General features: G+C 51.9%; 4 protein-coding genes and 1 long non-coding RNA gene across 12 annotated transcripts; 3 read left to right on the top strand and 2 right to left on the bottom strand.

Moving 5' to 3' along the window:
• Window positions 1-6,440: 6,440 nt before the first annotated feature.
• Window positions 6,441-19,366, bottom strand: PIANP (PILR alpha associated neural protein). 6 transcript variants are annotated; one of them, XM_063394206.1, is made up of 7 exons: window positions 19,089-19,363; window positions 18,609-18,770; window positions 12,255-12,323; window positions 11,514-12,115; window positions 11,282-11,363; window positions 10,819-11,046; window positions 6,441-10,668 (listed from the first exon to the last, which is right to left on the bottom strand). In XM_063394206.1, the coding sequence occupies exons 3-7, from the start codon at window positions 12,269-12,271 to the stop codon at window positions 10,647-10,649; spliced, it is 951 nt and encodes a 316-aa protein (XP_063250276.1). In that variant the 5' UTR covers window positions 12,272-12,323; window positions 18,609-18,770; window positions 19,089-19,363; the 3' UTR covers window positions 6,441-10,646. The 6 variants fall into 6 exon arrangements, with proteins under 6 accessions (XP_063250276.1, XP_063250280.1, XP_063250278.1 ...); XM_063394210.1 differs by lacking the exon at window positions 18,609-18,770 and having other exon boundaries at window positions 11,514-12,112; window positions 19,089-19,366; XM_063394208.1 differs by lacking the exon at window positions 18,609-18,770 and having other exon boundaries at window positions 19,089-19,364.
• Window positions 19,367-26,905: 7,539 nt separating this feature from the next.
• COPS7A (COP9 signalosome subunit 7A) lies at window positions 26,906-30,773 on the top strand. 3 transcript variants are annotated; one of them, XM_063394205.1, is made up of 8 exons: window positions 26,906-27,180; window positions 27,260-27,335; window positions 27,866-27,954; window positions 28,029-28,231; window positions 28,703-28,808; window positions 29,162-29,313; window positions 29,458-29,523; window positions 29,803-30,773. In XM_063394205.1, the coding sequence occupies exons 1-7, from the start codon at window positions 27,019-27,021 to the stop codon at window positions 29,495-29,497; spliced, it is 828 nt and encodes a 275-aa protein (XP_063250275.1). In that variant the 5' UTR covers window positions 26,906-27,018; the 3' UTR covers window positions 29,498-29,523; window positions 29,803-30,773. The 3 variants fall into 3 exon arrangements, with proteins under 3 accessions (XP_063250275.1, XP_063250274.1, XP_063250273.1); XM_063394204.1 differs by having other exon boundaries at window positions 29,665-30,773; XM_063394203.1 differs by having other exon boundaries at window positions 29,458-30,773.
• A 7,199-nt stretch (window positions 30,774-37,972) lies between these two features.
• On the top strand, window positions 37,973-41,026 carry LOC134548951 (uncharacterized). The gene is made up of 2 exons (XR_010079960.1): window positions 37,973-39,088; window positions 40,116-41,026. It is a non-coding gene; the product is annotated as an uncharacterized LOC134548951 (long non-coding RNA).
• MLF2 (myeloid leukemia factor 2) lies at window positions 40,448-47,207 on the bottom strand. The gene is made up of 9 exons (XM_063394202.1): window positions 47,071-47,207; window positions 46,835-46,908; window positions 44,916-45,042; window positions 44,411-44,446; window positions 42,928-42,981; window positions 42,400-42,525; window positions 41,904-42,063; window positions 41,572-41,812; window positions 40,448-41,035 (listed from the first exon to the last, which is right to left on the bottom strand). Exons 2-8 carry the CDS (start codon window positions 46,882-46,884, stop codon window positions 41,634-41,636), a joined length of 732 nt encoding a protein of 243 aa, XP_063250272.1. The 5' UTR covers window positions 46,885-46,908; window positions 47,071-47,207; the 3' UTR covers window positions 40,448-41,035; window positions 41,572-41,633.
• Window positions 47,208-54,447: 7,240 nt separating this feature from the next.
• On the top strand, window positions 54,448-57,091 carry PTMS (parathymosin). Its single transcript, XM_063394201.1, has 5 exons — window positions 54,448-54,580; window positions 55,309-55,380; window positions 56,098-56,179; window positions 56,327-56,388; window positions 57,001-57,091. Exons 1-5 carry the CDS (start codon window positions 54,533-54,535, stop codon window positions 57,049-57,051), a joined length of 315 nt encoding a protein of 104 aa, XP_063250271.1. The 5' UTR covers window positions 54,448-54,532; the 3' UTR covers window positions 57,052-57,091.
• The last annotated feature ends 5,739 nt before the right edge of the window (window positions 57,092-62,830 follow it).

The raw sequence follows: 62,830 nt of genomic DNA, 5'->3' as shown, positions 1-62,830 counted from the left end.
AAACCAAGCTGGATGCCTGGGGCTGGCCTGGAATTGGGGCTGTATGGGGCTGTGGGACAGTGTCCTGGGGATACTGCAGAGTGCTGTAGGGCTGTGATTACCCAGGGAGAGCAGGATGTGCATCCTCCTGCCTCCAGCGTGCAGAGAGCTAAGCACAGAAATTGGAGGGGACAGTATGTGACAGGCAGGCCCAAGACCAATCGCTTCAGGTGGTGGCTGGGTGTCTTGCAGATCTGAGGGGATTTCTGATGAGCAGAAGAGGGCTCCTCCATGCTGCTGCCCAGGGGAGAGTGAGCTGGGCACTCAGGGGCTTTGAGGCCATCTCCCCCACTGGCTTAGTGCCCAGCCAGGGTACTGGTTGGTGGCCAGGGTCCATCCATCAACCCTTTCCCAGAGTGTGCAGTCAGCTGAATGAGACCACCTTGGCACAGGATGGCAAAAGGGGATGAGAGAAGGGGATGCCCCAGGAGCATCTGTCAAGGGGAAAGATGACAGCAGCTCTCCCAGGGCAGCTGCAGGCTGGGTGCTACAGTGAACCAGCTGTACTGCCTGCGAGCACCGCCTGTCTCGCTCCCTTCTGCTGCCAGCCCTGGACACCAGCAGCCCTGGACACCAGCAGCCCTGGACACCAGCAGCCCTGGGATGTGGCCCACAGCTCCAGCCACCCCTGCCTCCCAGCACCCGCCCAGCTGCCCAGCGCAGAAATCCTCGCACGAAACACTTCAGTGCCAGATTAGAGTGGATTACACGAGCCGGGGATAAAACGGGAGTTACAGCAAACTCAGTGGCTGGCTGTCTCTTTTCTGTTCTTTAACAGATGATTAAGGCCTTCCAGAGTGACGTCTACATCGTTCCTCAGTGATGAAGGTTAGGGGTTTCAAGCCTAGCTGCTGACTCATAACCAAGAAGAGGAGAAAAGGGAAAATTAGCATGAAGAATGTTGCTGAAATGGCTTGAATGTGTTCAGAGATTAGCGTAGACAATATATTGCTGCCTGTGTTATGGCTGGTGTGTTTACTAGATGTTTTTAATGGAATCTGATTTTTTTAGAAACGTGGAACACCTGTGTGTAGAGCATTTGCCTTATATCTGCAGATCCACTGCCAGAAAGGGCAGATTGTTAACAAGCTTCTCCAGAAAGCATCTTTAACTCCTGACATTGTAACACCAGTGCTTTCTTCTAAGCCTAGATGCCTTTGGATATCTTGGTGAGCTGTTGAACCATTGGATGGTATGTCCTTGTCCAGAGTCTAGCCTGGCTCTACAGGGATTAACATTTGCTCCCCATGAGTGCATGTCTGCAGACCCTTCTGGGACATGAGGTTGGTTCTCCAGCTTCCCCATTAAATTCTCAGTTTCTGGCTGCACTAACTGGCAAACTCAGCAGAGGCCTGGAACATGACCTTCATCTAAGCTGTGTCACCTCCAGTGCACATTACTTCTGGATCAAGGCTGAGGCAGGCGGGGGAGGCTCAGGCTGCTGCTCCTGAGATAACTGGAAGGATCAGGGGAGCTGGGTGAGTGCTCAGTCTAAACAATGGCTTCAGAGTCAGGGCTGTGATCATACTCAAATTAATTTCAAATATGCACAGTAACACAAGAAGCAATTTGCATAAGACGTCACATGGAGTTGCATACAATTTCGCATATTTAAACAAAGTACAATAAAGCACAGCTCGGGCGGGTGTGTGAAATCATTTGTGCAGTGAACCGTGCAGAGAAACGACATACAATTATCACCAAAGAAGAAAACAAATGGCAGCAACCACCCAGGATGCAAAGTGAGCTCAGAAGTTGTGAAACACCAGCTTCTTCCTTCATCCTGGTAGATGCTTGGAGTCAGGGTATCAGGCACTTCTTTTCCATCAGGTCCTTCTGGTGCCGAGGATGGTGCTCGCTGTTTCATACCACTACTCACTCCTTGCTTCACATTTGCATCCTTGCCTTCAACTTTGCTAAGCGCTTTCTTCGTGCATCATTCTTTCTGGGCTTTCCAGTGCATAGATTTCCAGGTCTGAGGGACTCCTCCCTCACCAGGCACTGCTCCAGTACCTGCTCCAGGTGGTACTGTCCTTGCCTTTTGGTGCTAAAGGCTAGGGGCCTAAAGACTGGCTCTGGGAGCACAAGGGCAAGCTCTGACAACCTCATGTTTGGTGGTCGCGGTGCTGTGCAAGTTCAGAGCACAACCCTTATGGCTCAGTTCTTGGTACCTCTGCAGGTCATATGGAGAGGACTCCATCTCAGCTCCTGGAAAATGATGGCTGGACAACTAAAGAGATAAGGAAGGAAGAAAAGGGAACAACATCCCTTAAGTGGGAATGTATCGTCCTTTGGAACAAACATCAAAGAGCTGAGACCTTTAAACCTGCAAAAGCCCCTGACCTACATTTTGTGACAGTCCTACATCTCTCATACATGGGTGAGGTCAGCACTGCAGCAGTGAGGCTGAGCTTTGAGGGCTGACCCATGAGCATGTGCCTTCCTTTCCCTCCCCAGGAGGCAGGCAGGCAGGGTGTACTTCACTTTGGGCAGCACCCTGGTCCCCGTGAGCCCTGCTTCACCCTCCTTGTCTTCATTTACCCAGTGCTTTTAATGCCCCCTGGCTCTACATTTCTATTCTGATCCCTGTCTTTGATCCTGCTTCTCCTTCCAGCCCCATCATTTAATCTTAGCCACAATTTCTGGTTCTGCCCACTCTCTTCCTGTCCTCTTTCATACTCCTGCTGCCTCATACCTCTCGTTAGGCCTTTGCTTGACAGCCTCAGCTCCCTTATATTTTAGTTAGGCAATTTGTTTCCCTCTGCAGGACTGCCTGAGTATCAACGAAGACCTGTCACCAAAACCCTGGATGAGGCAGTGTCACGCTTAGTCACCCTTTTGTCCCAGCCCCCGTCTAACTTGCGGGTACAAGGGGAAAATCTGTCTCTTCCCCATATCCTGCGCTCAGAATTACTGCACTGCATACGGAGCCACGAGCAAGCTGGCCAGTGTGAGTAGATACAACAAACACACATTAATCCAGGACAGTGTTTTTGGTCTTCGGTTTTGTCATGGAGGCCCTGACGCTTGGTATCAGAGAAATCTCATTATAAAGGAACCTCTTAGGGTTCCTGCTGTGTATCCAGCCAACACAGGGTACACAGAGCGTCGGATCTCATTTGTGTTATGTTTGTGTGATTTGTGTAATAGGTCACATAGGAAAAGAATTGGCAAAGCAGAAAAATACATGGGAGAGAAACCACTTCAGGCTTAGATAACTCATCCTGGTATTGCTAAATGTGTCTGAATCAACATAATGAGACGGGCACAATCCTCCACTGTAGGTGTATTTAACCACTGCATTCATGTTTTGGTTAATGAACTCATTCGGGCAAAACTGTGTCCTAACCTGGCGAGATTGATTCCTCAGATACTAGCAGAGGACACCCACCACTGACTGCCCCTTGGTTTAGGAAGAGCTCAGAAAGCTTCTGCTGTCTGTGTCACTTTATCAAGGCTGAGAGAGTACCTGAGAGATTCACAATGCCTGTGATTCTGTTGCATCCTTTCAAAGGCAAACTAACAAGGAGACCAACTGGCTCCCTAGCCAGGCCAGGCTGTAACTCAGATTTGACCAATGCATGCTGTAGGCATTGCACCATGTTCCTCTGATAGTCACCCCAGGCTTGTTTGCTTGCTTGTTTGTTGAACCCTTCTGGTATGTCCAGCTGTCGACAAAGTCTGAGCTTCAAACTAGACTGGCTGCCCTAGAGCAGCTGCTCTCCTGCCACTGGAACGCTAACTAGGAGCCACAGAGAGGCAGGACAGGGCCCTGGAGCAGAGACTGGCATTTGCATCTCTGCCAGATCCCTTGTGAGGATTGATCTGAGGCTGAAGATGGTTTTGCTCGTATTCTGGTCACTCTCAGAGAAAGCTGGGCTTTGGATCAATGTGGAATGCACCACTGAATGGCCTATTATTCACTGAGTGCAATGTGCATTCGGAGACACAGCAGCCCTCAATAAAGATTCAATTCTGCCTCTAAGGATCAAAGCAGGAATGAACCAAGGGAACTACTCAACTCTTTTACATGATGCTGAAATGAGAGGTTGCTTGTTTCAGGGCGACTCTTTATGGCAGTTTCAAGTTGTGCATTTCTCCTAATTAAATGGCCATCCACACAGCCAGGTCCCTTTAGTGGAGTGCAGAGCTACCTGTGATTCAAGCTCTCCGTTCCCCCTGCACAAAGGCTCACACTTGAGTTAGCACAGCTTGTCCACGCTGCCATGCCCGCTCCACACCCTCCTCGAGGAGCACAGGGATGCCCACAGCTCCACAGGTGTTTTCCCACCGGTGCCCACAGTGTCAGGATGCCTCTCTCACGGGGTGCACTGTGAAGGAACACAAAGGAATGACATCCATCAGCACAGGCCTGGGGAGGAGGGCAGAACCAGAGCACATGGAGTCCTAACTTCCAGCCACCACTCTGGAGAAGGGCCTTGCACAGAGGAGGCAAGCAAGTGTTGTTGGTTGCTGCCACATCCCTGCAATACAGACCCTTCCAGCTGACAGTTGCCTGATTTTTTTTTTCCCATAATGGGATAATTTATAGCAGGTCATAGAAGGCATTCAGCTGGAGGGAATCCCAGATTTTGGAGATGTTTTCAAAATGTTTTCCTGAACTACTCTCTTTCCCAGGAAATCACAGTGGTCAGCAACACCTCATGCTTGTTTTTTGAGCACTCATTAGGGTGATTTTTATGTGTCTTGAAGTAACTGTGCAGGTCTTATATGTTCTTTGATTTAAATGATTGCATTAATTCCTCCCATCTCTGCTGTCCTCATTCAGAATGCAACTCCCAGTGGTAGATCCCTGCTGGAGAATAGGATGTGGGGGAGATGCTAGGGAAGGAGACAAGGCCTCAGACTGGAAGGGATGGAGATGCTGGAAAAGGAGTCAGGGCTGGGACCAGACTGGACGGGTTGGAAGTCAACATGGACAGGCGGGTAGGAGTGATGTAGTGGGGAATGGTGATGGGAGGGGACTAGATCAGGGAGTCAGTGTTTCAGGGAGTCAGTGTTTCAGGGAGTCAGTGTTTCAGGAAGCCAGAAGAATAAGGGGCAGCTTGTGGAGCTTCTCCTGTGAGTCAGAGAGTGAGTCCTGGTGAAAAAAGGTATGTTTGGCTGAGTGCCTGCAGCCCCAGCCTGTGCAGAGAGGGCACCAGAGGAAAAGCATCTGATGAGAGAGAGAAGTCAGCAGGAAGGGCTGAAGCTCTGGCTGGAAGCAGATGAGGTTTGTGCAAAACATCTCACTGCACCAATGAGTACATGAGTGTAATTTCAGCACAATGAGAACCTATCACCACCTCTGTCTTGTCTCTCTGGCTTGCCCAGCCCCAAAGCTGTTGATGGGAGAGGATCTTCCACCTAAAGCAGCAGGAGTGAAAGTCTCAGCCCTCCCACACTCAGCACAGGGGCAGAAAAGATGCTGTGCAGCCTCCTGTGTGCCTGTACCCCAGGACAGCCACCACAGGAGTGTGCCTGCTCTCTGATGGGCCTGGGGCCACCACCAACCCACCGAGATCCTGCCCAGGGCACAGAGTGCCATGTGGAGGGGCCTGGCCCTGCAGCAGGAAGGCTCCTTCCAGAAAGGGCAGAAACCCCAGAGGCCAAGGTCAGGTCTGGTTTGCAAGGTCTGCTCCTTCCTCCAACAGCAAAGCAGAGGGCCAGGCACACCTCCAGTGCCCAAAGGGCTCCGACAGGTCAGAGGGAGCAGGCGCTGGGAACCATTCCCGTCTCCATCCCCTGCAGTCTTCCAACCATAGCCCGGGAGCAGCCCTTTGGAGTGGCCATCGAGCCTCATGTGCCCCCAGCCCCGATTGCCGCTGGGCTTGTGAAGTGGAGGAGTTGCAGGAGACAAGGATGCTTAATTACAGAGCAGCCCTGGAAACCAGCAACAGCAGCAGCACTGTGGCCAGGAGGGGAGGCAGCAGGGCTGGAAATAGAAATTGCGGAGGCAGCCGCGGGGAACGGAGTGAGGGAGGCTCCTGCGCCTGCTGCGCTGCATGTCCCCCCTTCCCTCGGCTTCTGTCACCTCTCCCGGACCCCCCGGCCCCAGCGTGACCAGCAGCCCCAGGGCGAGCCTGGGAGATGGCAGCTCCAGGGCAGGACAGCAGTTTTGGGTGGGGAAGTGGGCAAAGAAGGGCTCCTCCTCCACTGGGAGCCACCTCTCATGGAAATGCTTGAAGGTGGTCAAAGGGCCCCTTTGGCCGGCAAAGAGACCAAGGCAAGATGGACACGGGACAAACTTTCCCCACTCCTCCCCAAAAGAGAACGGGGGATGCCAGCAGTCTGAGCCCTCGTCCCGACGGGGTCTGCCCAGGATGCAGTCCCTCTCATCCCATCCTGACTTTTCCAGTGTGGGACCTTCCACAGAGGCAAGAGGTCTGCTTTCAGTATTTTGCAAAGTTTTATTTAAAAATGTTGAAACTAACATCCCACAAGATTAGAATATTTCACCACAAGGAGAAGAGAAATCCTACAAAAATATATATCACAGCGCACAAGGGCAGGGGAGGGGGAGAGCGAGAGTGAGCAGAGGAGCAGGAGGGAGGCCGGAGGGGAGGATGGAAGCCGCGGCAGAACGAGACTGAGTGGCAAAGGGAGAACAAGAGAGGAGCAGGGAGAGCGAAACAGTAGGAGGGGAGAGGGAACCAGGAGGGAGACCTCGGTACAGGACGAGAGTGGGAAGAGGGAAAACAGCAGGAGAGGGAAGACAACAGGAAAATAGGAGTAGAGAGCCAGCAGTTGGTGAAAGAAAGGGACCTCTCTCTATGGTCCTGCCAGGGTAGGGCCAGGACTACAGTGGGACGTTAGCAGGGATGCAGCTGGGGGACTGGAGTTTGACTCAGGATTTTTGTGCTGCAGGTCTCAGCTCTAAGGCTGTGCCACAGATGTGGTTTGTCAGAGTGAAGAAACAAAACCGCAGTTTAATTCAGAACAGTCTCAAGGTGGTCCTGTTTGAGAACTTGCAGGGAATGAGCAAACCACTCCTTTCCAAGAATTTTTCTTCATCGGGGAGTGGGAAATGAAGGGACCAGATTTGCAAGGGCACTTGGGTGCCATTGAGGAAGAGGTAGATAGCCCTCTCTGAATTTTGGGATGCTTGGCTGGATGTGAGTTCCTGGAAACTGGACTGGAGGAGAGGTGTGGAAGCACACACTGGAGGTCTGCTCCCTGCCTACCAGCTGCAGCCAACCAGATGGGAAAGCCAAGCAGGATTTGGCCTTCTGGTCATACCACTCTCTTGGGTAAAGCAAAGGAGACTCCAGTCCCTGCTTCAAAACTTCCCTCCTTTCCACTGTGCTCACAGAGAGACCACCCTTGTGTTCAAGAAGCCAGGGCTCTCCGGGAGCTCAGCAGAGACACAGTTACTTCATCTCACTCGGACCACCTGGATGTTCACTTTTTTTAATAGCATAGAAATGTTGGGCAGAATTAGCCCAAGATTATGAACACTTCAGTTGGTTTCCCTGCAGACTTTTCTCTCTAATGGAAAGAAAATCTTTCTGTTTCTAATGGAAAGGAAAAAAAAAAAGTCTTTCCATTCATCTAGAAGATAGGGAAACCTGATGGGCTATGACTAAGAAGGTCCTGTCCTCTGCTCTGGCTTGGTACTCAGTGCTGTCAACCCATCCATGTGCACATCCTACAAAATATTACCCTGGGCCAGGGTAGAGACCTCAGGCATGCTCTGGCTCCAGTCTGTGTGGGGGAAGATGGTTTATAAGGCTCCAGTCATGGAGAAAACAGATCCAGTAAGATTATTTATTGACTGGAAGAAGCTTGTGTGTCCACATGTGTTCTGAGTGTTTTGTTCCAGGGACAAAGCATAGCAGTGAATGTTTGGGCAGGACAATAGAGTTGTTTCCCTGTATCTAACCTATTTTGTGTGAGAGATTGAATGATTATCATAAAAACGTATTTGGCTAGGAAAATTGTTCTTAGAAAAGGAGTTCATTACACCCAAGCCTCTGTTGTTGTAAGAGTTTTCTCTACACAGCTTCACCTGCTTTCCCCTTACCACAGTATCCATGAAAGATTTCACTCCCTAGAGATACTTTTACCATAACCAGAGACATGTGAAAGGGGGAGGAAAAAACCCCAAACCACCAAAATCTGATTTGTTTGCAGAATTTGCAAAAGTCTTCCCAGGACAGTGCAAGGCTTCCTCACATCAAGTGTTGGAAAATGTTTTCACTATGCCTCCTGTGGTCCCCCGGCACTTTCTTACAGACCTTCTCTCCATGCAGCATGTGGAAAGTCCAAGGACAGCCATTGAAATGGAAGAGTCTAAACTCTGGCCGTGTTTCAACAAATGCTGTTGATCAAAGAACAATCTAATTAATCTGGTCTGGAAGATTACTTCAACCAGTAGAAGGTATTGTAAATTGCCAGCAATCAGCAGAGCAGCCTCCTGCAGATGTCCTTCCCCAGCAGGGATGTGCCAGGAGAGGGGAAACAGGGGCAGCAATGAATGGGGCAGTGAGCAGGAACCGCCACCTAGTCCTTCCCTGTACATCTGCAGCTTAAATGTCCACCAAAGCCTTGCCTGGATCCTGAATAAGAACAGGCTCAGTAACAGATTGATCTGTGGTAAAGCACTAATATCCCCTGCTGTAAGCACAGACTCAACCTGTGCTTAGACTAGAGATCTCCAGGGTCCTTTTCCACCTACATCTTTCAGCCACTCTGTGCTTTTAATAAGCCAGTAATTTTATTTGACCTGCCATTTTCTCCAAATCTCTACTGTTTTTGGGAAGCTTATTGTAATTTACACTCTGATTTAAATGCCCTTCACAGTGAGTCAGATGGGACCCGAGAACACCTAATGGTTCAGCTGGGTAAACGGGCAGAACCAGGCCTCTTATGAAATTCCCTGTGCTTTGTCCTATAAAGAACAGGCTTTTAATGCAGAGATAAAGGAGGAAAGGCCGCTTCCCTCTCTCCAAGATGACTTTTGTCAGAGACTTTGTATTATGGCCCTCAAATTGTGGGTGATTTTCCTGCCTCTGGCCACATCAGCCCAGCAGCTGAAGGGTTTTGTACACTGTAGGGGCAACCTTATCTAAATATGCATCTTTTCACTTCAGTGGTTATGAGTGTAGGGTTTTAATTAATTTGAACTTGTCCATAAAAGCTAGGAGGAATTACTGTCATTAAGCTGAAATTTGCCTTTGCACATCCTCAAAGTGACACCCATGGGCCCTTGCCTAGGAGGAGGTGGAGATGCAAGAATCCTGCTCACACAAATCAGTGACAGTGTGGCTGCCAGCCCCACAGACCACCACAGCCCTGAAGGACAAGCGCAAGCAACCAATTTGGACAGATACCTGTGCCATTGCTTCACCTGGGAGCCCAGATACCCTTCTCTCATGCCCTTGGTGAGCACTGCCTTGTGGGCTTCCAGTCACCTTGCATTCCAGGAGAGACCTACCAGCAGTACATGGCAACCTTTCCAATGGTCCCAAGATCAACTCTAAACTGCTCTTGGTCATCCCAGGCATAGAGTCCTGTCTGCTGTCTTGTTGCCTGTGCCAGGAGTATCTCAAAGCAAATCTGCTCCCGAGCCCAGCAAAATTCAAGTTCCTCATGCCCAGCAATGTCTGCATTCCACACTTTAGCTGTGTGCAGGACACTCGCTAATTAACGTGGTGAGCAGAGGGCTTCATCTCGGATTTTCTGGAAAGCATCATCATAGACTGGTGTTATTCAGAAAAACCTTGCTGAAAGAGGCTGAAGGGGTGCACAGGGACAGCAAGGAGGCTTTCAACAGATCAAAACATTTGGAAAGCTAAAGGAGTCTTTTCCGACTTTAACTGGCAAGAGAAGTAACATAGGGGTGGGAACTGAGGGAAAAAAACTGTGGATGGAGAGAGGAAGAAAGATACAAGCTGAAGAGAAAAAAACCCAGAAGAGTGTTAGGCAGAAAGAAACTGGAAAGATGTGAATATCTTCCATCCAGGGAGAAGAGAATGTTTCCTTCAAGGAAATGGGTTGTTGAGAGGGCCCAGGTGCTCTGTGAGCCTCTTCTGCCCAAGCTGCACCCACCCTTGGGGCTCTCAGGAAGGCCAAGGTCTCAGGAACAGACAAAGTTGCCACCGTCCGAGTCACCTGGCGGGCAATCCTGCAGCCACTGAACTCCAGACGTTCACTGCAAAGCACACAACATGGGAAGGGACACACGGAGGGTGAGGGCCCACGGGGACAGGGGTACGCCTTTCCGCCTTGCCTACCCCCAATGTCAGGCATGCACTGGTGAGAGAGTCATGGAGATCCAAGTGTGTCTGTGCACGTATGCTAGAAGAGGGGCTTGGGAGGCCGAGATCTCACAGCCAGCTGTCCTCCCTCCCACCACTCTGCTCTCTCGTCACCCTGTCCTGCATGGGCAGGGCGGGTCCCCAGCCTTCCCCCAGCGGGAGGCTAAGGAGGCCCAGCTCGTCCATTTGCCCAGGCACATCCCGGTGCGGTTGGTTAATGATGGTGGTGGTGGTGGGCCGTGGCACAAGGAGGTTGTTTTTTTCCTGGTGTGGCAGAGGCGGGGAGAGTCCACGCTCGCCAGCTGTGACAGGAGGGTGGGGGAGCCAGCTCAGCCTCTCCCGGGAGCTTCACAGGTTCACCAGTGGGATTCTGGGGGAAAAAGGGAATTGGACATTAATTAGCGCTTATACTGCCCCAACACCCCACTCCTGCTAGCCAACGTCACCTTTGCCCTGCCTCAGTGTGCCAGTCCCCCTGTCCCCTGCCAGCCCCTCCTGCCCCAGCTCAGTGGCCGCTCACCGGTTGAGCTGGAAGGCTGCGTTCTTCCCGTGGCCACCCAGTTTGTCCACACCCTCCTGGCCCTGCCTGGACTCCTCCGCCTCAGGTGTGGGGGTCAGGGGGTCGCCGTAGGGCCCCAGGATGCTGACAGTGGTGGGGGAGAGGTCTGTGAGGGGCTGCTGGCTCTCTTGCTGCCTCCCACTGCTCTGCTGCCCCGAGTGACGCCGGCGTTTCTGATTTCGGTCCCAGCTGTGGAGAGAGCAAGGTGTGAGGTAAAGAGCCAAGCCTCAGCCCTTGATGGCAGAGAGGTTTGTGGGATGGACCCCGCTACACTCAGCATTAGAGCCCAGCGTGGCCGAGTGCCAAACCTTGCGAAGGATTGCAGCACCAGATCTACACCCCTGGGGCAAATGGATCCTAAGCCCACAGTCATCCTGCAGACACCGGCCCAGTGAGAGCCTCCATTGTCCCAAAGCCCACTCACCAGAACTTGAATATGATTCCAGTGGCAACCAGGACAATGATTATGGAGATGGTGATGGTGACGTACAGCTGGGGGTCCACACCTGCGAGACAGAGCAGGAGGGGTTGTGATGGCCACTCCCTCCAGTCCCCAGAGTGAGCAGGGCAAGGGGAAGTTCCCGATGAGTTTTGCAGAAGGAGCTGCTCCTGCAGGGGACTGGGAGCGGGGTGAAAGAAGCAAAGGGCAGATTTACCTTCCCCCCGGGGCCCGAACAAGAAGGGCCGCAGGGTGGCCGGGGTCTCGCGCAGGTTGAGCCCTGCGTTGTGCAGGAGCGAGTGGGAGTTGGGCTGCGCCGTCGCCATCCCGTGAGGCGAGACAAAGGTGTATCCCAGCGGCGGGAAGCCCGGGTTGGCCGAGTTCGTGTCCCCTCCATCCTCATCCGACACCGTGGGACCCCACACGATGGCCCAGGGGTACTGGGAGGAGGGCATGCCATCCTCGAACCCCGAGGGGGTGGCGGGGCGGGCGCCTGCAGCCTGGCGCCTCAGCCGCACCACGTGCCGCAGCTCTGCTCCGCGCACGGGCAGGGCACGCTGGCGCGGCAGGGCCGAGCGGGAATCTGAGCGGGAATCCGAGCGGGAATCCGAGCGGGAATCCCGCTCCGGCTGCGAGGTCCTTTCCCAGATGCAAATGGACCGTGGGGCCGGGGGGCTCCGGCGGGTGCAGAGAGGCCGAGGCGCTGCTGGGCCCCGCGAGCGAAGAGACCATGTGCCGGGAGGAGGGATGGCCAGGACGACGAGGAGGAGATGCCACAGCTGCAGGGAGGGGATGCGGGAGAGGAGCGGAGGCATCCTGCTGCGGGGTGGGGGAAGAAGAAGAGAGCCTGAGCTAAACGTTCCTCCTGTTGAAAGGCCAAGCAGCTGGGAGCAGCCCACCACCCACGCTCCTGTTTTCTTCCCGCCTCACCTGCCAGTGTGGGAAGTTGTGAACCTACCAGGCACTGGGCTCCATCTCAGATGCAACAGTGTCTTTGCTCAGTCAGGATCTGGTCTCATCTTCTTCACTGGGAACCAAAAGGGAGGGCTGTCAGTGTCCCCTCACGCGGTGGTGACGGCTCTCTCCTCGCAGGCAGAGTGTGCCACCCCGGCTGAGCTGCCAGCCCCAGCAGGCAGGATAAGGGGAGTCCATGCACACACACGTGCACCCTGTCCTGCTCCTATGGCCCCCGTGCATGGAGGTGCATTGTCCCCCCCACCGATGCCCAGTCCGCCCACAAGCACATGTGTCAGCATATGCTGACAAAAGCAAGGAGCGATCTCTGGAGCACATGTGCCCAGGCACATGCGCAGCTTCCCCAGGGACTCTCCTGTCTTAGGGCTGAGAATGGGATTCAGCATCTTTGTTTGCTTATCACTGGAACAAGTTGGAGTCTTAATTCCTGTGTTTATTTATAGTGTGGAGTGTGTAATCCATTTATTAAAAAAGAGCCTCTTCATTGTGTGCCAGAGCGAGGGAGCGAGAGGGGAAGCATGAGAGTGGTAAACCAAGACGACTGAGAAAGAGTGAATCAGCGAGAAAAAGTCCAGCCTCACTAAAGAATTTAAGGGAAAAAATATGCCTATCAAATATTTAGTATTTACTTTCCTCTTAGCTAACACGAAATTACCTTCCCACACTCCTTGTCTTAATGTCCTCTGCACCGTCCCATCCCTCCTGTTCTCCTCTATCCCTCCCTTTTCCCTCCCACCTCCCGCGGCTGAGCATCAAAAGCACGGGGTGAGGTCAGGTCCTCTCGGCTGGATTTCGGTCCTGGATGCTCAGCACCCTCCGGCACCAGCCCGGTGGCAGCACGGCCGCCCTTCGGCTGCCCGCACCCTCCCTCGGCTGGGCACAGCGCCGTGCCAGCCCTTCCCCGGCCAGCTCCTGTGTGCCTGACCCCGGATCCTCTCCGCACGCACACACAGGACAAAAAAAAAATCATGCAAGATGTTCAGCCTGCTCCTTCGTCGTGAAGGGGAAAGCAGTGAATGCCGACAACCCACGGTCATGCCCTCCTGTGGCTGCCGAGATGGAGAAACAAGGAGTCAATGCAGAGGCCAACCCTGCCCCTCCAGCCCTGAGCCAGCTGTGCTGCACCTCCGGCTTCCAAGGGGTTACTGCCATCTGCTCCTGCTCACCCCATGCCCTGAACAAAAACTGCAGCCTCTCCTGGGTGGGAGGCTTCCTCCTCCTGAGGGAAGAGCCCAGAGCTTGCTGTGATGTACACCTGAGAAGAGGGGCCAGGAGGAAGGGCACCCTAGACTAAGTAGCTGTCTAGCTCCTGCTGCATTAACCGGGGATATTTTTAGTTTCCTTCTGTTAAATATTTAAACAAAGTTCACAGAAAAAAAAAGAATTGTTGGCTAATGTGCCCTGCCCCTCCCTCCGGGGCAAGATCAGTCTCTGGAGGGATCCTGAGATGAAGATGAGGAGAAAAGAGCAGCTATTCTCAGCATTTCTTTGTTCTTTGCTCCTGAACCTCTAAGCCTTGTAGAGGACTCAGTATTAAAATGCAGCTCTGCAGAGAGGCAGCAGAATGGAGCAAGTTTCTTCTAAAGCCAGATACTGGCGAGATCTTGGCCATCTGGATTATGATCATGATGCCATGGAAGATCATGTCTGGCAACACAAATCCACAACAGAATTTATTCTGCACTTTGAAAGGGAAGGAATTCCAAGCATGGAGGACCTCCTTGTGTGAATCCCCAGGCTAGAGGGCACACAAGTTGCAGGAGAGATTTCAAGGTGGCTTGGAGTCCCTGGGGCCACGCCTAGGACTCACCATGGGACAGCAGTTCCCAGGGATGAAGAGCCTGCTCTGCTTGGGGCACGGCACTCTCAGTCACAGCTCAAGTCTTTGGGGGCTGAGGGCTGTTTTGCATCAGGAAGCTGGAGATGTGGGGCTGGACAGTGCCATCCCAGCAGGGGCAAGCTTCTCCAGGTGCAGGTAGACAGGGAAGTGTGGTACGGTAGTGGTGAAGGTATAACCTCTAGCACTCCTCCTAACAGCAGTGGCTCTACCCTCGGAAATGTGCCTGGGGGTAGGAATGCTGGGGTCACTGCGCTCTCCTCGCTTGTTGGGAGGTCGCATAATGGGGACATCGCTGTTCTTCTCAGCTGAGATTGTGAGCTCCAGCAATGACACCCCAGCCTGTGGACTTCCAGGGTTGGAAACCTAGGAACAAGAAACCCTACAGAGCCAAATCTTGGATGGCTTTCACACACAGCTGTCTAAATTCCAGCCCCACGGAGCAGATAATGTATGGAATGAGCTGAGGAGGGGTGAGCCTCAGCACTGACCGCCTCATGTGCACATGATGCTGAGGGGGGGACAGCCCATACATGGGGGTGCAAAGCTCAGACTGGAGACACTGTGTGCAGGTTCTGCTGCCTAGGATGAAGAGCTGGTGATTCCTGATGCCTCCACCCCAAAGGTGGCTCCAGATGAGTGCAGGAATCATGCAGTCAGTTGGTCTCCACCAACACCTTCTGGTTCCTTAATGAGATTGTGGCCAAAGACTGAGAGTGTGTCCTGCACTGGCATACCCAGGACTGATTGTGGAGGGGCTGGGAGCAAGACAGAGGTGTCTCCCATGGCATGGAAGGTGTGGGAGCAAAGGAAGGTTTCAGGTGAAAATAGCAGGCAGTGTAGGCTGGATTCCACCGTGGTAGGAGCATTTATGTTCGAAATAGAGCATAGATGTCCCTGTGGATTATTGACTGCACGGCAGACAAAGCATGTCTGGGGCACTCTGCGGTCAGCCACCGGCAGCAGGATTGTGTCCTGGGCACCAACCCTGCTGTGTTGGAGGGCAGGAGTAACACATGCCCTTCGTTCAGCTCTGGATGCAGCTTCCAGTGTGGATCCTGAATAAACTGGTAGACCTTCAGAGAGGAGGGGATGCCAATGCTCTCACTACCTGGGAGTATAATGTCACCTTATACCATTCAAGAAGCCTTTGTGTGCCAGAGCAGAGAGACTGGATTTCTGCACCAGTACCTCATGGCAAGGCTCTTGCTTTCATATGTGTTTTCCAGGTCTAATGGCAATAAAACTGGACAGGGCTACTCCCAGAGTCTGAACAAGAAACCTGTATCCTTTCACTCTAGGTACAGAGCCTTCATCTCAGCGTTCTGGTCCTGTGATGCACAGATGACAGAGTGTGAATGACAAAGCTATTTCCCCAGGGCACTTCATTGAGCTCGGATTGTGAATCTTGGTGCTTGAAAGCAGCGAGTAAGAATTACACAGTTCTTTGCCACTGCATATGGACCCCACCATCACTCCAGACTGGGGCTAATCTGTTAGGAGCTGCTCTCACGCATTTGCAGGATGGAAGCATGAATCCTGCTGCTGTTCCCCACACCCACCTGTGCTTCCTCCCTCTTTGTAAGGCTCCTGCAGCATGGACCTGCTGCTGCTGGGACACGAGAGAGCAGATCTCAGTAGCCATGCCCCAAAGCATACATAGCAGCTCACCACAGGGGACTGGGAATTTACATCCTACCTAATGGCTAGGAGCAGAGCCTGCTGCACTCCTGCTCAGAGCAGGGAGCTCTGACTAAACCCTGAATGTGACACTCCGAGCTCTGGAGTTTAGATACTACTGTGCCCCAGGAAAGCCCTAGGATTCGCTTACGATAACTCCTTCTCCGTGTTCAGGATTCTTGTATACCTTAATGCCATAGATAAATCCTATCCAAATAAAAAAGGTATCACAGGAATAAAAGAACCAAGGTGCCAGCCGTGTGCTGTAGCTCCCTCGCATCAAGTGCAATCTGTAACCTTCTGTTACAAAATGCTGAAGTTTGACAAATTCAAATGAGGAACAATACTATTAATAAAGAGGGTCACACACCAGCACAATTCACCTAGGCAGGTGGTGTGTTCCCTACCGCCTGCAGCCTTTGCCTGGCTGTATTCCTAAAAGAGATGCTACAGTTCAATCAGAAGTTATGGGCTTGGCGCAGGAAATTAAATTGGTGAAATTCTCTGGCCTGTGCTCTGCTGTAGGTCAGTTTCGATGATCAAAATGGTCCCTCTGGCCTTAAAATCTGAGAATCTCACAGCTTTCTCAATGCCTAGCCGAGATCAGCTCCGACTGGAGAGCAGTTGGATGAAGCCAAGCGCACACAAGCCGTGTTAGTGAGGAGCGGGTAGAGGCTCCTTCCATCCAGGGATGGCAAAAGAGTTGCACCCGATTCTGTCTGGCTCAGCTGGCAGATGATGATCTATCTGTATTTTTGTAACATCTAGAGCTTGACTGCTGTGATCCTGTGCCTCTAGGAATGAAGCTGTCTGCTCTCAGAGCGCTCCAGCTAGTTCAGAATGCAGCAGTCTGTTTGCTCGGCGACTCAAGCTGCCGGGAATGCATCACCGTGCCCCTCTGCACCCCACATCGCCTCGCCTTTGAACACAGAGCCCGGTTCAAGGTCTCCAAACCAGCATTCAAAGCCCGGCATGGGACAGGCCCCAGTGACCTAAGCAATCAATCACCTCTCCTTATGCAGCGATGACCTCACATGACGGATATATTCCACTGGAACAATGAAATTGCCAACCAGTTTGGGGAGAGGGGGGAGGGATGGAAGAAGGGTAAAGAGGCTCATGACCCTGAAAAATGGAACATTCACAAGAGCAGGGCCAAGATTATGAAACTTACTGCTGGCTGAAATAAAGCTCACCGTTAGCAACCCCGCAGCACCGAGAGCTTCATGCAAATCCTTCCTTCGCCCAGCTCCCCCACTGCAACGATTCCACTTGAAATAGTGATGAAAAAATCAAAACAAACCTGAGGAGGACCCAGCCCTCCTTACAGAGAAGGAATGCTAGGTTGGCTGTCATTTTTTAATCTCCCACCAGCACTAAGGGCTATGGTGACAGCTACTGATAGAAGACTGTGATTTGGGACCAGGGAACCTAGAAGCTGTCTCCAAGCACTGAGCAGAGCAAGTTCAGGCACCGGCAGCGAGATCCTCCCCACACTGCGTGGTGCCCTGGGCACACCACACCTGTATTTTTCTCAGTGGCCGTGAATACCCGGGAATTCGTGGTCCAAGGGACAGAGATGCAGTCACTACTGCTTTGGCAGCAGGAAGCATAAGCCCCGGTGTTGGTGAAAAGGGGTTGTGTATATGCCCTGCTGTATTCGGCTGGGTGGGGACAGGGAAAGGGAGGAATCCCAGAGCAGATGACCCAGACAATTCAGCTGCACTCGGAGGAGTTTTGGAAGCTGGAACGGTGAATCCAAATGCTGGTACCCTGGGGTGGAGATGCCAAGCCCAGCCAGGGAAAGAGTTCCTGCTCTGCGTGGGGCTGGGGGCAGCACCTCCCCGAGCTGGCTGACTTTGGGGGCTGGCAGCTGGAATGCAGTGGCTCTCGTCAGGCTGCTCTGCCTGATGTCTGAGAATGAGAGGGTTGGTGGCAGCACCCAGGAGGATCCAGCAGGATCCCAGAGGGGCTGACACTGCTCGCCCTGAGTCAGTGCAGGTCCTGCAGCGTTCAGTGACTTGCCAGTAGGAATTCCCGTGCCAGGCTGCCAGGGTGAGCGCTCATGGGCTGGGTACGGCAATCCTAGGCTGGGGCAGAATGCAGGGCTGGAAGGATGATGCTGCATTTGGACGTTTTCACAGCAAGGCAATGGGCGTGTGAAGCCCATCAGTGGTCCTCTGAGCTGAAGTCTCCCTGCATTTGGGAACTGTGAGTGTGGCCCCATTCCAAGCAGCACTCTAGGATGCCGGTCCCCTGCCATCTAGTGCCTGCCTGCAATACATGTCATGAGTCTGACAATCTTCTGCCTCCCAGTTTCCTACTGTTCCCGGGCATCCAAGTGCTTCAAGTGCAGAGTCTCCACATCTGAATTGCTCTCTCTTGCATGGTGCACCCTTGGCCAGGCAGGAGGTGGGACTGACCCCTCTGTTTCCTTTCTCCAGCTGCGCCAATTTGGCTGAAGTCGCCTTCCTCAGCGCAGGCTCCAGTGCTCCAGCACAACAGGTCTGTGATGGAGCCCGGAGCTGGAGGGTAAGAGGCAGCGATCCCTCGGCTGTGCCCCCTCCCTCCCGGCCCCTCAGGCATCCCCTGCCCGCGACTAAAAGAGGAGGAATAGGAGGGGGGAGGAAGGAGACAGCCGGCTAGAAGGAGACAGAGCACCTAGATCGGGAAAGGGAAAGGGAAAAAGGGGGAGAAAGGACACAGGGAAGGAGACAGGGAGAGATGACTTGGAGACGGGCATGCAGCCCCCCTCCCCCTCGCCCCTGCAGCCCCGTCCCCACTCTGTCCCCCAAGCCCGGGCCGAGAGGATGAACTTACCTTGCGGGGAGACGAGTGGGGCGCAGCCGGAGCGGCGGAGCAGAGGGCTGGGGGAGCACAGCTGCTGCTGCCCGTGCCTCTCATGGCCAGGACGAAGGAAGGAGAGGAGGAGGAGGAGGAGGAAGAGGAGGAGGAGGAAGGTTTGCTGAGGCTGAGCCTTGGCTGAGGGAGAGGGAGCGAGAGATGCCTTGAAATAAACAGCTGCCGAGGACTGGTCCAGCCCCTCTTTCTCTCTCTCTCTGTCTCTGTCTCTCTCGCTCGCTGCCTCCCGTTAACCCCATGGCTGCTGGCACGGGCGCGCCCGGCCCCGTGGCCCCCGCTGCAGCCCGCGGGGGGCGCCGGGGCGGCCGGGCTCGGGCAGCGGCCGGGCGGGGGCAGCGCGTCCCCCCGGCGGGAGCCCCCTGCCCCGGCGGCCGGGCGCCGAGGCTCCTCCCGCTCCCTGCCCGCCGCCCGCGCTCCCGCACCCCGCGCCCGCCGGACCTGCCCCCCGCCGCCTCCCCGCCGCTGCCCGGCTCGGCTCGGCTCCGCTCGGCTCCGCTCCGCTCCCCCGTCTCGTCGGTTATTTCGGGATCTTCACAGGAAGCGATTAGGTTGCCATGGAGAGAGGTGTCTCCAAGGGACCCGTCGCTCCAGCTCGCTCCGGCGAACGCCACCCCCGGACCGGTCCGTCCTTGGGGGCGGAGGCCCCCCGGGATCCCCCTCCCCCGGGCCGCTCCCCGGGGCTCATCCCCGCCGCTCCTCGCCTTTCCGCCCCGCAGCAGTGCCCTCGGGGACATGCCACCCCTCGGTCCCGCCCCCCGTCCCCCGTCCTCGCGTCCATCATCCCCGGGTTTCGGGCCCCCGGGACCCCGTGGCCGCCGCGGTGCCGGGCGGGGCAGGCGAGGGGCACCCCCGGCGGGGCAGGCGGCGGGGCTCGGCCGAGCCTCACGGGAAGAGCCCGTGGGACACAGGGGTGAGGTAGGAGCGATGGGGTGGGGGAGCCGGGGAGGAGAGGGATCTGTCCAAGGTGTGTTTTACCCGTTCAGGGATCACCCAGGTCTTTTGAGCGTGTCCCCAAGCGCGTTTCTGCCAGGGATCGACGGGATGCGTCTGGAAATGGTAGGGATGTGACAGCAAAATTAAAGAAAGAAGCTGATGTGCCTTTGAGGGGCCGAGTGTTTCACAGGGAACATCTCCCTCCACCATCGAGAACCAAACAGAAAGCACAGACCAAATCAGAAGGGAGCAGCTGAGCAACCAACGGGCGAGAGAAGAAAGTCAATGACAGAGAGACGGTTTCCACTCCAGGGCCTGAAATATGAGGAGGCAAGAAAGTAATTTCCTCAGATCCTCAAAAACAATCAAACTTTTCATCATAAAGCGATGAGGAAAGACTGTGGCTGACCCTGGGAAAAAAATACCAGAAAGAAATAGTAGAGACAGCACTGAGCTGTAAAGCAACCTGCCACTGCATCAGGGATGGACGCAGGTGACAAATGGACACACAGTACCGAGCCTGAGCACGGCAGGATGGCCAGATCAGGTTGTGCCGGCTTTGGACAGATATCTGAAGGGTCTGAGTCTGTTCTTCACCAGGCCTCCTGCGAGCTCCTGTGCTAATGAACCAAGCTGCTCCGAGCTTTCCCATGCCAGGATATCTGAGTCTTGTGTGTATGTCTGTGAGCATGTTTAGGAGAGTCAACAGGTTTTTCACGTGTCTGGGAGTGATGTCGGTGTGTGTTTGGAGGATCAGCACGGGGATGGGGTTGTGTTAAGGCTTACTGTCCCCGGGAGGTCGTGGTGTGGGAGGAGGGCACTGCGGGCAGTGATGGCACGGCCGAGGTGTGTGTGAGGTGCTGCACCATTGTGTGTCTCCAGGCCAAACCCCTGGCTTTTGTCCCTTTCATGTGCATGGGACTTTATGTCAGAGATTATCCAGGCTCCTGTCACACTGCAGCCTTCTCATCTGTAGCTCTCACAGGACTTGTACAAATCATCTGTGCAAACCTTGCTCAGTGATCCCTCACACCCTCATCCCAAGAAACTCCCTGTACTGACACGGTGGAGAAGCACAAGTCAGTGTTCAGCCTGTCTTGCTCTGTGCTTCTTTTCCTGGCTTCTTACCTGGGAGTAGCAGAGGGTAGAAAGCTCTGGAAGGGGCTACATCAGGCACACAGGCTCTCTCTGACCTTTTCAAATCCTGACGAATGTGTTTAGTATAATTGGGAAGCACAAAACAGAGGAGAAATTTCAGCCAGGGAAAGGTCAGCTAAAGGGTGAAAATCCAAATGACGCAAACACTGAAAATCCCCCTGAAGAGTAAAACTACAGAAGGCAGCAAAAGGAGTCAGAAATATGAGAGAGGACAAGGAGCAGAATTTTGTAGGGGCCAAGGAAACCTTGGTAGATGTGCTGGAGGGTGTCAGGAAAGCCGTGAAGAGGATGGGAACAGAGAGCTCAAGGGCTGATGTCACTTGTACCTCACTCTTACATGATATAAATGGAATGGATTGTCTGGTTTCCTTTTCAAAGGAAAGCTAATGTAAAATTACATGGAAATTTGAGGGGAGAGATGGAAACAGGTTACTGGCTGTTATTTCTGTCTGGCAGTGATCAGATACAGATCATTTACACCCAGGAGTCCTGAGCCCAGGCAGGCCACTGCTGCTGGTTTTACTGTTGCTTCCTAAGGGAAGAGAGACCCACGTTGTTGCCTTGCTACCTGCAGAATCCTGTCTGTCTGTCTGTTAGTTGCCATGGATTTGACAAAATGACTAGATTCTAAAAAGTAAATAAGCTCCAACAAATTGCAGCCTGACAGAGGAGAGAGATGCTTCCCGTGCCTGTGGTAGAACAGAGCCTGTAGCCATGCTGCTGGGCAAAGCCCCACAGGTTATAGAGCAGTCCATCCACCAGGCCAAAAGAATTAGGCAGAAAATGTTGGGAAATCTGTGTTATTTTAGAAACATGACAAAAAGCTATGAGCTATGTAATGTTAGAGAGTGGGGGGGGGAGCCCTGTGATGTAGACTGTAGAAGAAATTGCCCCTTACAGACATAGCAACCTGTGGAAAGGGTGCCATCAAGAGACCCTGGCTGAAGGTACGGCAGTGGAAAGTACAGAAAAAAGTCCACAGAGAACCCAATTTCCTCTGCTCTATTGCTCACCAAACAAGGGGTTAATAAGCTTTGGAATATCAGAGACATCCCAGAAGACTGGAAGAGAACTGTGCCCTGTGAATATTTGTAAAGAGCAAACAGAAGACCTGAAAAATTCTAGGCAAAGCAACAGAGCTGATATGAGATTCTCCAGTTAATGCCAATCAGCCTGGCTTGGAGGAAACTGATCTTGCTGCATAAACTTGTTTTGTTCTTGTCAGTCTTTGATGTGACTACCGGTTTGTTTGGGAAAGGTGATGGCTTAGATCTATCCAGGCTTCTGGAAGTGTTAATTTCCCAAAGCACACTGATAAGAAAAAAGAGCGTTATGCAACATTAACAGAGCAGGAGGTTAAGTGAGCTGGTTAACTCCATTTAACGCCCTGTAAACACAAAGGAGGTCATCCCTGGAAGCCCACCATTAAGTGGCAGTGTTTCTTATGTGGATGCCCAGGAATGAGTCCCGGGTCAGGTATGACTCACCATTTTATTCAGTGCTTGGTGAGCAGATATAGTTCATTCTGACACAGTTTACTGAGGGCACAAATATTGTTATAGTGTTAAAAATAATGAGGATAGGACCAGGACAGAGTGACCTGCCCCTTTCAGTAAGGTGGTCATTCTCATAAAACTTCTTATAAGGCTGTTCAGAGCAAATTGTACAGCCACGAACAGGAAAAAAATGCCCATGTCTACAGAGAACAACTTCCAGTCCTGAAAAGAGGTGCTCTGAAAAAGATGTGGGGATTGTAAAAGGCAGAAAACTGAACACAGAATCAGTGGTCCAGGCTGCAGCAATGAATCTGAAGTGATCCCTGCCTGTGTAAAGACAGAAGTAAGGCTGGCAAGTGAGGAGACAATGAAACCTCTCTCTGTGTCTGAGTAAGTCTCATGCTGGAAAACTGTACAGTGCTTTATGCTCCACATTTTAAAAATAACTTTGAATCAAAGGTGATCTGAAGGCCAGAGATCTCAGTAATTTAAAGAGGTCAACCTGTTTAATATATCAAAAAGCAGAACGAGACATGACTTGCTTGCAGTATCACTCCTTTCCTGGAGAAAAGTCTACCAAATATTCTGGCAGAGAATAACAAGAGCCAGTCACTGGAGAGTGATTAATCACAGAAACAAACTACCTAGTGAAGTGCAAGATCCTCTCTCTTCTGGAGTCTTTGAATCACAACCAGAGGCCTGTCTGGAAGACAGTTCCTGGTCTGCAAAATCCTGAGGGCTGTGAGAGCAGATCAGAGGAAGAATTAGCATGCAGTTACCCTCAAGCAGCTGATACTGGGCTGACTTTAGGTGTAACCCCTGTGTGCATTAGCCCAGTACAAACTAAAGGGTTAAAAGCCTTCTGTATCATTGGTATCCAAGAGAGTCATGCCAGCCCCCTTTGTCCTTACAGTGTTTTTGTCTCAGAGTCCGTGTTACACACAGTTGTGAAAAATCATCTCATGAGATGTGACTCTGCTATGTTTGGAGAAGGACTGGTGAAAAAAAATGTCTTTGGTGTTTTGACAAGTTATTTGGATTCTGTGGTGGTGGAGAAAGGAACAACCTAGAATGAGCCCATACAGCTCTACAGCTTTAAAGTGGGACAGTGAGCACAGAGGAAAGAAAGTGGATCTATAGCACAAAGAGAATGGAGGTTTCTTTCTGTAAAGATCAGAGAGAGATCAGAAGAGAGGGATGATGCTAGGGGGTGGTTACAGCTAGGATCAGAAATCCCAAACATTCAGAAATAACAACACAGAACGTCTCCATGTCACAAGATTTATCTCAAAATTATGAAATGTCGTACAGACTTGCTTTCATCTGCACTCTTCGCCTCCTACTTTCGGCTCTTTTGGTTACATGAAAATCACATTTCACAGTTTCCCTGTGACCATAAAGATAGGTGTCTGCTTTGTGAGGAAAGCAAAAGCATGGAAGTTACTGACTCCAGGAGGCTGGAATTTAATTTCAACACCCGGCACTCCAATCTAGGGATGAGGCCAAAGTTTTGCTAAGGTGTGGGGATGTTACCCATAACTTTTGCACTCATGAAGACGATGACCTTCTCATTTGGAGAATGCAGGATCTGAGTAATTCAAAGGGCCTTCTGGTCTTTGCCCTTGATGCAGGATTAAAAAGGAGAAGACAAAAACATGGGGGCCCAACACGCAGGAACTGGGGCCAAAGTGGAGAAGGAGGCAGAGAGAGCATCATGTAGCTAGGATGCTCGGGCTGTCAGGCTTTATCTAACTAATAATGAAAGGCAGCAAGCGTGTCAGAGAGTGAGAGAGAAACAGATCGATAGAGAGATAAAACTGAGATGGAAGGAGCCGGCAAGGGGGTGGGGAAGAGAGTAATGAAACACTACAAATCAGCAGAGCTACGTTTAAACCTGATTTGAATGCACCCTGCACTGGTGTAAGTGAAGACAGCACGTGTGAGGCTATGGTGAATCAGGCCAGAGATACAGAATAATAATAAATAAATACAGAAACAGAGAGGGGAAAGCAGGGAGGAGTTGATGCCTTTGTCAATATTGCCCTGTAACCTGCCTTCACAGCTCTCAGCCAGTCTTACCGGCCCTGCCTCTCCTTTCATCTTGCTGTATGGAGAAGGCCAAATATTGCTGGCTCTGAGAACACAGACTGATAGACTTTCCTGCTTCTCTTGGTCATCATGATCTTCCTGAAGAAATGCCTGGTGGGTAACATGTTTCTTGGTCTTTCTTGAGCACAGGAAATGTTCCTTACTACTTTGTTCATTGAGGACCCAGGGTAGCTTCCAACAGTGCCCTGAGCCACTGGGTGTGAGGCACTTTCCTAGGAGAGCTCACTGAATGTGCCCATGCTCAGTTACCAATGGAAGATGATCACAGAAGTTTCTTTGCTCAGCTTCAGATTTTTTTGACATCTCAAACCTAAGATCATCAGGGTACATAAATGAAAATGTGCCCTACAGGAGCAGGACTGAGGGTTTGGGTGTCTTCCCCTCTCAGGGCACATGTTTGCTTCTCTGGCCCAGCACTCAGAGCTGTTTTGCTCCTTATGCCTGGAATTAGTTTTAAATGATGTCCACCTAATCTTCGTGGCACAATCATTAACCTTAGAAGTTCAGTTTTTCACACTGACCATTGCTGTCCACACTGGACAGTTTCCCTCCTTCTGAAGAGGATGGCCCTGAGACTGAGCAGTGACAATCCATACAGCTGTACAAATGAGCTTGGGAGACAACGATCCAGCTCCCCAAGGCAGCCACGGGTTGTATTTTCCAGCTCTGAAATTGTATTTAGAGCAGAATTGTACCCCAAAGGAGCCTTCTCCATGACTCAACCACAGCAGCTGTGTGACAAGAACTAGAGTCAAAGCAAGAGAAAAGAGTTGTTGATACTGGCAAGTAAAACCTTAACAAACGTAGACGTTACCCAGATGAAGATTTCAAGATGTTACACTTATTTCAAGATGTTACAGAAGTCTGGCTAAGCACAAGTCAGCTGCCTTTAATATGTGCTAAACTGATACAGCTGAAGACCAAATCTCTTGCTGGCAATCACGTGCTGGAGTGCAAACTTGCCCTGCTGGCTCTACAATTTTAACATCCTAAAACCATGCTACCTGCATAGACTGTATCAGGCCCCCATCAATTTGTTACCTCTTTTTCTTTCATGGAAAATCATTGTGGATTTCTGAAGGAGCCAGCCATGAGGAAATTTGTGATGCACTAGAAACTCTTGGCCAAACAGCTTAATACTGCTTATTGAAATGACTGCACTCCTCCCAGCCCCCCTCACAACTCACCTCTGCCTACCATGTGATTTATACAAGATGAGAAGAGCTCTGAAGTTCTGGAGCTTTTTTCCCCAAATGACCCCCACTTTTTATTCTCTCTCACCTGGCACAGGGAGCCGTGCCCTCAACAATGACCGCACTGCTGTAACTCATACACCCACGAAGAGATACTTAAGGTGCACTATAAGCATTTCTATCCTTGTGGAGCATTTAAACTATCTTTTTATGGCCATACCCTGCCTGCATCAGGGATGCATTTCTTGACAAGTGCGATGGTTAATGATTCAGCAGATAGTAAAGTCCTTTTTTTGTAAAAATTAATGCAGTAGAGGAGAGAAGACATGCAGGGATTTAAGAAATGCACAGCTTAAATACATAAGTAAGATGCTTTGCAACATAAGATTTTTTGCATTTACATATCCCCAAAACACTCCTCAAATGAGATCTTAATGGTGTGAAAACAAAAATCAGAGTGATGTGTGGGCACACACAAGGTATTCCATGCACCTCTTTTAATTCTGGTGTGGTGCTTACAGAACAGATCACTGAGATGTGAAAAATACCATGCCATATAGTAGTGCATCTGTTTTCTCACCAGTTATTTCAACATTAATCATAGAATCACAGAATGGTTTGGGTTGGAAGGGACCTTAAAAATCATCTTGTTCCAACATCCCTGCCCAAGGCAGGGAGCTGTGCTATTAGACCACGTTGCTCGGAGCTCCATCAATCCTGGCCTTGAACATTTCCACGTATACAGATGAGGAGCAGATATTCACCAGCCTGGCAAGACCCATAAATACGTGGATATTCACCTGGCATTGATTGCCTTGTGCAAAGCACATCTCACTACGGCTGAGCAGCTTGGGGGAGTTTTGACAGAGGACGGGTCATGAAAAATACGAGAACAGTGAGCAGACGCTGCTGGTGAGCAGGGCAGGCACGGAACAAGTGCAGAATGGGGTTGAGGGCTGGCCGGTGCCTGTGAGCAGCAGGGCCAAGGCTGGGGCCCAGCCGGCAGCCGCTGTCTGCCTGGGGGGAGGCTGTGCCCCAGGCCGACCGCAGCCTGGGCTGGCCCGGGGACAGGAACGCCGCTGTGGCAGGGTGACAAGGGCGGCCGGGAGAGGCCGAGGGTGGTCGGGAATGACCTGGGATGGCCGGGAATGGCCGGGAATGGCCTGGGATGGTCGGGAATGGCCTGGGATGGCCGGGAATGGCCTGGGATGGCCGGAGGAGGCGCGGATGCACCGCGGCCGGCAGCGCTCAGCCCCGCCAGCGGGGGGCGCCCTGGCGGCGGGACTGCGCCGCCGCGCGGCGCCCGGCCTAACCAATGGGGAAGCGGCGGGGGCGGGACGAGCCGCCGGCTCCGCCAATGGGCGGCGGGTGCGCGTCACACGCGGAAGCGGCCGCTGCGCGCCGGCGGTGTCGGGCGGGTGCGCGGGGCTGGGGCGGCGGGGGGCGAGCGAGCGCGGCCGGGCCGGGCCGGGCCCCGCCATGGCGGCCGAGGGGAAGGTGACGGGGCAGAGCCAGGAGCAGTTCCTGCTGCTGGCCAAGGCAGCCCGCGGCGCCGCGCTCGCCAGCCTGATCCACCAGGTGCTGGAGGCCCCGGGCATCTACGTGTTCGGGGAGCTGCTGGACATGCCCGCCGTCCGCGAGGTGAGACCCGCCCGGCCCCGCGGCCCCGCCGGGCCCTGCCCGCGGCCCGGCGGCGCCGCCTGACCCTGTGTCCCCGCAGCTGGCCGACAGCGAGTTCTCCCCCGTGTTCCGCCTCCTCACCATCTTCGCCTACGGCACCTACGCGGACTACCTGGGTGAGGCCGGGCCTGGGCGGGGGCCCCGAGCCCCCGGGCCGGTGTTGGGGGTCCCGCGGGCGGGAAAGGCCCCGGGGCCGCGGGGCGTGGAGCGCCTCCCTCCCCCGCAGCCCCCCGTGCAGGCAGGGCTGAGCCCCGGCCCCACACACGCCCGGCTGTGCTTTGGGCCCCACACTGGCGGGGTACCTGGCTGTAATTAACGCTGCTGTTTGCCGCCTGCCAAAGAGCATCCTGACAAAGGAGGTTTTGAGGGGCCAGGGGAAAGACTTAGGTATCCATTGGGATGTGCAGAGCCGCATAAATAACGCCGGGGACAGCTAGAAGGGATGAGTTGAGGGTGGCGGGAGGAAAGGCTGCTCAGGAAAGGTCTTTCGAGCTGAGAATTGATGGGCATGGCTTGGCAAGACGAAGCACCACTTGGGGGATTGGTGTGCAGACGGTTTAAGAGACGGGTGTGGTACAGATGCTTCTGTGCAGGACTGGGAAACGAGGCATAAATCCTAATATCCCATTCTTTCCCCTGACAACAGCTGAAGCAGCAAACCTCCCTCCCTTGACAGAGGCCCAGAAGAACAAATTGAGGCACCTGTCAGTCGTCACCCTGGCTGCCAAGATCAAGGTAGTGGCCCTGTTTTTCCTGGGTTCTCCTCCCACTGGGATTATCTCATGCTGGTTACCGTCATGTTTCCACAGTGCATCCCCTACTCAGTGCTGTTGGAGCAGTTACAGCTAAAGAATGTCCGGCAGCTGGAGGACCTGGTGATTGAGGCCGTGTATGCAGATGTGCTGCGAGGGAGCTTGGATCAACGGAACCAGCGCCTGGAGGTGGATTACAGCATTGGGAGGGACATCCGGAGGGAGGAGCTTAGCACCATCACCCGCACATTGCAGGAGTGGTGAGGAGGAAGCCCCCAGTACTAACACCCACAAAAGGTTGCAGGAGTGGCCGGTGGTTTCCCTGGATCCTTTGTGTCTCACCAAGGGTGGGTGATGTTGGGAGGTGACCTACTCAATCCCCTCTCCCATTCTCTAGAGGAAAGTAATTTTCCAAAAATAATTTCCCCAAATTCCCGTTTGTGTCCAGAGGGGTGATGGGGAATGCAGCAGGCTTTGCACAGCGCTGGCTGCTGGCAGGAGGCTTCCTGAGTGTTTATCTGTAGTTCTTAACCCAGCATGGCCTTCTTACCTGTCTCCCTCCCAGATAATAACATAATTCCCTGTGTTATTACATGGGATTCCTGCCCCTGTATCTCCCCTGCCTGTCATCTCCCAGTGTTTGGCGTGTGGAGGTGAAGTCCGCTGTCTTCCCCGTTTCTCTCTGCGCTGTGCCCGTTCCCTGGCCTGTTCAGCTGTGGGTCTCCTTGCAGGTGCCAGGGCTGCGAGGTTGTCCTGTCGGGCATCGAAGAGCAGGTCAGCCGCGCCAACCAGCACAAGGAGCAGCAGCTGGCCCTGAAGCAGCAGATCGAGAGCGAGGTGAGTGGGCGCAGCAGGGAGCAGCCAGTGCCCCTCGCCTTAGAACAACTAGAACCAGTACCCTGTGGTTGTTGCAGTCTTTGCTGAAGTGAGGCATTGCCTTTTCCCTAGGCCAGACCCCCCAGGGACTTGTGCCTGAGGAGGAGTCCTAAATCAGCTTAATACTCCTCTGCAGTGCAGGGGCCTGGACAGGTGTTGGCTCTTTTGCTTGATGTCAGCTTGCAGCTCTTAGCTCCAGGGCTTCCCTTAGAAACAAATTTTAAAGAAACCTAAAGGGAAACTAAAAATAACCTGTAGCCAAAAACCCCCCAGCTTTGGGAAGCCCGTTAGTTCTTGCTTTGCTGGTACTGCAGGTGGCAAACCTGAAGAAGACCATTAAAGTGACAACAGCAGCCGCTGCGGCAGCCACGTCCCAAGACCCAGAGCAGCACCTCACAGAGCTCCGGGAGCCAGCCCCTGGCACCAACCAGCGCCAGGCGAGCAAGAAAACCTCCAAAGCCAAAGGGTGAGCAGGGCGGGCAGCCAGAGCACGTGTGGGGGCACATCAGTGCACGTTTCTCTGTGCACTTGGGAAGGAAGGGAGATGCGAACCCGAGTGTCCACTGTGAACTTGTATTTTTCTTTTTTTTTTTCTTCCCTGTGCCCACAGGCTCCGGGGCAGCGCGAAGATTTGGTCTAAATCAAACTAGCTGGATCTCCCTTCACAACTGGGAGGGTGAGACGAAGAGATTCGGGTGATGGAGGGGTAGCAGGGGTCCCAAGTGTGATGCTTCTGAGCTCTTCTCTGAGATCCATCTTGCCAGCTAACTCTTCTGCATGTTTGTTCTTTTTCCTTTCTTCTTTACTGACGTTCCAGGCAGTGTCTCCCTCCTTCTCATCACAGCATTTCACACTCTGAGCTTCAGGTTGTACACGTTGCTGTTTCCCCAGCCGCTCGAGCCCCCATCGCCACGGCCACGTGTTTCTCTCTTTCTCTCTCCCTGTCTTTTGACAGGTCAATGTCGGGGGCCATAAAGGTGTGACAGTCACCTTGGCACCCGCAGGGCATCACAGAAGCTTGGAAAGAGGGTGCTGGTGCTCAGCAGTCCTTTCGGCTCTATGAGACCCCTGGGATACTTTGCTCCAGGACTCCGTCTTTGATTGTTTAATCTTTGTTTTGCTAGGTGGGAGGGTAGTTTTTGAAGGGATTCTTTTAAAAAATATATAAATATATTATAAATATATATAAAACAATAAAAAGATATAGATCTATGGACATATCTATACAAACCTGTGCTCCTGTGGGTGGCATGTCTTTGCCTCGTATGCCGATTCTGGAGGTTCCAAAATAAGCTGTGATATCGAGAGCTTCTGTTCCATTTTGGAGTGGAATATCCTCAGAGTACTAGGTTCCCTTTTCAAAGGTAATGCCACAGTATCTCTATTGGGATAAGAGTCCATAAAACAGAAATTTATCATAAATCTTATTTAAAATGTTTCTTGTGTGGTTGATTTGCCTCTAGGCCCTTCAAAAAGTGATTTTCAGGTAGTCTCAGAGGAAGGTGCAGAGACTGAGGAAAAGGTCCTAATTTGTGTCGATGCTGTGTGTCCTGTGATCCTGGACAGAATGGAAGGTAATGTGGGGACTTGCCTGACAGGTGAAGGTAGCAGAGTCAATGCCCACATGTGTGAGTTCTCACAGGATAGATGCTGCACAGGCTGTTCTCGGGTGGTGGTGGTGTCTGGTTGGAAAAAAAAGAATCCAAATCAGTCAAAGTGACTCCTGTGAGATGCCCAGGAAAAAAAACTAACTCAGATTCTTCAAAGGATGCCTCCTCAAGGCTGGCTTGGAGCCGAGTCAGACGGATGTCAGTGTCACACTGCCTCTCCACGACGTGTAGCTGATGTAAATGTAAATTGACACCGTGACTCCCACCCCCGCTTGGTTCTGCGCCTTGTGCCAAGACTAAAATTTGATTCCCTGAACCTGTGTTTCTGTGTGTGAGCAAACCATGGAAAAAATAATCTGGTGAAGGAAAGCTGGGAGCTTTGTCTCTCTGGAGCCTTGTTGGGTTCACTGGCTGCGCTGGGTTTTCTCCTGTGTCAGCTCCCTGTGCAGACAGGTGAGAGCTGGAGCCGAGGCAACATAGGTGTGAGAAGTCTTGTGAAGGGGCTGGGGAGGGGGGTGAGTCTGCCTGTTCGGGTGGTAGCAAGGTGCCATCTCAGATCTCAAACCCCACAAAATGCAGGTTTAATGCCATATTGCAGCTTTGCTTGTTCCAGGCTGCTGTAATGCTGCACTGACTGTCAGTGGGAAACCCCTGTCATCTGAACCCATGAACTCCTAAAACTTCCAAGCAGCTTTGTTTGTTCTTCTGTGTGTGGTCTGTGACATACCAGCTGGCTCTGCTGGGGACAGGGATGTGCCAGCTGTCCTGGGGTGACGGCTGTCACTGGCTGGGGTCTCCCAAGAGCTCAGACAGCCCCACGCCTTCCCCCCTTCTGTTACACAAGGCATTGAGCACCTTGGCTGTCGTTTCTCTGGCACAGAAGTGCCAAGTAGGAGAGTTGTGGTATGAAGTTGTCCAGATGGGAGACACAAATCTGGCTGCTGGAGCACGTGAGCTGGGCCAGGATTGTGTACACCCACCTAGGGAGACCTAGCAGATTTGCAGCCAAAGGGAGCCTACCTGATGAATCCTGTTCTCCATAAGTTGTTGGGAGGGATTGTGACAAAGCTTCCAGCTTTTGCCTAAATCACCTGAGCCTTCCTCCTTCTGTGTCACATCACCTTCATCTGTCTGTGCCAGGGAGGAGAGGGACTGTGCTGCCTGCATTTGTGATTGTCTGCAAGAAACGGTGACATCCGTGTGTATCAGACCTTCAGCTCCCCGGGAAGGGCTAGCCTGGGACCGAGGTGCCAGCAGGGGAGGAGATACCTGTCAAGCACCTGCCAGATGTCTGGCACCTCCCACCCTTTGAAAAATTTGCTGCTTGAAAAGCCATTGGGGTGTGAGGAGACAGACTGAGGAGAAAGGGCTTGGGCTGGAGCTGAGCAGCCGGACAAAGCACGTGTCCTAACAGCCACTGGCTGACGTCCAGCGGGAGCTGGGCTGGAGCAGTGTCACCTCCAGGGAGGGCTGAAGTTACCAGTAATGGAAGAGGAGGATATTTGTGTCTCACAAGAACCTGCTGCTGCTTAGGAAGAGCAGCTGTAACAGCTCTTTGCCTCAAGTGTCTTAGCTCCTCTCTGGTCTGTTGGGCTTTGCTATCTAACCAAACTGTGGCTATTAGACATAAAGGGTCTGTTTAAATGCCCTGAATCCACAGTTTAAATCCAGGCTGCAGATCCCAGGAGTGGAGTTGGAAGCCAGCACGGAGAGTTCCAGGCTGGTTGTGTGTGATAGCGTTCGTGTGCCTCCCTGTGCAGCAAAGACCGGGCAGAGCAGTGCCTGAGCTCTGTGCCACGCGCTGCTGTAGCCGTGGGAGCACAAACCCCCACGCAGGTGCCAGCAGCCGGCATGTGGCCCAGCCTGGGTCTGGGGGGGCTTGCCACTGCAGCCCCAGGCTGTGCTGAGGCCCCAGACTCAGATCCTCACGGCTCAGTCGCAGCTGGCACAAGTCCAGCTGTGTCTTTCTGCGCTTGTTTTGTTATGTGACATCTGGCTCATCCCCACCTCCCAGGGTCAGCTCATCCCTCTGGGAATAGCATTTGCCAAGCACAGCTATAGAAAGGCCTTTCTACCCCTTCCCATTTGCCCACCTCTCCAGGCTGGCTGCGTTATGGACTTCAGGAGAGTTTGGGATTAAACAGAGCTCTGAGTCTTCCATTTTGTTTACTTTTCAAAGGGAGCACCTTTTAAGACCTCCATTAAGAAAAGGAAAGCTGGAGGTAGCACATAAAATTACTTCAGACCTTTGGTAGGACTGAAAAATAAATGAGAGGGTTGCAGTGCAGAATGAAAGTATTGCTGCAAATTGCCTTTGCTGGATGGCAAACAGAGGGCAGGAGCATGGGTTTGCCTTTGCCCTTCACCTGAAAACCACGCGTTTATTTTTCACGGCTCACTTCAGCCATGACTCTGAATTTCAGTTGGAGAAGATGTGAAGATTAATTAATTAGTTAACATTTATAAATCACTTTAAAGACAGCAAGAGTGAGGTAAGTACTGAGCATTATTATAAGTTTTCATTTTGAAATGTCTTCATGTTTTAACCCATTTTTTTCCAAAGAAAAGACCAAGAAAACAGACCCTGAGTAGAGGAGAACAGAAATACCTGGACACATTAAACCCTGCAAAGGAATCAGATTTAGGGGGCTGTAGAAGAGACGGTCCAGAGAAATGTCCATCCCAAAATGAGGAGCAGGAGATCTGCCATCCCCAGCACAAAAAGTCTAACAGCTCTTGTGCAGTGATTCGTTGCAACCCCTCTTTGGGTATCTGCATGGGGCTTTCACATGGGTTCAGAAAAGGGAGCAGGTAGGGGAGGACCTCAATTGCTCTACCACTGATGTCCAACTTTTGCCAGCCATCTCCAGCTGCCCCATGCCAAGAGGTAACCAGGGATTTGCGTTAAAGATGGTAATTATTGCATTCTTGGGGCACAGTTTCTTCTGGAGAGCTTGCTGCTCCCCTCCTTGAGGGTTGTGAAGGTGCTGGGCAGCTGCTGCCAGCAGCCTGGCCTCTGCCACAGTGCCCATCTGTACCTGGAAAGTGGGGAGAAGTGTCACAGCCAGGCAGACACCCTGCAGGACTTCTCTAAGGTTCTCCCCATCCTCCACTGCTCTGTGCCAAGGTACCTCTGGAGTCAGAGATGGTGTTTGTGTGCTCAAAAGGAGTCAGTATTTTATTTACTGGGCTCGCTGAGGCTGCCCTTGCCTCTGTTCACCAAAGGGGACCTTTGGCAGGGTGGTTTGCTTCCTGATGAGTGGACGGACTGGTGTGTACCCAAGTGCTGTTACACATTACCAGGTCTCCTTTGTGCCAGTGACACTGGCTGGGGGGAGCAGGGGGGATGGAGCCCTGCCCCTGCCCAGCAGCAGGACACATGCCCACCACCTCCATCCTCCTGTGAGCTCCCAGCTGAGGAGTGGTGCTGCAGAGGCCATGGCCAAGCCAGCCAGATGGCATCTGCTGGTCTGCAGGGTGATCGTGTGTCTGTGTGGTCCCCCGGCGCTCCATGCAGGGATGCCTTGCCTCTGCTCCAGGGCAGTGGCTCAGTGCTCCTCTGAAGGCCCTTTGTGCCAGGTGGGTGCCCACAGTCAGGTCTGTTGGGAGAGCTGGCACAGATGACGTGTGTCCCCCTCTGCAGCCCGAGGGGCCGTGCCTGTGCTCAAAGACGCCCTGACAGCAGCCACTGAGGGCTGTGCCTGCTGCTTGCCACAGCTGGACCACCCTTCCTGGGATCGGGCCCTGGCTCTGCAGGATTATGATGCAGAGCAAGGTAGAGTAGTTCATGTTGTCTTCCAATCACAGTTCATGTCAGCTGCTGCAAATGCATCTCTCAGATCTCTGACATACTTCTGGTCTCCTTTGTATGCCCTGGAATAGCTGCTCATTTTCCTTCTGTGACCCCTTTCCCTTTTTGCCATCCTCTCCATGGGAGTCTGTCTGTGTTCCCACCTGCAGGGCTCTTCTTTCCTCATCCCTTTTCCTAGTACTAGTCACTGCTGAGCTGAAATACTCATATAAAAACCACCTGTTTTCTCCACTGGTTCCATAGGCACCCCATCTTTTAGGTGTTCTCTCATCTTCTGCCATTTTCCAAGAGCCTCTTGGTCCAGTATGGAACTAGGCTGGACTATTGTCTGCCTCCTCTGCTGGTGGCAGGCTCCTCCACTGCCAAGGAAAGGAGTTCATTTGCAAAAATTCTCTGTGCAGTGTGCAATTATATTCCTGTTGAGATGAATTCAATAGGCAGCAAAATGTTAGCTGGATTTGAGAGCTGTGACCCCTTTACACTAACAGGAATGTTCAGAATTCCTGTAGTACTTGTGCACATGTTAAAAACTACCCTGCACCCTCCAGTTCTGAGGACAAGCAAAGCCCCAGCCCCTTCAGATCGGGAGAAAATGTTTCTGGGGAGGCTTTGCCTGCATCTGCCTCTGAAGCATTTAGCACTGGTTTCAGGATGTGGGAAGATGGATGATTCCTTTGGTGGGAGAAAAAGCAAGGAGGCTACTGGTGACCGAGGGTGATCTCTTACCACTGTGGTGTCACAATCCCTTGCAAAAGCTTCTCAGGTGCCACCCCAAACTGGTTCATTTTATTATCCCCACTTAGTCCCCTTGGCATGCTGCCCCAGAACCCAACTGCTGTAATGGTTAAAGTTTTTTAATTTCCAGCTTAAATGAATTCCCAGCTAGTTTATATTCTCTTGTGCCTGTGCCAGCGTGGCTCTAGCTGAAGCTGTACTTCCTCCCTGGTGTTTATTTCCCCTGAGTACAGACTTCACTTTGCTTAACTAACCACATCAGCCCCCTTGTGCACTGTGAGCTCTCCATACTCTCTTACTTGCTCTTCAAACAGAGTGCAAAAGTGCTCTCTTACCTGCACTTCAAATTAAGCTTTCTTGGCTAGAAATGAGCACAGTTCTCTTCCACAGGTGAAGTCTGATCAGCATCTCTCACAGGCACAGTAACACAACCTATAGCTACCAGAAATGCCTCCTGGATTACATGTCTTCTCTGGTGATCCAGAGTATTTCTTATTTTCTGATGGTTATAATCAAAGAAGCTCCAGTTTATAGCTAAAATCTTCATTTTAGGTCCTATGTTCCTTTTCACATTCTCCTACAAACTTTAGCTCTTTTGCTGTTACTGACACCTTCAAGGCCACCTACATCCTCCTGTGTGATACCCTCATCCAAGCTGGCAATGTTGCTGGGTTTTATTTATTTACTCAAGCATTTTTTCTTTTGCAACCTTTGTTCTCCTTTTCTGTCACTAGTAAGGGATGGAAATTGTGAGGCTAGTGTCTAATCTTCCAGCTTACCTCTGGACATTACATCACCAACAGCTGGAGACAGGTAGTGTCTGTTCTATTTCCCTTCCTTTTATTACCTTTTCCCCCCATGCTAAGTTTATATTAAGTGCCCTCAGGATTTAAAAAGCCATCCAGATGTGAGGAGATAGTGGAAGTAATAATAACCAAAGTAAAGTTTCCCTATGGGAACAGTTTTTGAAGTGTTGTCTTTAAAAAGGAAAATTCCCAGGAGGGAAAAAAATCCCAGTTACATGTAAGACAGGGCTGAAAAATAAAATCAAGTCCATTTTTTAGAGTGTTATGAAAAATAAAAAAAAATATTGCAAATCAAACCATTTTAAGTTATACTCTGGACTGAGGTCTATTTTAAATCCTTTTGTTCTCCAGCACTGCAGCCAATGCCTGTAGGATTTTACACTCCAGCCGCATGGCAGTGCCTGTTTGTTTCCCAAACCATTGTGCCCACAGAGAGCTCTGCTTCCTGCAGCTCTCTGTGGTTGGTCCCACCCGCTTTGAAGCCCTTGTCAAATCAAAAGGTCTCATCCTGCCCTTCCCACCTTTCCCTTCAGCCTAGCCCTGTGCCAGTCTGTTTCCCTCTCCTACTCACAGATTTTTTGAAGCCCAGAGGGACTGGTATAATCACGTCGCTTGGCTTCTCGAGTGGCCAAGAACTCCCTCGCCCCGTTCCTGTGCCCACTCCCCAAATTGTCTTTGGGACACCCCCTGGGGTTTGGAGTGGGGAGAGCTGGGAAAGGGAGGTGCTCTACTGCTCTCAGCCAAGGTCTGCCTTCATTCCCAGTCCCACCGAGAGGTCGCTGCAGGTTTTCTGCTGGGCTGAAGAGCCCTCTACTGTCAGAAGGCTCCTTCCTGTTTAGGTAACGCCAGCCTGGCTCCAGTGGAGCGAACTCAGACACGGGAATCTTGAGTTCATGTCAACCTGTACTGCGAGGCTTCAAGTCATCCTTGTTTCGCCCTTCTTGAGTCTTCTTTGGCTTCCTTTTTAGTGTCCAATACCCAGATTTACCACAACTCGTTCACTAGTCTGATATACCAAATTGATCAGAGGGATGGAGCACCTCTCCTACAAAGAAAGGCTGAGAAAATGAAAGAGGATTTGGATTGTCCAGTCTGGACAAGAGAAGGTTTTGGGGTGACCTAATTGCAGCCTTCCTGAAGGGAGCCTACAAGAAAGATGGAGAAAGACTATTTACAAGACCATGTAGTGACAGGAGAAAGGGGATGGCTTCAAGCTGAAAGAGAGCGTGTTTATGCTGGATGTCAGGATGAAATTCTTTACTGTGAGAGTGGTGAGGCACTGGCACAGGCTGCCCAGAGAAGCTGTGGATGCCCCATCCCTGGCAGTGTTCAAGGCCAGGTTGGATGGAGCTCTGAGCCACCTGGTCTGTGGGAGGTGTCCCTGCCCATGGCAGGGGGGCTGGAACTGGATGATCTTTAAGGTCCCCTCCAGTCCAAACCATTCTGTGATCCTTCAAAGGGGAGAATTTTTACCTCTGCTCTTGGTGAACACAGGCTAATGCATCCCAGTGTAACCCATCTGCACAGAGGAAGTATATGCAAGTATCATTAATTTCCTTGGTTGTCTTCCAATCCAATTCCTTTTGGAGTTCTCCATCTTGAAAGAGCACAGACTATGCTTATGTCCCTGGGTGAATGTCTTTCCTACATTCAGTGCAGCCAAAAATACCTGCTGTTTATAAATAAACACACCAATAGATACTGACTGTTCGGTACATCTCATCTTTTTCTAACATTTATTACTTTCATTGTTCTTTGGATCCTCTGAAAGCTTCATCAGCACTGGCTTAATACCTTCTTTCAGATCATTAATCAAGTTACTAATGAGCATTAGTTTCAGAACAACATCCTAGTGGAAATAATTTCATATTCTACAGTCTCTTTTCCCCCTCATTACTTGAAATCTATCAGTGAACTAAAATTTATAATATTGGCCCTTTTGTTGTTTTAATAATTACGAACTTATTTTACATCAGAACATAGCCTTGTGTGGCCAGATAAAACGCCTCCTGCTGTTGTAACCTCTGACTCTGGGTTGCTGTAGTGCCTTTGTTAACCCAACCCATAATTTAATCAGAAATTATCACAGTTGTTGGACAGGAATGATTTCAAGAAGTAAAATCACATATTATAAACACTGGGACACAAATAGTTATTTTTAAATTTAATGCATTTTGCAGCTCTTATCTTGATTTAACATCAGTTTACCTGGTTTACAGGTGGGGATATCATCTAATTTTTTATTTACAAACACTGGCACCAGGTTAACTTTCCCAGATTTCTTTCTCCTCAGTATTTTACAATTGCCCCAGTATTTTACAATACTTCAAAAGATACAGTGAAAGATGCACAGACCTTCAGGGCTACCCACAAAAATAATGTAAGGACAAAGTTCCCACTAGCCCTAATGGGTTTTACTTTCATGATACGTTTTCAATTATGGAAAACTGAATATGCAACAAACAAAACCACCTAAGTTTCTGGTTTGTTTGCGTGTAACTGGTGCATTCTCACCTGAGATGATACTATCCATCTTCCTACTAGTGTTTCCAGCCTCTCTCCACCTCATTCTACCCACTTCCCCTTCCCTCTGTCTCTTTAAAGTGTGTCAGGCCCCTCTGCCTCACTTCAGGTGCCCTACTTGCTCCTCAGGAAGATCCAGTAGTACCACTGAACTGCATTGATTTGGTGCTTCAATTTGTCCCATTTGAAGGTGACAGCTAAGGGAGAAGGAGCAAGAAGGGATTTTGTCTCCCTTGGAAGGACAAGGATGACTTGGAACCATGCCCTGCCCATCTGAAATAAATACTGTTTGATTTTCATGTTGAGAACATCCAAACTTCTCTTTCTCCATCTTGCTGGCACAGCTATCACAGACATTTCAGAAATGGAAGAGTCTCATCCCAGCCTTTCCTGTGCTCAGATACAGGAGGTAGACTGCTTGTAAGGGGCAACCATTTCATTTGAAACTGTAACTAACAGGAAAAAATTAACCCCAGGTAGGTGTGTTCCCTTCTTTGGAAAAAACCCTCCTGCTTTCTGAAGTCAGAAGTTCATGTACCATGTCAGCCTGGGACAAACACAGGGGTCGCCCTCTCAATAACTTCCCCTACTTCCTGGTTTGGGATCTCTAGAACTGTCCCCTGGGCTCCTTTCTTAGCACAAAGTTCTCCTCTCACAGAACTTCTTTTCCATATTCCTAGACCACCTTGCTGCCCCTGGAGAAGGGCGAGACCTTGGGAATGACTGCACAGCAGCTGGCAAGGCTCAGGCAGCCAGGTAAATTACCCTCCCTACCTAAATCCGTAACCAGGACAGCACCCAACAGGGAGCAAAGGCTGAATCCAGGTAAAAGGATTTGGGATTAGATCCAGATTAGGAAATCCATGCCCAAAGAGGAATGGATCCTCACGATCAAAGGTCAGTGTTAATCCCTGCCATCACCATGGCCACTTTCCTATTCTCCATCTCAGACATTGCCTAAAACCTGGCCAGGACCTGGCAGCCAGTTACTGCAACCATCTCCATGCTCTGAGCACCTTTCTGAGCTCAGCTGGTTCTCCACTGGATCAATACACCAGGTGCCACATCTTGCACTGGCTCCAGATTGCCAGAGATGAGGGCTGCTGTTGTTGCAGTCCCTTCTTTCACAGTCTGCCAACCCCAAGACGACTTCCATGAAACCTCTCCCAACCCCTGCTTTTTTTCTGTGTAACTCCCCCTTCAGCCCTGCTCTCCTCAGGGCTTGCCATGACTATGACACCTCCAGAAAGTCACTCCACTGCCAGGGACAGCAGACTGCTGTCTTTGAAGTCCTTCCAAACCAAACTATTCTATGACTCCTACTGGGGTTTGCCATGTGACAAAAGAGCATGGGGAAGTGGGGACAGAGCTTGCCATGAGCCATGGCTCTGTTCTGCACTTCCTTGAAGGGTGGAACACCTGCAAACTTTGCCCTGGGCTTCCAGAAGGTGGATGCTGCATCCTTTTTTCAGGGCAGGACAGTCAGTCCCCAGCAAGGTGTGTCTCTCTGTTGGTGCCCACATGTGCAACACTTCCAAGTTAAGTCATGCATTGATTTCCTGCCTTCTGTTCCAAACAAAACTGATGAAGAGGTTTGTGTAAGGGTGTGTGCCAGGGCACGAAACTGGCCAAGAACTCAGGAGATCTTCTGTGGTCCTGTATTCCTAACGCCTCTCAATTTTCACCTAGTACTGAAGAAGTTAAGAAAAGGTCATTTCGTAACGTCAGCTGATGTTACAGTGATATAATAAGAAAATAATGGAAGTATTCCCTGTCTGTGTAGGAACCCCAGAGGCCCAATTCAGGGCTGCACAGCTGAGCAGGCAGCAAGAAAGACCAACCAATTTCCCTTGAGTGCACAGCAAAACTACAGCAATTAGAGGGCATTTTTTGCAAATGGTGAGTTCTTGGGTCTTCTTTCACAATTTCCATGTTGAGCATCATCTCAGTCTGTGGCTACATGGGAAGGCTATTAGGCTATTTTCTGTAAGAAAACAAAGCCTTAGAATTTAACACCAAGTTTCTCCTCAGCAATTTTCCAAGGATGTGAAAGAGGTTACTTTATTCCACAGCAGGCACGATTAGCTCAGCTGAATGTAAAGACTGATCCGCCAATTCTTTACAGTTTGTTTCTTTATTCAGTAAACATCTAGTTACAAGTTTCACAAATTAAAAAAGTGGGGGAGCTGATTGAAGAGGGGTCGGGGGCCCACAGGCTGATCCAGCTTTTGTTCTGCTCCTCCCTTCTCCAACACACAGATCCCTCTGCTTCTCCACAGATGTGCCAAGGAGCAGCAGGGGAATCGAAGCCTCTGTCCCGGTGAGGGGACTGACAGGCGGTTCTAGCAGAATTCCCTCGTATTCCTTTCACAGGGGACTAAACACAAACTTCAGAACCAGCCCAACCCAGCACAGAAAGAGTGGAAAGGATGGAAGAGGCAAGGTGGCAGCTCCTCATGCCCAGCACTACTGGCAGAAAGAACAGAGCCGAGGGACAGCAGAGAGGGAATGGGCAATTAATGTGTTCCTTGCACATCAGTGAGATTCCCCATGCCCCACTGCAGCACCCAAATGGGGTGAAAAAGAGCAATGCAGAAGATTAGTTGCTTTGTTTCAATTCTTAAGTGGGAGGGAGGTTAATACTAAATTTGAGGAGGGTCCAAGTGGTGCTTTGAAGGGGCTTCAGAGTTTCACTGGCTGTACCTGGGAGGAAAGGAAACAGAAGACATGAAAAGAGTAAGTGGTGCCTAGAAAGCAGAAGACGGATAAAGACATGTTTTAACCTGATGTCTAGACATCAAAAAAAGGGGAAAATGTCCCCTTTCAAGCACTAGATCACATCCTAAGAAGCCCTATTCAAAGCACAGGAGAGCAGACACCAGCACTTACTTATATTTCAAACTGGATGGACAGCAAATGGTCTCTAAGTTCTATACAATGACAATATAAACACTCCACAGATTGCAATCCTACATCATGTCATACTATTTCAGCCATCAGTTCAAGCTGACACCACAGGTCTTTTGTTCATGACAAAGCTGACTTAAACAGCTTCCATCTTCCCATTCAGCACAGCATCTTCTCAAAATTCACACCTTCCCCTGCTCTCTCAAAGTGGGAAAACCCCTTTGCAACTGAAACTTCAAAATAACGTAAGATTAGTGCAAAGAAAAGAATAGCCCTATGTCTAAGGGGCAGCCACGCAGCGGAAGACAAGGAAGGGACTTGTTAAGACTTACAAGGGCGTGTAGGTAGACTTGGGGGTGGCCATGCCGCACCCCCCACAAGGTCTGCTCCCAGTTCACCAGTCATAGCGGCGGGACTGTCTGGAGGGAGAATCCTCAGGGCCCTGGATCGCCAGCCGGGTGCCCTCGGCGCGCCGGCCGCCGCTGCCCTCGTGGCGCCGGTACTCCAGGCCCCGCTGCGGCCGGAACCGGGACGTCTCTCGCCGCCACTCGTCGTCGAACGCGGCCGCGTCGCCTGCGCGGGGAGACAACGGGCGCGGGTGGGGAGGAGCAGGTGGGGAAGCGACACCTGGCTTTGTTGGGAGGAGGACACGGGCGCTACTCACTTTCATCCATGTTGATGTAGTCCTGCCTCTCCTCCTGGTCACCTGTGCGATGGTTCCGGGACCGCTGCATGATGTGGGCCCTCTCCCTGATGTGGTGTCCAATCGACATCTGTTCCAAGCCGCTGTCCGAGTCCCTTACGGTTCGCCTCGTCTCACGGATCTGGGGGCAGATTCCCTCTTGGAATAGACCTTTTCATTCCTTCTCCCAGCCCCCTAAGGCACCCCGATTCCTGCCTCCAGTATTCCAGCCAAGCTGCATTGCCACCACTCCCAGGATGCCAGACGCAACGTTACCAAGAGGGAAGAATGGATTCCCCTCTGCCAGCACTTCCCACTTCCTCCCAGGGGCCCTTGGCACGGTTCAGTGAGTCACAAGAGCACAATGTGCTCCTCCAACTGCGGCTGACTGCAAAGCCAAAGTGCTGCGGGTGGCCACCCACAAAGCCACCAAAGGAAGGCCACCCTCTCACAGCAAAGGCAGCGGCCTCCCCCTTACCCCGCCAGGTGCTGAACGCATCTCTGAGGTCTCCTGGTAGACTTTGGGCCCGTCGCCCAGGTTGGAGTAGGAGATGACGGTGGAGGAGGTAAATGTCTGGCAGTTAGCACCACTTGTCATATGCTCCTGCACGCAGGCATGGGGAATGGTGGGGAGAAGGGATGGGAGGGAAGAAGAGATGGCATTTAATTCTCTCTATACAATGAAGGGAGAAGTTACAATAGGAAGAATATAATCTCCATGGATCCATTTTTCTGGAGAATACATCTTCCTGTTAAATTAATATTTATTTCTTGCTAAACAAGTCCACCCCCACACTTCCTTCCTCACCCCTCTCCTCTCCCTGCACTCAGGAACAAGCTCTGTCACTGACTCCCAGTGATGAAGCAAAGCTTACAGCCTCTGCCACCTTGGCAGGTGTGGCTCAGTCCATCCCAAGCAGCACAGCAAGACGAGAGGCATTAGAGGGGTGGCAGAAGCACCCTCAGCACTCCCCTCAGTACAGAACGGTTCATGGAGGGTTCTTACCATGTTTCCAATCATGTCGTTCATCATCCCAAACATATCTATAAAGCCACCTGCCTGATAAAAAGGAAAAGAGAACACAGGAGTAGTCAGTCTGTGAAGAGACATGAGGAAAGAACAACAAACTATCTGCAAAAAAACCCTGCTGCCTAAAAAGAAAAACCTTGATTGTTTTCACGTTCTTTCAGTAACGTAGAAAAAAAAAAACAAAACCAGAATTTGGGGTTGCTCTTCTCTCCATTCTCTCAGGTTGCACTTCCCAGTGTTCTGGCAAAGGCTGTTCTTTTAGTTGGCATCCAACTGCAGATGCACTGGGGTTTGTGAGCCTGGGCACTCAGCAAAGTCAGGAGAAGAAATCTCAGCATGTGCACTATCAGTGATCTTAAGAAAGTTTCCACTGATTGTTTTCATTCTAGCATAACAACAAATTTGCTTATTTTCCCCTACAAACACCTGCCTTTTCCATCCTGTAAAGCTGAATGCTGCAGTAGCACCCTGGGCCAGCAGGTCTCACAGGTTAATTGTGCAATATATAAACAAAATTACAATGTCAGCTCAAACTTGCTGATTTCTTTTTTTTTTGTTTCCTCGAGTAGCCTCTTGTTCTCGTTTCCAGCAGAGCAGTACTCACACACAACGTTATTATACTTTGAAGTCTATGTGTTTGTAGTCTTATTAATCCTCCTTTGAGCTACAAAAATTCTGGGACGCTAAAGTCTCTTTCATTGAGGCAATTCTGCAGAGGAAGACAGCTGAAGTTGCTGAATCTGGAATAATCTATTTCCACTGTATCATCTTGGTGGAAGACGGAGATAGGCACGCTCCGAGCCTGGTGTTCTCACGTACACACAGCATTCTCATTCCAGCCCTGTTACCTGAAGTATTCTGCTGGCTTCTCCAGCCGCCACCACCAGCAAAGGAGGTGCAATAATCCCCTCTGCCTACTGATGGCCGAGTCCTTTCCTTGCATCCTCACAGCTCCTCCATTACCTGCAGATCTGCAGCTTCTTTTCAGACATATGAGGTTATTAAGGGACTATCTGCTCTTCCCAGATATTAACTGTCCCAATTCCCATGAAATATTGTGCTATAACAGCTTTATGGCTTTTCTCTGGTCAAGGTGCAAATACAACTTCCCCACATATACAGAGAAACTCTGTTCAGAAACAGCTCACGGACAGGATTAAAACATTAGAGGGGAAACAAGGTAAAGGCCTGAAGTCATAAAGCAACTCAATGAGAGGTCCAAGAGAAACCAGATGCTTCCAGTTTCAGTTCAATACCCTCTTCCCTATTCCATTTACTATAAATCTAAAGCTCATCCTGGTCTCCTCAGACATTCCCATCCTCCCTACCTGGTAGGCTAGCTGGTCATGCTCACAGATGGCTACATTTTAGCACTGGTTGCACACAGTGCTGATGAATCTCAGTATGGAGCCACTACTTGGAAAGCCTCTAATCTGACCCAGAAAAACAGAAAACTTACCATGCCGAGCATCCCAAAGGGTGAAACAGCTCCTGCCTGCCAGGAGAACAGAAAAACAGAACAGAGAATGACTTTGCAACAGCCAAACATTAGATCCTCATCAGAACACATTAATCCTTCTCAGAAACAGAACTGGGAACACTCGGGCTCTACAAACAGATCAAGAAAGCGCCCCAAGGATTCCTGGGGGTTCAAGCCATATCACCCCTAACAAACCTGACATGAGGTGACGCTCCTAAATTTCTCCCCATTATATGAATTCAGATCCTTGAGACACAACACATGTTTATACCCTTCCTCCTGTCCAACCTAGAAGGCAGTGGCATTCAGTGCATTAATATAACAGAGGTGGGGTAAAGAGAAGGACCAGAACACCACTGCCTAGGAGATTTATTCTGCACCCACCACCTGTGTGGAGAGGGGGTGCCCAACCCAGGAAGGGTGGGAGATGGAAACGGACAGAGCAGTTTGAGAAATTCTAGCCTGCACTCAGCCCCTCTGTTACCTGCATCCTGCGGCCAGGCTGGCGAGCCCCAGGCGTGCTCCCATCCGTGATGCCAAGGAGCGGCCCGAACCCGAAGCTCCCCGACAGCATGCGGTTCATGTGCTGCCGGTGGATGGCAAAGGGATCCCTTCAGGAGAGGTGGAGAGAACAATGGTGAGGACAAAGCCCCATATAATCCACTCCTCCCAGCTCTGAGTTTTTCTTACACAACTGTACATTCCCTCCCGAGCTGAAAACTCAGAATCCTGAGAAGTCTGTGATGTCTATGGTGATTACCGGGGCTGGAAGGTACCTCTGCATCCCATCACATTTCTCGTGATAGAAGGTTTCACACCACAGAAGCCCTCTCAGGTACTAATTTCTGTCTGCTCAGAAGTAGGTTGGTGTTCTGCTTCCAGTACTGCTCTGGAGCCAAGTACGGCCAAGGCCACTCCAGAACCTCACTGCTCTAACATCCTTTATAGGGAGGGGCACGAAGACCTTCCTGGCTGCAAAGTGACGGCTACACTTAATGGCACCAGGGAGCAGGAGATCCTAAATATCGTCCTCTCACCCCTCCATGTACACGGACACAAACCATGAAATGCAAGACTGGAACCTCCAGAATGGACTGCGTGGCCTGACACCCCTCTGCCCCCCAGGGGATGAGACCACATACAGCTTTTCCCGATTTGAAGGAGAAAGGGAACAATAACTGCGATAATCCCTAATTGGTTTTCCCTTCTTTTGCAGCCTCCACTTATGAGGCCTGCGTGCATTCACACACGTTGGCGAAGCAGGAGGAGGAAAAGGAGAGTAAGGATAAACACTCACAGAATAGAGTGACCACAATAAGAAACTTCTGGGAAATACCATAGCTTTTTTCCTGCACATCTTATGGTCTGCAATTATCCCTCTTGAGCATTAATGACCTCTACAGCACAGACTGTTCCTAAGATCACAGAAGTACCCACTACAAACCAATACTTTTCTGTCTCTACTGGAAATGCTTCCCATAATAAAAGCTAGACTCATACCTGCCATGTTAATGAGAACACACTGTCATTCGGTGACTAACTGGGACATCAAGGTCTCCTCTCCTGCTAATTTGCTCACAGCTGATAAAATTCTTGCTTACTACTGATTTCATAAGCAAAAATGGACTATTCTTCTACATGCATAAATTTCACCAAATTTCTTGTCTTGTAGTGTCTTGTTTAACATAATCCAATTCTTCCTGTATTACAGTCTATTCCTTATCCACTTTGGCAAGGGCTGCCAGCTTAGTGTCACTGCCAAAATTTATCAATAGCATCCAATTTCTGTACTGAGGACGGAAACAAAAACATTCAGTGACAGGAATTACAGGAAGAGTTCTTGGGACCTTTGTTAGATTTCAATACTTGTGTTTTAAAACTACTCGTTGTCTTCTCTTTACTTTGTTCCTCACAACTTGTCAACTGCTCCAGCAGCCTTCTCCAGCTCCATTAATGACTTCCTGTGCAGTACAGCAACAAACACTGGACAGAGCAGCAGATTTTATCTATCTCAACTGCAACCCTACTTTGCATAAGAAAAAAAAAATAAAATCCTTGCGCAAAGAAAAAGATTAGTTATTCCAGCCCTCTCTTCCTCTCAGCCAGCAGCGGTGCCTTTTGGCCTACTTTATTACGCTTTCCTCCAAGACCACGCTCCAGTATCGCAGAAACGAGACCGACGCGGTCGCTGCGATTCGCCGCGCTGCCCCTGCGCAGGATGTTTGTGTTTGTGCCCCGACAGCCGCGCCGCAGCGGCGCTCCGGGCCCGCCCGGCCTCTGCCCGCCCGGTGGGACGCGGGGGCAGCGCACACCTCCCCGGGGGCCATCCGTGCCGCAGCCCGCCCTCCCCCCTTCCCTCGCTCCCCGCCACCGACCCCCAGCAGGACGCCCACCCCGACTCACATGGCGAACATGGGGTCCTCGGGCTCGCCATCCCTCATCAGCCGGAACATGCTTCCCTCGCTCGGGGGCGGCCTCTGCGGAGGGGAGAGGGCGCTGAGCGCAGCCGGGGCTGAGGGCGGGGAGGGGCGGAGCGCCGGAACCGCCTCCCCCCGCCCCGCCGCCAGCCCGGCAGGTGATGGCAGCGCTCCCCCCGCCCCCCGACCCGGCCCGCCCGCCGCGGCCCTGCCCCGCCGTGCCTGCCGGTGTCGGCGGTCCCGGTGCGGCGCAGCCCGAGCCCCCGGGCCGCTCACGCCTCCGCGCCCATCGCGCCCCGGACCGCGCTGCCTCCGCCCCGCCCGCGCCGCGCATGCGCGCCCGCCCCGGGGGAGGGCGGGGCGGGGCTGCGCGGCACAGCGCCCCCTGGCGCCCCCGCGGGCCGCTCCTCCCGCCGGGCAGCCGGGAGAAGGAATGGGATAACACAGACCGGGCAGGGCCCACGGCTCCGCACGGCTTCCTCTGCACCGCGGGGCAGGCACTCATCCCTTCGCGCTGCGGACCAGTGACAGGAGCCGTGGGAATGGCCTGAAGCTGTGTCAGGAGAGGTCTAGGCTGGATATCGGGAACAGGTTTTTCACTGGGGGGTAGCTGGGCATTGCAACAGGCTCCCCAGGAAAGCAGCCACAGCACTAAGCCTGACAGTTCAAAATGTCTTTGGACAACACTCTCAGGCACATGGTGTGACCCTTGGTAATGGGCCTGTGCAGGGCCAGGAGCTGGACTCGATGATCCTGATGGATCAGAATATTCTGTGATTCTGTAGTAACCCCTGTGGCTCGTGGCCAGTTGGCTCCTGGCCAGAGTCCACAGCGATGCCTGGCCGCTGCAGAGGCAGCACTTATCCCAGGCTTCCTGCATGGCATGGGCATGTAGGAGGCACCCACAGAGCTGCCTGGCTGTGCTGAGCACATGGACAGCGTGTGCAGGCAGTGCTCTGCGGGCAGAAGCAGGGAGGACACTTTGTAAGCCAGCTGTGGGTCGTCACTGATCCTGGACAGCCACTGGCAATCACAGGCAAAGCGCAGGGACTTGTGTGCACCTACTGCAGTGCTGGGGAATCTCCAGAAAGCAGGGCCATGACACCTTTGTCACCATCCCTGGGGAATGCTGGCTGCCTTCAGCTACCGCCAGCTCCACCAGATGACAGGGAAGGGAGCAGACTGACTCATCCCGGCTCCAGCTCGGGGCACGCTTCCTCAGTGGTGCTGCTGTTGACTGTTGCATCCGGCCCACCATGTGCAGGAGCCAGACTGGACCTGCGCCAGAGGACTGGAAATAGCAGGTTGCAAGAAGTGGTTGAGAAATCGAGCTCCTGAGTTGTGGCAGGAGCCATGTCCTTGGATTTCGGAGTCTAACAGAGGAAAATGACCCAGTAGCATGATTTACGTGTGGAATGCATAGAGGACTTGGCACTACTTCTTGCTACAGCAGGTCTCAAAACTGCTTGGTATTGAGAAAGAAGACCTCTCATGGGAGACCCGTGCCTGTGTGCATGCAGAAGGCTCTTCAGAAGTCCCTTCTGTACACAGTAATTGCGTTCTGCAGAGGCTGAAACCAAAATGTCCACAATAGGGGAACTGTCGACAGCACAGTGGTACAGGATCATGAGGTGGACACAAGTCCTATGGGGAGAGCACGGGCTGAGCAGGGCCAAACCTCTCAGAGGGAGGTTCATAAGTGAGCTGCTGAAACAGCCTCCTGTCACCAGCTCAGAGCTCATCTGTGAGTGCTGAAGGTCACATAAAGCCCTTGTTGGCGCTGCCTCAGCCTCTCTGATGCTGCTTCTGCAAACCTGAATTATCCTTCAGAGATCTCCAGTCTGGAAAGCCTTTCCTGTCTGGTGTGTTTTCCTTTTGCTCTGAGGCTCTTTTGGTATTTGACTGGAGCATGGAGTTGACCTCAGGTGTCAGGATACAAAGGGAGGTAAAGAGCTTCTATGGCAGAAATGTAAACATCTCTTTGGGGTTTTTTCTTTCTTCTTTTCCCCCAATCTGGGATAAAATAAATTGCTGTTCCCTTGATACCAGTGATCTTCCCACTCACACAATGTCCCAGAGATGGTAGGGCTCTCTCAGTTTTTCCAAACTTTAAGTCAGGCATTGCTGCCTTCAAACACAGAGGGGAAAGGAACAGGAAAGAATCTGGAACAAACACTGCTTTTCAGATCCTTTTTCTGTCCCTAATGCTGCTCCTCTGCAAGCGCAAACCGAGGGCTGGGTTTGTGAGACTGGCGCTGGGGCTCTCCCTGGGTATTTCTGCAGCCTACAGGCAGTCCTTACACCTGATGGACCCCTTACCAAAGGCTGCAGTTCCAGGGCCATTGCCAGTTCAGCAAACCTCGAGGGAGCCTTCCTTGCAGAGAGTCATGTTGGTGGCAAACGCTGCGTGAAAGCCTGGAAGGAGGAATTGGAACAGCAACCTTTCTGTGTAATGCGGACAAGGCCGCAGTTCTGAGGAATGCAGGATCTGATGCTGCAGTATTGGTAGGAGAGGTTTCTGCTCGGCACTCACCGCGCCATGCCCGATGTGCTCGGCCATTTGCTGGGTCACAATAACGAGCCACGTGGGGGTGTGAATGAAAAGCAAGGCTCCCATCTTGCTCCTCTCACACTCTCTCTATTCAGGCCGCTTCTCTTTTCACCATGAATAAAAACCATTACGTCTCCCCATTTCCTTTCCTTTTTTTTTATTCTTCCTTTGAGCTGCCCAGGTTGTGCTGCGGGGAAGGGTGGGGCGCCGGAGAAGGGGAGGGAGAAGGCGCTCAGCAGGCGGCCCGCAGGAGCTGAGCGAGGGCGGAACGGGAGCGGGGAGCGGCGCCGCTGCCCCGGGCTCCGCCGCGCCGCTGCCCGCGGCCCCCCCGGCGCCCTCCCGGCACGGCCGGCCCGGGGAAAGCAAACGGAGCATCACGTGGTGAAGGCAAATAAAGGGCACGGCGAGAAAGCCTGCCTCGGTAGCTGAGGCTGCACGGAGCGAGCGTGCGGGCCAGGAAGGCAAGAACAGCTCCGCAACGCGCCCGAATGTTCCAGGGGTTCCTGTGGACGCCTGCGAGACAAAGAAATCCTCGTTAGCAGAAGTCAGAGCTCCCCACAGCCATTTCCTCATTGGTTCCCTTCATCTGTGCCTCTTACGTAATCCTCACCCAACAACTAAGTCTGACCTCAGATGAAGGGCACCCTGAGTGAAGGACGGCTCTGATTTGATCCTCAAATGTGACAATTCGTATTTGGGATGCTACAGCCGGCTTGTGGTGGCTGCAGCTTGCGTTGCGTGGCAGCGATTACTTTCAGAATCTTTTGCTCGTGTTAAGAGTGTGTCTGTCACACTGTGAGTGAGAACCACGACCTCCATCTGTGCTACGTTAGCAAAAGGAGGCTCACAAATAAAATCACGATTGAAAACATCCCTCCCCTTTCCAGTCTTCTGACAGGCTGTGTCACCCCTCGTCATTCCCTTCTACTCCTCTTGCTTCCTCTCCTTGTGCTTCTCAACCCTCCTGCAGGGCTCATTTAAACATGCTGCCTCTCAGGAAGCCATTTCCCAATGCAAAGTTGGCCGGTGGTTGAATTCTTGGGTATTTCCTCCTAACTTCAGTATACGGCATTGTGAAACAAGAACAAAATCCCAGATTATCTGCCGGGATTTTTAATGGACACAGTACAGAATGATGAACAGCGTGGGTTAAATACATAAATGCATTCAAACACATTCCCTCTGCACATTGAGATTTTGTTAGTTTTGCTGTAAGTGAAAGGACAGATGTTCTCTGTTTCTGGATTTATGTAAATCTAAGAAAATTTAATGCAAATACACATCCTTCTGCTCTTTTGTTATTCAGCAAACAGTTTGGAAGAGGTTTGGAAGCACTTAGGAGTTAGCTCAGTAAATACAATTCTTAAAATACCCAGTTATTGTGTTTTGCTTTTGCTCAGAAAATGGCTCACAGTTACTTAGTTCAGTCTTCAAAATAAACACAGAAGTCACCAACCCCTCTGCCCCCATCAGAACACAGTGACATGACTAGCAAGGTAATAGACCAAAATGCATAAATGATTGCTTCTAGGTGCATTCACCCCGCATTTTCTGGGAGCAGAAAAATAGCTACCACGCATGAAAGCCCAAACACATCTCAACCACGTGCTCACATATGATGGCACACGCCTGCAAGCTCAACACATGCCTCAATAGAGAAGTACCATATTTTCTACACTCACAAAATCAAAAGGATGTAACAGAGGGGAAATATCCCCCTCTGTACACAAACAAGTACAACCTGCACCTAAACACATGCACACATCTACAAAAACATCAAGCACAAGCAGGGTACTGCACCAAAATCGTGACACTGTACAGAAAAAATGACATTCCCATTGTTGTCTGGGCTGCAGGCAGACATGGACAGTGTCTGTTCCACACAATGATTTGTTATGTAACTTCTGCACCTCCCTCATTTTGTCTAAGGACATGAGTCCCCCAAAAGGATGGAATATATTCTGCTGAGTTGGCAAAGCAACTACAAAGACGACAGAACATACTGAGCAGGGACTGGCATCTGCAGAGTGCACAATGAGTGTACTTGCGTTTGCAACAAAGGGGAAAGCACAGATGGGAGAGAGGAGCAGAGAAAAGCTGCAGATCGATCTGGCAGGCGAAATGCAGAGTGGCACAGATTAGGTGGAGGAGCAGAAGTCACAGTGAAGAGCTAGGTGAGACTGTCAATGATACCCTCAGGGCTTGAGGGAAGCAGCTGCACACTAGAAGCTCAGGGAATCTCACCACCGAGAGCCAAAGGGCAAGAAGAGTCAGAATGCAGAAACAGGCAGGTCACAAGGAATGAAGAAGAGTTTCACGTTGGATTTAAGGGGAAAAGCATATTGATACAATCATGCAGGGCAAAATGGGACATGTGAAAAACATGGGTGGGGATGTGAGATGAATTTTGTATGTAAGATACAGGATGTCAAAAAGAGAAGGCAGGGAGAGGGCGATGGGAAGAGTGCTGCCAAGAACACAGGTAGGAGACAAATGCCAGGAAGCAGCAGATGAGGGAAAAATTGCAACGGGAATGTGGTGGGGAGCGTGGAAGGGACAACATGAGGTTGCACACTGCAAGTGCTGGGGAGGAAAGGAGAAGTCACTGCTGCCATGCCAGTTTGTAGTGCTGACCAAACAGCTCCATCCCACAGGTTGCTGGAAACAAGCTCCCCTTGCACAAACAGGTGTTTGTCTGTTTGCATCTATGGGTGCTCAGTCTGTGTCAACACGGAGCTTTGGGCATGGGAACATCTCTGAACATAATCCTTTGCTTTCTCCCCTCTAGGATGTTGTGTCAAGGCCTGTTTGTGCATTAACGTGAAGATGTCTTTGCCAAGGGATATGTGTCGATGTAATTTTGTGTTTTCAGTAGTTGAGTGTGTAAAGGAAAAGGATAAAATCGTGGATTGGTGAGAACAGCAGAGCAATGAGACACGCACCTTCTGACAAGCAGAAGCGGAGAGGAATAATGTCTGGCCACTCTATAGATTTTTGGGGGAGGGGTCACATTTTTAGGTGCATATCTGGAAATTAAGATTTTCTTCTTGCAAAAGAGAAGGATGAAAGAGGGGTACTTGAACCAAACCAGGGCTGGAATATCTAGCTGATAACAGCTAGACCTGAGAAATTGGCCAGATGGGTTTTGTGAAACAGTAGGGGAAAAAAATTAGTGCATGCATTTTCATAATTTAGTTTATTTTGGTACTAGTCTAGATCTGTGCGTCTGAGTTACAGGACTGTTTTTTGGGGCAGGCACTCTGCACTGTGTGTAGCTGGGAAGAACGTTAATTAGTCAGATCATGAGAGAAGCAGCTGTAGCTGTGGAGGAGACACGATGACAAGGTGGGGACCTTCTGCCTCTCTGTCACACAGATTATAATTTATCCAATCTCTTTCATACTTTCCTTCAGGAGATATGTACTCAGTGCCCTCTGTTCCACGAATACCACGGGCTTTTGCTATTAAATCCTGAAACGGAGACACATTTGATTAAACTCAAGAGCACCTGCTGTAAATCCTGACTTTGCACAGAGTCTGAGTTTGTATTTGAAGGACTAGAAAGGTTTGTGTAATTTAATACATTCTTCAACCAGATGGATTAATAACCTTGCCTTGTACCTGCGAGAATGACTGAGTACACGTGTAGATCAGTATGTGCTCATGTGCGTGCTTAGTTCTGTATGTAGGTAGGCCTGCAAACGCGTGCATGTTTTCTATTTTCTTTTGTATGAACCTGTGACTAAGAGCGGGACAATATAAACCTTCTGGGAAAGGTGAAGGGAATTTAGTCATCCCAGTCTGCTCAAGCTGATAAACAACGGGCTGAAGCACAGCTACAGGAACATCTGTTTCGTTAGCAACAAATCCCTGCAGCTGCAAGTCACCACCTGCGGTTCTGCAGGAAGGACCTTCGGCTAAAGGGAGCCTCGGAGTTGGGCGGTGATCTTCCCCAGCCCGGAGAGTGGCACCGGCAGCGTCTCCGCTGTTCGGGTTCGAGGCGGGCGGGCGGCAGGGGTCAGTACTGCACGCCGTGGGGGGCCCGGCCGGCGGCCCGGAGCGGGAGGTCGGTCCCGGGCGAGCAGGAGCCGAGCCCGGCGGGACAATGCCCGCGCCACGGCGACAGAACCGGCGCGCCGCCCGCGCCCTCGCGCGCCTTCCCGCCGCCCCACGTGCCAGCGGCCCCTCCCGCCTCGCACTGCACCAAACGGCCCCGCGCGCCCGCCCCGCCGGCGCGGGCCGCCGCCAGCCAATGGGAAACCTGTTGCCAGGCAGAGAGCTCATTTGAATAGCCCAATCAGGCGCCCCGGCCCGAGCCCCTCCTTATATGGGGACCGGGGGATGCGAGCGCTAATCCGCCCCCCCGCCACGGCCGGCTGCCCCGCCCACTTTCTCCGCGAAGCACCGCCCACTCCGCCGCGCGCAGAGCGCGGGAAAAGCGCCCAGCGCCGGGCAGGCATTCGGGGGGGAAGGTGGGGAGGGAAGAAGGGGAGGGGCGGGAGGAGCCCCGCCGCTGGGAGCGCTTCCAGCGGGAGGAAGGGCGGGCAGCTGGAGTGGAAAATTCCAGGCAGGAGGCCGCGTGTCGCCAGCGCTGCCCTCCCACACGGCCCCGCAGCGCCGCTTCTCGCCTCCCCCGGATTCCTCCTGGAGAGCCAGCCAGCCTGTACGGGCGGTACCCCGGGCGTGCTGCGGGCAGAGGGCTCGGCTCGCCTCCCCGGACGCTGCCCGTCGGAGCCGCAGCACCTCGGCGCGGAGCGGGGCTTTCGGCTGGCTTCGACGGGGCCGTGCCGTGCTCTGCGGGGACCCGCGGTGCGCCCCCGCTGCCGGGCGGCCGCGGCTGAGCGCACATTGTTCTAGCGGCCCGTCCCTCTCTCCTCCCTCCTCCGCCTCCCGTCCCTCTCTCCTCCCTCCCCAGGTCCCTCCTTCCTCGTCACCGGCGCTGTATAAATCCCCTGCCCCGGCGGATCCCCCCACCGCGGGAGACCCTGGTACTTTGGCCCCCGGGGCGGGATCCTGCCGCCGGCTGCGGACCGCTGGGACTTTGCGCTCCCGCCGCTGACCCCTCCTCGCTCTCTTCCTCCCTTCCTCGCACGGTTCCCACCGGCCTCTTCCCTTCGCAACCGGGGGGCCAGGATGTCGGAAAAACGCGCCGAGGAGGCACCGGCGGAGCTGAGCGCTAAGGTGAGACATCTCCCTCGGCACCCGCTCCCCTCTTCCCATGCTCGCAACCGGCCGCGCTCCCGAGGGGAGGGGAGGGAGGGAGCGGGCTCGGCGGGGGAGGGGGCCGAGGGCTCCGTGAGGTGCCCTGGCGGCGGGGGGCGCGCGCGGCCCCTCGCGCGCCGCCCGGCCAATGGGGGGGCGGGGGCGGGCCGGGGGGGGGCCCCGAGGGCCCTCGCGCCCCCCGCCCCGCCCCCGCCCCCCATTGGCCGGGCGGCGCGAGCGCGCGCTGGGTTCGGCTCCGCTCGGAGCCGGGGCGGCGGGGGGGGGCGGGAAGCGGTGTCACGGCGGAGCGGGAGGAAAGTTGTGTGGACATAAAGCGCGGGCCCTCGGACGGTGGGGGAAGGAGGAGGGAGGGGTGGAATGGAGAGGGAGAGAGAGAGGTCCGGAAACGCCTCGATCCTACGGACAAGGTTGCCTTTTTTTTTTTTTTTTTTTTTTTTTTTTTTAAATAAATCGTTAAAACTCTTCCGTGCCGCTTCTGCGTGTGCGGGCTAAAAGTAGCTCTGACGCGCGTTCGCTGCTGTTTTCCTTTGTGAGGCGGGCGGATTTAACGCCTAATATGTCTCCTCGCCCGCTATTCCGCCGCTCCTCCAAGCCTTCTTTGTTTAGGCATCCCCGTCTTTTATTGCCGCTGACCGCCGGAATGTTGTTGGTTTCCCCCCCCTTCCCCCGCCCCTCATTTCATATAGGAAAGGAAAGAGAAGAAGGAAAAGCTCGACGAGAAGGCAGTCCACAAAGAAAAGAAGAAGGAGATAGTAGAGGTGAGGCCCTTCTCAGGGTCGGATTCGGTGACGTCGGGGAGGTTTTTGTGCTTGCTGTGGATGACGAATGTGAAAGGAACATGGAGATTGAGAAAGAGGGCAGGCCGAGGGAGCTCCAGCGTAGAGGTAAAGGGAGAGTGAGCCCTTGGATAATTGTGGAGAATGAGCCTTGAAGGATTTAGTGTAGTCAGCACAACCTATCAGCGAGAAAAAAAGGTCAGAGAAGGGGATGGAGCCGAGAACAAGCGAGAGAATGTGGCATGGGAGATGCGATCCTGCACCCACTTAGGTATCGTGAGGTGCACAAGGAGCGTGTGTTGGAGAAGGTGGGGGGAGGAGCAGTGAGGAAAGGCACAGATTGATGGAGGTCGGGAGGGATCTGGAAGCAGATGTACCATGAGCCTTGGCTAAGTCATTAGCTGTAATCACAGAGATGCTTTGGCTGTTGGGAGTGATGGCGGCAGCTCATCAGGATGTAGGCTCGTGGGAGACAAGGAGCTTCGTGTTGTTGGGGATGGACCGGATGGATTGGCTCTGTGAAGGAAGGCTGGTTGGGAGGAGTGCTCAGCAGGGGTGGTGGGAACAACAGTGTCGGAGTAACTGTGCACTCAGTGCACACCTGAAGTGGCTGAAGCTCTGGAATGTGCTTGTAGTAAAGAGCACGTGGAAATGGCATCCTGGCACCAGTTTCTGCTCTGACCAATTTGTTTCATTCAGGATGAGGAGAACGGAGCTGACGAGGATGATGAAGAGAATCCCGATGATGTGGATGATGAAGAAGGTGGTGATGAGGATGAAGGTAGGGAAAATTGAAGGAATAAGAGGCTGCAGAGGAACAGGATTGTGGAGGGAAATTCCTTCTCTGAGCCCTCTTGACTGTGAGATTTCATTCCCTTAAATGCTGCTTCACTTTAACGCGTGGTTTTCCTTTCTTGCTTGTGCTTAGAAGCAGATGAGAATGGGCAAGAGCAGGATGGCCACGCAGAGAAACGATCTGCAGAGGAGGAGGTGAGTAGTAGTGTGAGGATAATGGTGGGGAAAAGGAACGAGGCTACTTGCTGTTCGTTGATCAATTCCATGTGCATGCTGCTGCTGAGAATCTCAAATTAGCCTCAGGTCTCATTGCTTCAGCAGCAGATAGGTAAACCAATCCGATGTGGCAAGGGGACAGTAAATCACTGCATGCTCCTCGTAGGATCCAGGTCCTTCCACCTGCAGTCAAGGTGCTGAGTGAGAGAGAGTCGAGGTGCTGGGGGTTGTTCTTGGCGATGACCTCTGAACTACCTCTGTATTCTGGGCTTCAGGCCAGGAGATGGACTTGTAAGGGTGGCCCCTGGGGTCTGTCTGGAGTGGTGTGAGCCTCAGCTTTGTACATCCTGGAAGAATCAGCGTGGGTGTGGTGTCCCTCTGAATGGAACTGTCCACATCTTAGCCAAGGCCAACACAACAGCTGTGTCAGGCGCTCCAGGGTGCATTAGAGGGGAGTGGGTTTAGGGTGGGCCTAACAGAGATTTCCATATGGAGGAAAGAGCAGCACTTTGGAATTTTGTGGAGAAATCATGTACCTTGGGGTGGTGACTGTTTGATGGTAACTCGTTTTTCTCCCCATGGCTGATGCAGGATGAAGTGGATCCAAAGAGACAGAAGACAGAAAACGGCTCTTCAGCTTGAGTCCTCCCCTCCCATCTCCCCTATTCCGTCCATCTCTCCTCCTCCATTCCAGCCTGTGCTTGCACTGCCCGTTAGCCTCTGGCTTCACACAATCTCAGATGAGGAAAGATTAGAAATGCTCTCAAACGGGGAAGACAGCAGTTCCCTTCTCACCCAAAGACCTAACCCGTCCATGACATTCCCCAGCTGAAATTATCCCAGTCCCCTGCATCCCCTCACTGTGCCCCACTTACCAGTGCTCCTCTTCCCTCAAGAATCTCATGGTTTCCTGGGCACACAACCTTGCCAGGCGCTTCACGTGGCAAAGCACCTCCCGTCCCCTTGTCACCTGCCCGCCTGTTTTTGTCACTGGTATGAGATTCTTGAGAGCTCCTGCTCCCCAGCCCTGCTGCCAGAGCTCCTCCCTGAGCCAGGAGGTGTGGGCACAGATCTCATGGTGCGTTCCCCAGTCCTAGGCCTCTTCTCATCCGCTTTCCTGCTGAACCCCGAGAGACAAAGAATATTACAAGCAAATAATGGTTCTATTACGCGACACATGGAGACAAGATTTATTTTAAGCTTTTATTTTCTTTCAAAGTTTACATGACAGCAAGCTGGCCCTCGTGAATTTTTCGGAAAATAAGGGTTGCTTTTATATATGAATTTCATCTGAGCTGTGTATTTTTTTAATTTGGAGGCTTTTTTAAAACAAATCAAGAGAGAAACAATTGGGGACCAAACTTTGATTTCCATTTTTTCCCTTCAGATTTTCTTGTGACCATTTTTTGTAAATTAAAGGCAATATAGCCACAGCGTTTTCTATGGCACAGACATCACGAGGATGATAGATATAAATATATATATTGTTTTCAACAAGCACTGTAAATAAAAGCGTTTAAAAATATTTCAAACCGCTGGCGTGGATGGCCGTGTATTCACATCCTGCAGGGGTCGGTGGGAGTTGGCCTGTGGGAAGAGGGGGGGGCTTGCCCAGCAGTGGGTGGGGAGGGGAGCCGGAGGTTGATCAAAGGCCATGTGTTGGTTATTCAAGGGTCCCTTGGGTCACCGTGTTTGGGTGCTGCTCCCCCTGTCGTGCTGCAGCTACAGCGGGGGCATGGCACAAACACAGGACGAAGCTCCAGGGCTGTCCTGAATCTCTTGGAACTGCTGTTGGGCCTCAGCACTGGGCAGAAGGGGTTTGGAAAGGGAAACCAAGCTGCAGCTGCTGGATGCAGCCCAGTGCTGCTGTCACCGTGCGCTGCCCCGTGGCCCCCTGCCCTGGCTGGCTTCAGGTGTGACTCACACGGCACCAGCCCCGGAGACCAGGGAGCGTTTTTGAGAGGCTGGAGCTTCATCTCTTTGTCCCACCAGCCGCCTTAGGGAGAGCTGTCAAGCGTTTGTCTTTTTATCTGAGCAGACCTTTAAAGCTGCTGGTCGTGTTTCTTCTTTCTGAACCTGTACTTTGGCAGTCGCGCAGCGAGCCACCGGGAGCTGTAAATAATACCAACTTTTGTGAGCGCGTCAGCGGCTTTGTGCTTGTCCGGCTGCAGCAGCCGATCAGACACTGGCAGCGCAAACACTTACTTGTCTCCAGAGGGGTAAAGCATCCGCTGTCATTTTCTCCAAATGCCGGTGTCGGGCTGCAGGGCTGCGTGGAGGGACGAAGCTGCTGCCAAGCCCCCGCTGCCTGTGGGTGCTTCCCGGGTGGGATCGCGCTGCACCTCGCCCCAGCACCCACTCCTGGTGGAGCTGGAGCCACAGCCAGCTTGGGCACCTTCCCCTGAGAACCGTGTTCCAAGAGCAGGTCGCTGCTGCCTGGGAGTGACTTGCAACACCCCTCCCTGCTCCCACTTTGGGCGCAGGGATCAACGGGCTGCTCCAGCCTGCGCCTACCTCAGAGCTGCGTTGTTGCAATTTGGTATTCCCAGCATTGCTCCATTAAAAAAAAATAATACTGATTCTAGTCTCTGTTCCAGATTTGGGCAAGTCCTCAGGACTTCCCCAAACTTTCTGCTCGGCAGCCAGCTTTTACTGCTCAGTACTGAAGACAAATTATCAGCGGATGATACAATCTCTGCACAGGCAGATTACAGTTTTCATACTTCCTCCCCACCAGCGCTGCAGTGCCTGGCGAGGGGTAGTGAAGAATGTGCTTGCCAATGAGGGGTTGTGGGGGCATAATTCCATCCCTGCTTCCTATGTGGATGCAACAGCAGTACCACTGGCTCTATCCAGGCAGTCATCCAGACTGAAGTGGGGCAGCAGCTGATTATTAGGCCAGCGCTAGCAATGTGAGCAGCCACCCTTCCTTTCCTCTGAGGGAAATACTGCAGGAGAGGGAAGTGACAAAGGGCTGCCAGACAGCTTCTCCATGTCTCTGTAGGCCCCTTGATTGCACAGTTTCTACTATTTTTTCCATCTTACTCATTTTTATTGAACACCTTTGTCATTGTCTGTGGATAGGTAGAAGATACAACTAGAGATGCAGAAACAGAAAAATATCTGCTTTGGGGTTTTTTTATGTAGGTGACCTGCAGGGCATCATGTCTGACTTGAGGTGAGGGCTGCAGATAACACAATAGAAAACCACACAGTTTCTTCCTTTCCTGTAGATCTGCAAAGATCCTTGCTGTATCCAGTGGTATTTTGGCTGACAGAGTGAGTTCAGCAAGCATAGGTTTCCAGAAAAAGTTGAGAATGCAGGGCTTTGCACTGCACTTCATCTCAAGCCTGCCTGTGTGCTTGGTTTGTGTCCGAGCCTGCAGGTTTATTCACCTTTCAGCCTAATTCTTCTTCCACAATGAGATCAGTCGTGTCGTGCTGGTGTCAGCAAGGTAAGAACAAAGCCTGTCTTCAGTGGTTCCTCAGAAATGATGATACCTTTTCAGGGCCTTATTCGCGTTTCTCAGCTCTGTGCTAATTCTCCGCTCATTTCATTTAATTCCCGTGGCCATCTGCTAACCTCATCAGCTGGGGGCAGAACTCCCTCAGCTGTCCCTTCCTCGCTTCCGATGGAACCTGCTGCAAGCTTACAGCAGATCTGGTCCTGCCAGCCAGGCAGCGCCAGAGATTTCCTTCTTTCTCTCCTCCTCCTCCAGGTCTGCTTGCTTTGAGGGAATTGTGGAGGTGTTGCAGTCGTGCTCTTGCAGGCTCTGCTGAACTTCCCTCTAGACTGACAATTTCTGCTTCTGGTGGCCCTTTTGCGTGGTCTGGAAAAGCAAACGCTGGCCCCAGTGCAGAGAGCAGGTAGAGCCACCTATGGGGTCTGAGCTGGGTGCCTGTCCTAGCTTGGATGAGCGGGTGACCCCTCGCTCCTTGCAGGGACCACGGGACGGGGGGACCTGGGCCCACCAGAGTGATGAGCAAACCTCCTGAAGGCTGTGGTTGTGAAAGGGGTGCCAAACTTACGGGGCCAGCTCTGGCTGCTGCAGGTGACCAACAACGTTGCCTTGTTGGGTGGATAAAACCAGATGATGCTTCTGGCTAAGCAACATGATGTAGCTCTGGAATCAGCTCCGATGTGACCAAGGGAGTTGGGCTAGGGATCCTGAGATATCCCTTTCCACCTCCCAATTACTGCAGTATATGAAGAAATAGAGGCCTGCCATGGAAAATGTGAGCTGAGTCTGAAGATATTTTGAAGTGCTGAGCCCAGAAATGAATGCTCTTTGTATCCTATAGCTGTCACTTCTCATTTCAGAGGCAAATGATCCCCTCTGTCCAGCTTTTTTTTTTTGTCCTTCACACTAGTTTTAACTCAATAGAAGATAAAAGACAGAAATCATCAAAACCAACACATGGGCAGAATTGTGAACCCTCCTCCAGACCTGGAAAAAGTGAGCCCTCCAGCCACTGCTGGTCTGGGAGGAAAACCCTTCTTGCTTCAGGAAAGTCCGTAATCACCTTGTTGCACTAGCTTTAGAAAAACAGTGACGACCAATTATTTCTCCTCTCCCCCACCGCTCCCCCTGGGATCAGGGGCTTCTTTAGTCCCTCTGGTTAGGAGACACATTGCTCTGCCACTTCCCATATGCCATATGGGAAACTGAAACAACTTCCAGATCCTTAAGAAGCCCGTGTACTTTTCCCTCCCACCTCTCTCCCTCGTTTCAGACACGGAGTCAAAGACAGCCATGCTCAGGCTGCTCCAGTCTGTTTTCTCAGGGAAGGAGTCTGTGTTTACATGTGTGGGCTCAGGCTCAGGACATGTTGCAGATGGACAGGATGTCTCATCAATGGGTGAATTTGGGGTTTCCTTCTGTGGTGAGTTGACCTCAGCTGGACCCCAGAAGTCCACCAAAGCTGCTCTAATGCTCCCTTTCTCAACGGGACAGAAAAATACAGTACAGGCTCACGTCAAGAAAGGCTCAAGGATCAAGCTAAGGACAGGGAGAGATCATTCACCAATTACTGTCACAGGCAAAACAGACTTGACTTGGGGAAAATTTAATTTAATTTATTAATAATCAGATCAGAACAAGATAATGAGAAAATAAAACCAAATCTTAAAACACCTTCCTCTCATCCCTCCTTTCTTCCTGGCCTCAATTTCACTCTCAATTTTCTCTACCTCCTCCCCTCCAGCAATGCAGGGATTTGAAGCCAGTGCATCATGAATAGTTTGTCATGGAAACCACCCCTGGAGCCCCTCCATGACTAAAACCTTGCCATGCAAACCCTGTACTATTTCCTGGTGATCTTTTATGGTTTTAACAAAGCCTGGACAGTCACAGGGGTGAGGAGAGACCTAAGGTCTCTAAGTGTTCAAGGGTCTCAGCCACACAACATGGCTCATGGGCCCAGCGTGGTGCCACCAAGCACAGCTTCCCTCTTGTGGGGGGCATTTCCTATTGGACACAGAAGAAGATGCTTTCCTGTCTCTGGCTGTTCAGGAAGCCTGAGTCCCAGCTGAAAGTGTCTGTGCACAACAGCAGCTCCTCAGCTGAGCCTCACAGAGCTGGGATATCAGCGCTTCACCTTGTCAGGTGTCCCTGTGCAGGCAGGCTACGGCAGGGGGCTTGGTGACTTGCTGCACGTCACCCATGGAAGGGGGCAGAAGAGCACACGACTCGTGTGTGCTGTGGGTGACATCTGACTGATGCCACTTGTCACCAGGGGGCTGTAGGACCTGCACATTCTGTAGACCTCCCTTGTTTTTTGAAATGACATTTATTGTTCCCATTCTTACCATGTATCTTAAACACTGCATCTCAAGAAGTCCAGCTCAGCTTTTCCAGGGTCCTGTCTGGGTAAAAGATGCTTTATTCTCAGTTTAGTCCCTTCAGTCACGCAGTGGTGTCATGCCAGCAGGGTGCTTGGCTACATGTCCTGCAATGAAGGATCTTGTCCCTAAGTCCAAAATGTTACCAAGGCTCCCTGCATCCAAGTTAGAAGATCCTGCAACCAGTAAAGTATGTAAGATGTAGCAAAAATAGCCAGTTTCCAGAGGCCTGTGATTACCTGTGTCTGCCAATACCTCTGCCAATACTCAGGCAGAGTCACGGCTTAGAGTTTCCCTTTCTTACAGCAATTCACACACCATTTTAGGATGCATTTATTAGGTTGCACAATTTGTAATGAAAACTTTCAAAGCCCCTTGACTGAAGCATCCTTTGGCAGGTCTTTGCTGGACAGCACTTCCCAGCATAAGCCCAGCATGACCCCAGGTAGGCTTGTCCATAAGCACACCAGAAATCCCATTGGAAAACTTATAGCTGGTTCCTGTTTTCTTTTGGGAAGTTTCTTGGTACTGACAGGTTTTTTTTCCTGTGTCAGATTTGGTTTTGAAAAGAGCTGAAGC

Source organism: Prinia subflava, chromosome 3 (genome assembly GCF_021018805.1).
Source record: "Prinia subflava isolate CZ2003 ecotype Zambia chromosome 3, Cam_Psub_1.2, whole genome shotgun sequence".
In the NCBI taxonomy this organism is placed as follows: Eukaryota; Metazoa; Chordata; class Aves; order Passeriformes; family Cisticolidae; genus Prinia; species Prinia subflava.
Note: the sequence above shows the minus strand (reverse complement) of the source record. Positions and strands in the feature narration are given on the sequence as shown.

Bases quoted from the DNA above. Each gene is read 5' to 3' on its own strand.
- PIANP (XM_063394208.1), bottom strand. The intron at 11,364-11,513 runs GTAAATCTGCCC...TCTGTCTCGCAG, and splicing joins GTTCGGGCCCCGGGGGGAAG to GTGTGGACCCCCAGCTGTAC. The intron at 10,669-10,818 runs GTGAGCGGCCAC...TTTTTCCCCCAG, and splicing joins GCAGCCTTCCAGCTCAACCG to AATCCCACTGGTGAACCTGT.
- COPS7A (XM_063394205.1), top strand. From the start codon at position 27,019: ATGGCGGCCGAGGGGAAGGTGACGGGGCAGAGCCAGGAGCAGTTCCTG. The intron at 27,336-27,865 runs GTGAGGCCGGGC...CCCTGACAACAG, and splicing joins CACCTACGCGGACTACCTGG to CTGAAGCAGCAAACCTCCCT. The intron at 29,314-29,457 runs GTGAGCAGGGCG...CTGTGCCCACAG, and splicing joins AAAACCTCCAAAGCCAAAGG to GCTCCGGGGCAGCGCGAAGA.
- MLF2 (XM_063394202.1), bottom strand. From the start codon at position 46,884: ATGTTCCGGCTGATGAGGGATGGCGAGCCCGAGGACCCCATGTTCGCC. The intron at 42,526-42,927 runs GTAAGAACCCTC...GCCTGCGTGCAG, and splicing joins ACGACATGATTGGAAACATG to GAGCATATGACAAGTGGTGC. The intron at 42,064-42,399 runs GTAAGGGGGAGG...ATCTGCCCCCAG, and splicing joins TGCGTTCAGCACCTGGCGGG to ATCCGTGAGACGAGGCGAAC.
- PTMS (XM_063394201.1), top strand. From the start codon at position 54,533: ATGTCGGAAAAACGCGCCGAGGAGGCACCGGCGGAGCTGAGCGCTAAG. The intron at 54,581-55,308 runs GTGAGACATCTC...CATTTCATATAG, and splicing joins CGGCGGAGCTGAGCGCTAAG to GAAAGGAAAGAGAAGAAGGA. The intron at 56,389-57,000 runs GTGAGTAGTAGT...TGGCTGATGCAG, and splicing joins AACGATCTGCAGAGGAGGAG to GATGAAGTGGATCCAAAGAG.